This window comes from Lygodium microphyllum, chromosome 17, assembly GCF_053477565.2.
Source record: "Lygodium microphyllum isolate KBCC chromosome 17, Lygodium_microphyllum_v1.1.10, whole genome shotgun sequence".
NCBI classification, from domain to species: domain Eukaryota; kingdom Viridiplantae; phylum Streptophyta; class Polypodiopsida; order Schizaeales; family Lygodiaceae; genus Lygodium; species Lygodium microphyllum.
Window position 1 is genome coordinate 8,993,586 of NC_141151.1, and position 72,089 is coordinate 9,065,674.

General features: G+C 42.3%; 1 protein-coding gene across 2 annotated transcripts; it reads left to right on the forward strand.

Moving 5' to 3' along the window:
• Window positions 1-40,379: 40,379 nt before the first annotated feature.
• On the forward strand, window positions 40,380-55,937 carry FBP7 (F-box protein 7). 2 transcript variants are annotated; one of them, XM_087696975.1, is made up of 11 exons: window positions 40,380-40,652; window positions 41,532-41,631; window positions 41,742-41,854; window positions 51,559-51,675; window positions 53,530-53,626; window positions 54,175-54,248; window positions 54,578-54,631; window positions 54,729-54,830; window positions 54,932-54,990; window positions 55,191-55,401; window positions 55,483-55,937. In XM_087696975.1, the coding sequence occupies exons 2-11, from the start codon at window positions 41,568-41,570 to the stop codon at window positions 55,540-55,542; spliced, it is 951 nt and encodes a 316-aa protein (XP_087553101.1). In that variant the 5' UTR covers window positions 40,380-40,652; window positions 41,532-41,567; the 3' UTR covers window positions 55,543-55,937. The 2 variants fall into 2 exon arrangements, with proteins under 2 accessions (XP_087553101.1, XP_087553100.1); XM_087696974.1 differs by having other exon boundaries at window positions 40,384-40,652; window positions 41,525-41,631.
• The last annotated feature ends 16,152 nt before the right edge of the window (window positions 55,938-72,089 follow it).

The following is a 72,089-nucleotide window of genomic DNA, read 5'->3' on the forward strand; positions in this document are numbered from 1 at the left end:
CTTCAATAGCATTTTCACATGAAGGATATCTTCATCACTATCAACTGTCATAATCAAATCATCAACATAAATGACAAGTAGCATAATACCTTTCTCTGTTTTTCTCACATAAAGTGAGAAATCTGCCTTGGAAATCTGAAAGCCAATAGTGACAAGATACTATCCTATCTTGTCAGACCGTACTCTAGGTGCTTGCTTCAAGCCATACAAGGCTTTCTTCAACCTGCAAACAAACTCAGGATGAACAGCATGCACATAACCTGGTGGCTGCTCCATATATACCTCTTCTTGCAAATCACCATGCAAGAAGGCATTCTTTACATCCATCTGATGTAAAGACCATTCCTTTGATGTAGCCATAGCAATGACTGCTCTTACGGTTTACATCCTTGCAACCGAACTGAATGTTTCTTCATAATCAATGCCATGTGTTTGTGCATACCCCTTGACTACTAATCTTGCCTTGTATCTGTTCACAGAGCCATCTGCATTGTGCTTCACCTTATAAACCCACTTACAACCAATTGCATTCTTATATTTAGGCAAAGGTACCAATTCTCATGTAGCATTTGCTTCCAAGGCATCCATGGCTTTCTCCCATTTTTCTTTTCCCATGGCTTGCTCAAAAGAAGTGGGTTCTGGTTCTTGTATCACTTTGACCATATAGGCATAGTGAATGGTTGTAAATCCATCATATTTCAGCCTATCCACAAGATACCTAGCTCTGGTAGACCTGTGCAAAGTAGGTTCACTCCCAGGTGCTCTCAAAACATCCCTGGTCTTCCTTACTCCAGATGTAACAATAGAAGGAATACTCAACTCATCATCAATGCTCTGTTCTGAGCCACTGGATTCACCATCTACATAAGAGTGACCTGCATTCACATCAAACATGGGTTGATCTACCTTCTCTTTTCCTTTTCGTGAAACCCACATACCACTATCTGCATTGTTTCAAGGAGATTCTCCTGATCTCAATCTGCCCGTCCATAGTGAAGAATGTGAACCACTGCTAGAGGATACTCCAAGTCCACTAATATTTTGTGACTGCTGCTGTGAATTCTGTGCAGCATTACCATTTTGTGCATCTACATCATCAATCACATTTACTGGTTTATACCAGCTACTCATCTCATCAAAAACAACATCTCTGCTCACTGTAAACTTACGAGTAGAAGGGTTATAGCATCTATACCCTTTCTGCTGCAGAGTGTAACCAATAAAGATACACTTCTCAGCTTTTGGATCCAACTTGGAATTCAACTCATATGGCACATGAACATAGGCAATGCAACAAAAAATCTTCAAATGAGAAATATCTGGTTTCCTACCAGTATACCTCTCCTCTGGAGTCATCCCATGTATTGTTGCAGTGGGAGTCTTGTTCATTATGTAGACTGTTGTAGCAACTGCTTCAGCCCAGTAAAAATCTAGCAAGTCTTTTTCGTTGAGCATGGCACGAGATACCTCTCCAATATGCCTGTTTTTCCTTTCTACAATTCCATTTTGTTGTGGGGTATGACTACATGAATATTGCTGCTTTATGCCATACTCCTGCAAGAACCTTGCAAACTCATTTGAGAGGTACTCTCCCCCTCTATCTGACCTTAGGCATTTTATTTGCAGGCATGTTTCTTTTTCAACCATAGTTTTAAGAGTTTTGAAATGCCCAAAAACTTCACTTTTCTTTTTCATAAAATACACCCAAATTTTTTTGCTATAGTCATCAATAAAAGTGACAAAATAATGACAGCCTCCAAGAGATGCAGCTTTAGTAGTCCATACATCAGAGTGGATTAATTCCAATGGCTTCTTACTCCCTTGAACATGTCTAGGAAATGGTTTCCTTGCCTGTTTTCCAAATTGACAGGCTTCACATACGTTATGCATTTCTGCAACCTTGAATTTAGACAATCCTGCAACAATATTTTGGGCTTGCATTGATTTAAGTCGTTGTACATTAACATGACCAATGCGTTTATGCCAGATATCAATATCTGCAACTACACCGGTCCCATGTGCAAACATTGTTGCACTCAATTCAGGCATGTCTGCATCCAACGTAAACATTCTGCCCTTCTTCTTTCCTTTTGCTATCAAGCGACCTTTATTTTTCATATCCCCAATAAGCATCCATGAGAATTAAATCTGACCTGCAAGCCCTGCTCAACCATTTGACCAACAGAAACTAGGTTCTTGGTGATATTCGGGACATGAAATACATCCGACAGGTATTTCTTTTTCCCATCCTGCATAGACAAAGGAATATTTCCAATCTGCACAATAGGATGTGCAGTATCATCACCAGTCTCCACAAATCCTAGTTTTTCCATTTTCCTTGCATCCTGCATCCATTCTGCATGGCCTATCATGTGGTTTGATGCACCTGAGTCAACATACCACACAGCGTTGCTTTCTTCTGCACTTGTCACAGAATTGGTCATGTGCTGCACCATAAACAAATGCTCATTTCTGTCATCGCCCTGTTTACTAGAAGAAGCATAATTCCCTTGTTGCAATTTTCCATTCATGATGTCATTCTGCTTTTTATAACAGTCTTTAGCCATATGACCCATTTTACCACAGTAGTAGCATTCAACATTGCTGTCTGCATTTTGGCCTCTTTGCCATCCACCACGACCTCTTTGGCTCCCCCTGCCTCTAGAGTTACCACGTCCTCCTCCATAGGACTGGTTTTCTTGAGTTTGCTGCATATTCTGATTTCTACCACGGCCTCCTCTACCTCTGCCTCTACCTCTTCCAGCATTTGAGTAGAAGACAGCTTCTTTTGAAGTTCCTCCTGAAGAAGATGGACCACCATTTCTCTGCTCCTTAGAAATTAAAAGAGCAATCAACTCCTCAAAATCAGGAAATCTTTCACGGATGGAAATGGATATTCGAAACTGTGCATAATCCTTTCCTAGACCATTCAAGGTCACAGAAACTAAATCATCATCTTCCACTAGTGACCCAGTGGAAGTAAGTGCATCTGCAATCTTCTTCACCTTCATGTGGTAGTCATTGATGCTCATACTTTCTCTTTGCACATTGTGCAACTCTTGCTTGAGCTACATTTTCCTTGCTTGTGTATTTGTGCTATACATTTTTGACAAAGTATCCCATGCCTCCTTTGGCATACTTGCATCTTGAATATGCACAATCATAGATTCTGAAATGCTGATAGACAGCCAGTACATAACTTTCCTGGCTCTCTCATGCCATGCTTTAAATGCCTACATTTGCTGTTGATTGGGAACATCAGGAAGAACTAGTTCTTCTTCATTTCCTGCAACGAATTCCTAATATCCTTTTCCCATAAGGAAATTCTTCATTCTGAACTTCTATGCTTGGAAGTTGTTCTTGTCAGAATTTTAAGTGTGACGATCTGTGAAAGAGAATCAGACACCATTACAGAACATTGCAAAAAATTCTGTCACTGCAAAGAACACAGCTTCAACCTCACAAGGGCAAATCTGCAAAACTAACGAAAGTGGTATTTGACCACACAGTCACTTCCTAGTGACGATTTTGCATCAACAGGCAACAAGGATGATTCTGTAACTCCCAATGTCTCTATACACAGGCATACAATGCAATTTTTACAGTAACTTTTCACCGACCTGTAGAACAGTGGTTGCACAACATAAAACAAGGCCTTTTCTTGAGTGCGTGCAGAAAACTTCCGCCTCCAAAACAGGCCCCGAAATGGCCTCAAATCAAAAAAATAGAGCAACCATGGGCTGAAGCCCTTTCCTGCAGCATATACTGCCCTCTTGCTACACCACGAAGGGCGTCTCAATCTAAGACAATGCACTCTTGCACTTTTCGGATATGCTACCTGTAGAGACTTGCTCCCAAAATAGAAAAATGAAAGCAACACTGGTCCTCTTACCAGAACACCGCGAACTTGGTTTGCTTTCTTGAGCTCCTTACCATGAACAAGGCTCTGATACCATGTCAAGATTGTGGGAGAGAAGGAAGGAGTCTCACTTGTAGCTTTCTTGCTTGCACAATGGGGGAATACACACAAAGGTGGAGGCTGAAAACAGTTTTCCTCTTCTTAGTTGTGTAAGCCAAAAAGAACTCAAGTACATAGAAATAGAAGATCCCTATATATGGGTCTCAAACCAAACTCAACTAACTAAGGTGGCATACTAACTGAGCCACGAACTAGAGTAGATAAGGATAGCTAACATCTAGCTATTATTTATGGGCGGTGTACCAACCGCATCTGCGAACTGACAAGTCGGTGACATAAATGCACAACGGTCACCCTGGCATATCACGAGTGGAGCTCGATATCTCAACAGGCAATTCCAGCTCAACAAGGAAGACAGCTTATGTACCATACACTAGCTGGAAAGGGGTCTGTCCTGTAGGCCTAAAGGGCCTCTGTAAGTTGATCGTCCTAGTCACGACGATGTGCGGCAATCGTTCTTGTCAGAATTGAGCACAGGATGTGATTGGTGACTTCAACTTGACCATGGCTCTGGGGTAATAGGGAGTGGACTTACGATGGCAGATCTTATACAATTCTGTCAGCTCCTCCATTATTTTGTTAAGAAAATGAGTCCCTCTGTCACTTACCAGCTCGAGAGGACTGCCAAAACGGGCGATAATATTCTCATACATGAACAGGGCGACACTATTACCATCATCCTGCTTCAGGGCTTTAGCTTCACACCACTTTGTGACATAATCCGTACATACTAGGATGTATCTGTTCTGCTTCCGTCTGGATGGGTGGATCAATGGGACCCACAAAATCAATCCCCTACTTCTCGAACGGCTTTAGAGGAAGAATGGGCTGCAGTGGCATGGCACTTGTTTTGGTGGGTTTCCCCATTCACTGACAAGCATCACATCTTTTACAGTAATCATATGCATCCTTGTGGAGGGTCGGCCACCAGTATCCTGCTAATAGAGCCTTCCTGGTTGTCGCTTCTCCTGCGAAGTGTCCACCACATGGTTCATCATGGCATGCTTTCAATACTATGTCGATTTCATCCCCTGCAACACATCTTCGCAGCACTTCATCTTTGTCTTTCTTGTATAGTGCACCGCCTAGCAAAGTGTAGGGGGCTGATTCTAACAAAAGCTTCTTCCTCTCACGGCTTGAGATGCCAGGAGGATATTGTTGAGTTGCTAGGAGATTGGCTATGTCTGCATACCAGGGAGTAACTGTTTCAACTAGAAACAAGGAAGCGTCAGGAAGGTCTGGATCATCATGTTCCTCTTCTTCTGTTTGGGGGATCCGTGATAGATGATCGGCTAAGACATGGGAACAGCCAGGCTTAGTGACCACTTCGAAGTTGAACTCTTGGAATAGGAGCAATCATCTCATCAATCGTCCTTTAACATCTGCTTTGTTCATCAAAAATGACAGGGCTTCATGATCCACATAGAACTTGAAATGTGTGGACAATAGATAGTGTTGAAACTTCTCCAGTGCAAACACCATTGCCAAGCACTCAAGCTCTGTCACTGTGTAGTTTCGTTCCCTATCAATGACATTTTGGCTTGCATAATATATCGATTGATCTAATTTGGAGGGGGCCTTTTGACATAGGACAGCACCTAGCCCTTCAACTGATGCATCTATGTGCACATGGAACTCCTTCATCCAATTAGGAGGCTGTAAAATAGGTGCTTGAATCATGCATTGTTTTAGGGCATTAAAGGCTTCTTCACAGTCATCCGTCCAAAGGAAATCAGCTTCTTTTCTTAGGAGCTTGTGCAGAGGGGCTGCCTTGGTTGCAAAATGTGCAATAAATCTTCTGTAATAGCCCACATGGCCAAGAAATCCTCTCAATTGCTTGAGGTTTGTTGGTGCTATTAAGGTGGCGATCTTTTCAATCTTTGTCGGGTCTGTTGCAATTCCTTGTGCAAAGACAATATGGCCCAAAAGGACTCCTAAGGAGACACCAAAGACACATTTGTCGAGGTTGAGAGAAATCCCATACTCTCGGCATCTGTCAAAACATTGCTCTAGGTGTCCCCAGTGCTCACGGATCAAACTATAGACACAGAAGTCATCAAGATACACCTCAATGAAATCATGCAGATGATTCTGGAAGGCAACCATCATTACTCGTTGGAAGGTGGCAGGAGCATTACAGAGTCCGAATGGCATCACTCTGTAGGCATAGGTTCCCCATTCCGTGGTGAAGATTGTTTTAGATTGGTCCTCCTCTACTATTTGGACCTGGTTATATCCGCTGAAACCATCCAAGAGGAACTACAACTCATGGCCTGCCACTGTGTCCAACAGTTGGTCTGTAAAAGGGATAGGGAAATGATCCTTCTTCATCTTCGAATTGAGCTTTCAAAAGTCGACACATATTCGAAGTTTCTCGTTCTTCTTGGGTACTACCACAATGGGCGAAACCCATTCACTGTTAGCCACGAGATAAATGAACTTGGCTTCAAGGAGTTTCAATAATTCGGCCTTCACCAGAGCAGAATAATTAGGATTCATCCATCTTTGTCTTTGCCTTACAGGTTTGGCATCGAGCTCTAGATCAATGTGATGTTGACATACTGTGGGATCAATCCCCTTTAGGTCTTTGTAGGACCAAGTGAACACATCTAAGTTCTCCTTTAGTAGGTCTCGAAGGACCACCAATTCTTCTTCTGGAAGATTGAAACCCACTTTCAAGTGACATTCAGTACCCTTAGCATCCAAGAACGTTACTTGTCTTTTACCTTCCACTTCGTGGATAAATGTCCCACGAATTGCTTCTGGGTAGAGGTCTAACTCTTTCAAGAGAGTCGTGTCCTCGTCTGATGTCCCACTAGAACCAATGTCCTCCTTCTAAACAGATGACTCATTTGTCTGTTTAAATTGATGAAAGTGTATCAGAGCCTTATTTGCTTTTTTTTGAGTGGTGATCTCTTCAGGACTCAAGGCTTCATCTTCAGAGGATGCGTCCAGGAATGTCACATAGCACGGACCTACTAGAGGCCGTGACTTTGAGGGCTTGGACTTTTGTTGGCAGGGGGCATCATCATCATCTTCTCTTTGGACTGAACAGTCAAGGCGACAGGAGCCATTGGTGAACTTAATTTTTATTCTTTTAATCTATTGCTTATATAGATTCTGCATACTTTGTGGTCCATTGACCAATCCAAACGGAATCGTGGTCATTCCATCCAGTACCCTGAGATATTCGGCCTTTGAAGTCTCTGTGGGGACATCAACCAGATCATCCTCTATCAGAGGGAATTCTTCATCTACACTTCCATAGCCTACTTCATTTTCTTCCTCATCAGTTTCATTCTCATCCTCTGGAGGCTCTGCCTCGGCCTCTGTAGAGGCTCTGTAGAAGAAGAACAGATCGTCTGCCTCTGCATCTGCTTCTGCTTCTATTACCAGTTTTAACTCTACTTCTACTTCTGGTTCTGGCTCTGTATTTGTTACTGTCTCTGTAACTGTCTTTGTATCCGCTCTGTCTGTTCTGTAGACGCTCTATATCTGCTTTGCCTCTATACTGTCTCTGCTCTGTGACTGTACTGTCTCTGTACTAACTCTGCTCTGTCTCTGCGACTGTCATGTAACAGGGAGAACAGTACATCCATGCTTCTATTTCACTGTCAGAGGTGATTTTAGAAGTTAATTCTAATTGAGGTAGGAGATATTCACCCATGGTCAAGGATTTTACTTCCCTTGGCAGTTGGCTTACAGTGCCCACTGTTAGGGACTGTGCCTCCGTTTTCTTAGGAAAGATTTGCTTAACAGCCTCTTCATCTCCTGATGTACCATCTATTACCTCGTTAGAGGAGCTAGTTATCACTTCAATGGATGTGGATCCATTGCCTTTTTGTGATCCATAAAACTTTAACACCGCTTTGTTGGGTCCTCTACCTAGGGTTAGGGTTCCTTTGAACCAGTCCGTCCTGGCTCTTGCTTTGAAAAGCCAAGGTCCTCCCAACAGCAGAGGGTATGAGGTCCCATAAGAATTTGGTTTAACCACCAAATATGTCAGCCAATAATCTCTTCTTGCAAGGGTTGTTTTTACATATGGGAGGATGCCCAACAGTTTGACTCTACTTTGGTCTGCCAATCTGATAAGCCACTGTGTAGGTTAAATTCCTTGCAATGCTTGCTCTAATAAATTTCAGATTTCAGTAAAAGAGAGCTAACAGTGCCAAAATTGGATCCCAAGGCATCCAATGGTTAAGAGATGAACTTCTTATGTGAAGTTAGGCTGAGATATGGATAGGGGAAGTTGTTGGGAGCTCTCTAGCTCACCCCCGAGACCTAGGGACCGCTTATTGGTCAAGCGTTTCAAGTCGAGTGGCCATGGCTACCTCTCACATAGTCGATGCACTATCCCTACCCGTGGGATGTAGTGAGCTTACCTTGATGCTCGATCGAGTACATTCCTCTCTCTTGCACACTGATAGCTCTAGGATCCTTGAGGCAAGCTCAAGCAACCTCAATCCTTCTCCATCAAACTCCATCCTCCATGGCCGCACAAGAGAAGAGAAGAGAAGTGAAGAGAAGAAGATGAAGGGAGGAGATGGGGAGCTTCTTCACCTTGATCCCTCACTCTCACACACTCACTCCCTCACTCTCACACTCACTCCCTCGCTCAAGCGCTCACAAGAAGACAAGAAAAGAGAAGAAGAAGAAGAAGAAGCTTTTTGCCACACACTCAAGAATGAGCTCTCATTCATCTTTTGAACTTTATATACAAATCCCTCAATCCCATTTGGGTGGGTGTAGGCCTTCTTTGGCCCTCATTTGTGCCCCATTTGGGCCCCATTGTTGACACGTTGGACAACAGACCCCCCCAGCCAACTCACTTTTTTTTTTTGTGCCTGTTTCAAAATCTGGCCCAAAAATCACTCTTTTTGTCATATCTCGGGCATTCGGAACCCGATTCAGGCAAGGTAAGAGTCTAAGTTGGGGTTTTGGCACATTTCAAACGCGACGGTGATGTGGGATTTGCAAAATTCTGATGACAAAATCTTCTACAATAGATTTCAGGTCTGAGACAGCATGTATTTGTATGCATATGCTTGTTTGGGCATGACTACATAACCGGTTTGATGCCTATTGCATCCCGATTGATTGGGGGATTGAAGCTACATGTAATGCTATGATTTTGGCCTGATTTTGGGGCTGGAAATACACAGTTTATAATAGTAAATGCATGTTGAATACTCTTGGGCTGAAGCTATCTTTCATGCTTTGACATATGCCTATTGGTTCTGGATGTATGTCTTGGGTTATGCTATGATGTATTGATCATTGAGGGATGACTTTGAGCTTGTCATTGAATCCTGATGCTTTTGGAAGCTTGAGCTTATTTCAGACCGCACTTATTGACATTGGTATATGCTTTGACAATGATGCTTCTTGGGTTTATGCATACTTGTTGCCTACGGCTCGATGCTCATGTCACGGTTGATTACCCTATGCATACGTTGAGCTTGAGTGCTCATTGAAGCTCCACCTTGGATGCATTTTGGATTATCTGGAGTAGTCTTGGATGTTACTTGTCTTGTCAAAGTTTGGATTGGGATGTATTTGATGTCTTACATGCTTACGGATGCTACATACGGATGCTCTACTGCCTACATGTTCGGGATGTACTATTGATGTATTGTCTTGGACTTATATCATTGGCACTGTGTCTTACCTTGGCTTGAGATCGTGAGCTCGTACATACAGCTTTTGTGCTAGTGGGAGCATTCTTGAATGCTTATCAGACATTGAGCAGGTGGTACTTTTATGCATTGAGCCGTTACATGCTATTGAGCAGTTACAAAAACTTGAGACTTTGGGACTTCTTACCTTTTGGGACGATACATCATATGTCTTGGTTCATTGTATGCTTATGAGCTAATTCTCAGTTTTGGATCCGTATCTTTGTGAACTAACACCTACTTGTGTCAAGTTTTGGTAGTGGCAGGAACACTTTGCCCCATTGTCTAAGGGGTATGCCTACTCACTGGCAGATGTTTGTATGGCATACTTGGGTATTGGATTCATGCTTATCGACCGTCATATGCTTATGCTATGTCCGCATGATGTTGGCTTTGGTCTAAGTCCTTCATGGTGACATCCCTCATTATGTTTACTGATGAGCCTCCATCAATCAATGCATCTGAAATGAAGCATCCTTCTATCCATACACTAATCTCTGGGGTTCCAGGATCTAGAAAGGCATTAGCCACATCTATTTTCTTTACAGGATCCGAGGCCTTATTGGTCTTGGTCATTGTTGAAGGAGCGATCCTTAGTCCATGCCTTCGTGTCAAGATGCTTTTGAATCTTTTTCGGCAGCTGGGAGATAGCATCAGCAACTGTCGGAATGTTAAGTTTGGTTTAAAAGTGTCTAGGTCTTTGACAAAGTCATAGTCTTTAATGGGATCCACTGGCTTCTCCAACCGGCTAGGGAATGGGGCTACACCCATTTTCATCTTTCCTTTTTCTTCTAACAATTGCTGCATTGACACTTCTTCTGTTTCTGGAAGTGCTTCTATATCATCTATCTCTTGGGCCTCTGGTCCTCTCTCTAGGGCTGTCTCTGTAGCCTTCTGTGGCATTGTAGTGCTCTGTACTATACTGTTCTGTTCTGTACTGCTCTGTCCCTCTGTAGGTAGGTTGAACTTCACAGTCTTGGCAGGAGAGTCATTTCCATTCTGAACCACTGGTTCCTTCTTCTTGGTGTGCGTCACAGCGGCAACTTCCAACTCGACCAAATTGGAAGCAGGTTCTTGTACCTTCTGTTGGCTATCAGTGGCATTGGCCTTTACAGGGGCTGGACTGGGACAGTCCTTTGCAGTGTGGCCTTCTCCTTTGCATCGACTACATAAGGGCTTGTAATCCACTGATCGTCTAGGGTTTGGGCAATTTGGGGAGATATGTCCCTTTTCTCCACACCTATAACATTCAACCTCGGATCTTTGACCACCGCCTAACGATAGTCCTCTGTAACTTTGAGAGGGAAACCTCCTTGGACCGAAATTAGGACCAAACTCTCTAGGCTTGGGTCCAATATCCTATGTTGTCATTTTAGATTCTAGCAAGTTGAATCTTGTATTTTCATCCTTCTGTCTTCGTTCATGCATCTCTTTCAGAGAGCAAATATCCTCTGTATGGTTCTTCCGCAAACAGTAAGAATAGAAGGCTCCAGGAATGGTTGGTTTTTGGGTACATTCAGTGGCTAAATGTCTGGCTTGATGACACTTTCCACACCAGGTATTAGAGCGCATCACATCTCTTCCTGCTCCCGCAGGAGTGGATATATTGGCGGTAGATATATTGGCGGTATTCACCTTCAGCATTTGTAACTGCTCTGTAATCACATCCAGAAGCTCTTTCTTGATACTTGCAACTGAGTTGGATAAGTAGTCCTTCAGATTTTCACCTCTTGAAGTGCTTGTTGTAGGGTTTTGGGAAGCTTTTGTAATTACTGCATACACTGGTTGGGTAGATCCAGAAGGTCCTCTGTTCTAGTTTTGATTCAAAGCTCCTATTGAGACTTGGGTTTTTTTATTCCAGTTGGTAAGATTCCACTGTTGTTGAGTCGCCATTGGAGGAACTATTTGAGGCCACTGTTGTTGTGGTTGAACCATCATCTGATGCACTATTGTCTACGGTGACCACACTGGATTAGGTGACTATACTGTGGCACTGTTTGCATCTGGAGATAGGGGTAGGGAACTGTCCCTGGGACCGCATTTGATGGATATACCATTCTAGGTATAGGAGGAGGTAAGACTCCTCTTCTTGAAGTCATTGACAACCTTGCTTCAACTTCGTCATACAATCTTGCACCTTCCACTGCAGCTTGCAGATTGACTGGTCTTCTCAATTCCACGAACTTGCGAACTTCTGGTTGTTGGTCCCTGAGAAACACTCCTTTCTGGATACCTTCATCCAAATGATGGTTAGTCCATCTCTTCAGGATGGATTCCATTCGCGAGACATAAGCTTCTACTCTTTCTCCAGAGGACTGACTTAGGTTCATGAACTCCTCCCGCATCCGCTCTTCAAAACCTTCACGCCTGAATTTAGTGAGGAAGGCCAACTTTAGGTCGTCCCATGTACCAAAAGTTCCTACTGCTTGTCTCTCATACCACTGAAACACCGCGCCCTTGAAAGTGGCGGGAAATACTGTTAACCAATGCTTAGGGGTTCTGGCTTTATTAGCCACACATGCTACCATAAACTCTGCTACATGAAGATCAGGGTCTTCATTGTACTCTCCCTTAAAAACTGGCAATGGGACTACATTTGCTGGCCTATCATCAATATTTCCAGGACGAATCTGACTAGGAAGGGGACCTTGAGTCGCCATGGGGACTTCTGTAAAGAGTGCTTTTAGGGCATCAAAGGAGGCTTCTGCTACAAGCTCGTTCTCAGCTTTGATTTTTGCCTTCTCTCTTCTCACGTACCTCTGGACTCATTCCAACGCTTGCCTCTTTATTGCGTCATTCATCAGGGGATTGGCTTCAACCAGTTGTTCTGGACTCAACAGGATAGTATCAGAGAGGGCTTCAGCTCTCTGAGGGATTCTCTGGCCAACATCTCCTCTACTTCCTTCTTTTCAACATCTCTGAATTCAACTTTCAAACCACTACAGAGGGGAAGATATTCTATTCTAAAAGTATCAAAACTCATTCTTCTTAGGATTGCTGTTGCATCATTATAATAGTGCCAGCTTCTGAGGGTTTCAACGGTGTATGTTGTGAAAAACACTCTGTCTACCAACTTCCAGTGGGTTGCTAATTGAACAAACAGAAGATTATCAGTGCACCAAGCATCCCATGTATCTTGCTGTTGAGCATCCACGAACAAATTCCAAGTTTTTTTCTTCTTGTCTTCGTGAACCTCTACAGATCAAGACTCCTGAAGCTTCTTCACAATCTCCCACTTGATGATGTCTAGAAACTTCTCAATGAATGCCAAATCTTCCATGGATGGTCATTCTGTCTATTTCTACTCTTTAGTTTGTTCCCAAACAGTTTGCCACCAAGATGCAAGTTTCTGTTGCTTTAACAGGAAGAGAAAATAGCCCACCACATAGAGCATGCATCATGATGGTGATATGTTTCCGCCATTATGGGATGAACTTCTTGTGGAAATTGGCTTTGATTATGAGAAATTCCAACTGTTCAGTGGAAGAAGGAACTTTACAAACATCCATTGAATTCTTCTCTTCTTGGCAATGCCATTTCCTTCATTTTCAGCCTCTTCTGGTGTTTGTTGATGGCAAGTTTCCCTGGCTACGCACCAAAAACATGGAGCCCCAAGAGGAACACCAAGGAAAAGATAATTCTCTTGCAAGAAAATCTATCTTGTAACATCAACAAGCTTTTATTTCATTCTTTTGATCATCAAAACAAAGAAAATAGCAATTCTTCACGCAACATCATAATAGATTTCTCCCACAGATTTGATAAAATCAATCATAATCTTCAACATCTTCATATAATACTTCAATATAACAAAGAACACAAGGGAATGCACCATCTTTTAATGGAAATCAATCACATATTATTCATCTTCAATATCTTCATAATTCTCTTTCTCAATCTCTCATATACAGTTACACTGTTTTGATAGATTTGACTATCTCTAACTCTCTCTCTCTCTCTCTCTCTCTCTCTCTCTCTCTCTCTCTCTCTCTCTCTCTCTCTCTCTCTCTCTCTCTCTCTCTCTCTCTCTCTATCAATAGTACATCATATCCTCACTACAATGCTCTCATAATAACCCTAAATAATCCTTCTTAGGCCGTGGATGCACCTCCCAAGAGGTATATCTGATATGAAGAGTCACTACAGTGTCTTTTCACAGCTCACTACTGTCACTGTCACTTAGTCTTCTCTTCAGTCTTCAGCAGCTGCTTCTTCCACTTGTTTTAGCTCTTTTGAACTTAGATTCATCCTTTCCAAAGGTTAGAAAACTTTCCCAAATTCACACATACTTTCTATAGAACACTAACAGAAGGTCTACAGAACAGTCACAGTACAGTACCAGAACAGCTACAGTACAGTTACAGTACAGAGACAGAGGAGAAACAGAAGATCTACAGAAGATCTACAGAAGGTCATAGAAGGTCATCAAAACCTCATAACTCATACTCAAACCATTACAAACTCTCAAAAACTATTCAATAAGCTTTCACAAGATCTCAATCTTCATCAATCATCAATCCATGCTTCATACAGAAGACAATCAGAACAAAACAGAAGCTATACAGAAGGTATACTGAACCAATCAGAACCTATCAGAACATCACAGAACCTCATATCTCCACTGAGAATCATCATGAACTTCCAAAACATAATCAATATCATCCAAGACACTCTCAAATACTTCCATTACAACCATACATCACTCTAATTCCATCAAAAATCAATCATTCAAACCTCAAAAACAACAAAAAATTAGCCAAAGTCTTTTTCCACTCTCAACAGTCGGGGAGTACCCTAACCCGAAGCGCCAACTTGAAGCTATCAAGAAGGTGAAAGAATGGGTGAAGGAGACCCAGGAGCACCTAAAGGACGCTAAGCCCATACTAGAAGACGAGATCAATAATCTCTCAAGCATAAGCACCCCAATCTCTCTCCCACGACCAAAATCAAGGGAGGCAATGGCACCACAAGCTGGGCCACCTAGACAAAGTCTAAGTGCTCCAGGCCAGCAAACTAGTCAAGGCCATTGGCCAAGAACCGCAGAATTAGGAGAGAGATAAGCAACTAGCAACCTCCTCAATACACTAGTGACCACCCATGTAACTCTATGCTTAGGCGACCTTCTTAGGCATCATCCAACGCTATGGCTAGAGCTGAAGCAGCGGGTTGAAGAACCAAATGAGCCAATTACCATAGACTTGCCTGAGCCTGACCCAGAAACTCAAATATCGAGTCTGACGCTGCACTCCATGCCTAAATCCTTGCAAGTCAATGCTTTTTGGGAAGGCATAGAAATGCATGCATTCTTGCCAATCCTAGCTCTGGGGGATGTCACAAGAAAGGGAATTGTAGACACGGGGGCAGGAATGAGTGTGCTAAGCTATGCAGTACTCCAAACTTGGGCTAACCCACCGATTGAGACTGCTAGGTTCAATGTCACTCTGGCAAATGGAACGAAGGTGAAACCATGTGGAGTGTTGAAAATTTGGCTAGTGAAGATTGCAGGAATCCAATTCTCGATTGACTTTATAGTCATGAAGGGAGTGGACTATGATATCCTACTAGGCCAACCCTAGATGTGCAACGCAAGAGTCGTAGAAGACTGGGGCAACGATCTTATCTTCTGAGGCAATCGAATAGAGTCTGTAAGGGGTAGAGATGGACACTTGGAAGACTACGCCAGTCAACCTAGATGCCATCTCCACCATGCTGAAGGGCAACAAATAGACTAAGGGATCCTATGTGTCCCTTACCAAGTATATCCTGTGCCTTGACGACGAGCGAGAGTGGATGCATGTCTTTGCTACCATCGATCTGCTGTTCTCAAACACTAAGGAGTACAAACACGCCATCAAGGCAAATAATAAGCTCAAGGATGCACCTTCAATGCCAGTCTACATGGTGATCGAGAGCCTACATGGAAGACCCAATCATGTTGCATTCTGAGTCCCAAACAATAGATTAGAGCTCTTGGAGATTCTATGGTACTTGACCAACAAGTCAAAGCAATCCAACAATGAATCTTAAGCCACTCCAAGACCTCTTGGACAAGCCTGAACGGCGATGGTCCAAGATACACAATTTAAACTTGAGATACAATTGGGCTCTAATCCTCGACCAATAAGAAGAGAATTATCAAAACTAGGAGAATGAGGAGCAACTAAACAAAGATAGCTCTGATGACGATTATGAGGACTGATGTTCCTTCAATGACGAGAGCGAAAGGAAAATCGATACTCTAGAGTATGACACTAGGGGGCGTATAATTGAACAAATACGAGTAGACCCTAGACCCCGCAAGTAGAGTGCACTTAGAGTAGAGAAAGGAGTCAGATGCACGGACCTCGATCGAACTTGGTTGGAGCACACTGGTACAATCAACTACAAGCATGCATGACTAGCCCAACCAAGTGATGCACCACTACTGCAAACGAACTCACCTTATGATCTACAACCACCAGGAGAGAGCCCCTCTTCTAGGGAAGATGGAGAGTTTGATTCCGAATCGAAAGTCAGCTCAGATAGTGACCCTGAAATATCTCGGCCTCCCAAGACTGGATGCACTAAGGGGGACCTGCCTATCCACCTACGACGCCGATGGGTAAGGGAGGAACAATGGACACTGAGCAACGAAACACGGACACAAAATTAGGGAAAACCGCAAGACCTGCCAAAACAATTCATGAAGTTCAAAACGGGAGATAGGGTGTTGATCTTATTGGGAGCCAAACAATAGGGGCAAGCAAGTGAACCAATCGAGGGACCCGCCAAGGTCAAAGAGGTCAATTTAGCCAGGGAGGGGGAGACCCCATGACTTATCTTTATAGTCGATGACTTGGTTGAGCAAGATGAAGCAAGTCTCATTACTCTCTTGCGAGAGTATGTAGAAATCTTTGCTTGGTCCCTAGAAGAGTTCAAAGGGGTAGACTCGAGTGTGGTGACTCACAACATACCCATGACACCTGACACAACACCGGTCAAACAATGACCATATCCCATGAATCTAAAGCATGCCCATGCTGTCAAGGAAGAAATCGACAAGCATAAGAGCAGGATTCATCTATGAAATTGAACACATGGACTGGGTTTCCCCCATAGTTATCATATTAAAGAAGAATGGAAATATTAGAGTGTATGTCAATTACAAGAAGGTAAACGTGACTACAAAGAGAGATAATTACCCACTATTGTACACTGAGCACATGCTCGAGAGAGTGGCTTGGCAAAGAGGCCTACAATTTGTTGGATAGTTTCTCTAGATACAATCAAGTGCGAATGCACCCTAACAATAGGCATAAGACTGCATTCGCCACTGAATGGAGAGTCTTTGCCTACATAGTCATGCCTTTTGTATTAACTAATGCACCAACCACTTTCCAATGGCTGACATGTACAATATTCAAGGACATGCTGAGGACAGAGTTGGAGGTATTTGTGGACAACTTGTGTGTGCACTCTACTTGGTGAGAACATGTAGACAGGCTCCGAGCAGTCTTTGAGCGATGTCAACTATACTGCCTCTCATTGAACCCCTTAAAGTGCCAATTCTGGGTGAAGCATGGATGTATCCTAGGACACATGGTGTCAAAGAATGGCATTGCCATAGATTCCTTGAAGATCAAGGTCATTGTCGATCTTCCACCCCCAACTGATTACAAGGGTGTTCAATGCTTTTTAGGACATACAGGGTATTATCAACGCTTTGTGTTAAACTATGCATTGATTACTAGACCTCTATATAAGCTATTAATTATGTTCAAATGGACCAAGGAATGCCAACACGCGTATCAAGAACTAAAAAAGGCTCTAACCACAGCTTGAACTAAAAAAGGATCTAACCACAGCTTCGATACTACGAGTCCCAGATTGGACACTCATGTTTCATGTGCACATCGACACTTCGAAATTCGCCATAGGAGCTGTGTTGTGCCAACCTAGGAAACACAACTTCTTGGACTATATGGTGAGCTTTGCTAGCAGACAACTCACTAAGACTGAAATGAATTACTCGACAACGGAGAGAGAGGGCTTAGCCATGGTGTTTTCTGGAAAAAAAATTTGACATTATCTTCTGGCTATGCCTTTTACTTTCTTTGTTGACCATCAAGCCTTGTTGTATCTGGTTAACGAACCATGTGCTATAGGACGCATTGCTAGATGGCTTCTTCTGCTTTTGGAGTTTGATTTCTTCATGATGGTGCATAAAGGGAAACATCATTACATGCTTGACCATCTATCTTGCTGCCTCTCGCATCCCCACAGGAGAAGCGACTGGAAAAGGCATTGTGGACGAATTGCCAAACGTGTATCTATTTTGCTTATCTAGCGAAAAAGATTTGTTTAGAGCTGACATGATGCCATATTGGGCAAATGACATAGTTCAGGTACTTGAACACAGACTTCCAAAATGACCGATAGAAAAAGCCCAACTCAGGCGGCTCATCCTGAAAATCCAACCCCATCAGTTGATAGTTAGCCAACTTTACAGACTGGCGAAAGACGGGTTACTGCGCAGATACATGTGTGAGCACCAAATGCATGACATGTTGACAGAGGCACATGGCAGAATTGCAGGGGGACATTTCAGTGGAGACGCAACACCTCGCAAGGTGTTGCAATCCCAACTATGGTGGCCCAACCTCTTCCGAGATGCGACACGATTTGTGAAGCACAATGATGAGTGCCAAAGGACTAAAGTTCCGATTTGTAAGGATCACATGGAGCTAACCCCAATTATCGCATGACAACCCTTCGAGAAATGGGGGATTGACTTCATCGGACCCATTAGTCCTGCAGCATAGTATTCACAAGCCAAATACATTATTGTGGCTACCAATTATCTAACAAAATGGATAGAAGCACGAGCTATGAGAAAGAATGATGCTTAGACCACTACTAAGTTCCTATGGGAGCAAGTGATCTCACGATTCGGCTGCCCCATCAAACTAGTTAGTGACCAAGGCATACACTTCATCAACAAAGTGATAGCTCACCTCTTGTCCTCCTTTCTAATCATCCATCGAAAATCCTCGCCTTATTACCCACATGCAAACAGTCAAGATGAATCAACAAATAAAATCCTAATAAACATCGTGACCAAGGTCGTATTTGCTTCACACAATGATTGGGATAACAAGTTGATGGCGGCCTTGTGGGCCTACCACACACAGTTTACAGTTGTAGGACAGACCCCCTTTAGATTGACTTATGGTACATAGGCAATCCTTCCCTTAGAATTCTTCGTACTATCAAGCCTCAAGATAGCCCTTTAAGAAAGATGGGATGGGAAGGGGGCATGGACAGAATGCTTGATTGAACTTGAACGCTTAATAGAAACCCAGCTTCTAGACACCCATACACTCATATGCAAGAAGGCAAGATGAAAAAGTTAGTTTGACAAGCATGTCAAGCAACGGGGAACTTCGAACAAGGTGACTTAGTACTACTATACTCAATCAAAGGACGTAAGCAAAAGCCGAAGTTTCGGGGGCTAGGACCTTTTAAGGTTCGAACCATCAGCCGAACTGGCAACGTAGAACTAGAAACCCTAGAGGGTGAGAGCATAGGCTTCTTCAATGGCAGCTGCATAAAGAAGTATTTCCCTCCCATGCACCAATTGCATGAGCCCCCAATGCTAGCACTCCCTATCCATGTACAAGTGGCCACTATCACTGAGGTGGATGGTGAGGATGAGGAAGTAGTACCACCAACTTACCTATGCATGATGGTCACCGCTAAACACACATGCACCATCAATGCATTGATCAATAAAGAAGCTGATTTTAATATCTTGACTCATGACCATTGGAACCAAATTGGCAAACTGCAGTTGCAGCAACCCACTAATGCTGATCTCACCCCTTATGGAGGCCAATCTTACACATTGTTAGGAAAGTGCAAGGTTGCAGTTATGTCGAGTCGAAAAGTGTACCAATAACCTTCTATGTGTTTTCCAACACTAAGAATGCAAGCACGGAATCACTGTTAGGATGAAGTTTCAAGAAGCAAGCTCGTTGCAATGACAACTACCAGCTACAGTGCATCCACCTAGCCGTGGACAATGTTCGCATTGTTATAGCTTTTAGCAAGGGCGGCACGACTCTTTCCAAGACCTCGAAGCCACCGATAGAGGAACCTGCCGTCAAGACTAAGGAGGGGGATCGTGGCTCATCGCAACCTACCAAGCCTCAATGCCAACAACCCACTAGAACTAATGCTAAAGCCCACAAACCCCAATTCATATAAGTATCTAAACACGGAGCGCTGCTAAGGAATAGCAACCCACGGCCTCGCAAGACTAATGATCCACACCCAAAACCTAGGATGCCAAGATGACACTATAAACACCGACGTACGGTCAGCCACGATGGGTCCCCAAGGCCTTATTGTAGGTCCAAGGCTACTATGTGGGTAGCACCTCGATTTAACTGCCTAAAACCAAAGCAACCAAAGGCCCTACACAAACGCCACCCTCAAGCTTGCCCACACAAAACATCATGTCAAAGACTCTCACAACACAAGAGAATCAGACTGCTAAGTCCATAGAACCTCCAAAGCCTAGCTCAATAGGGCCTGAACCAATCTATCGCCCAAAATCGCAGCCTGCTTTCTACTAACAAAATGCCCAATTCTAGCGTTGATGATACTCCTCAAATCTCAAATGCATCTAGTAGCATGACAATCGCAACTACCACCGAACCCATCGAATGTGAGGCCAAGCTCCACCTAAAGAGCAAACCAAGTAGTGACTATTACCTATTGAACTCTCTAGTCCTGTCAAGCCTCAACCACCCACCGGCCTTGGATCCTCTTATGAGCAACAATCAATTCTAACCTTGGCCGCTGACTTAGTTGAAAATATGGGGGACAACTTGGTTGCTTGCCTTCGACGCTTGGACGCTACTTTCATGACCTTGGCTAACATCTATGATTGACTAGGCTTAAGCCTCTTGGAAGAACCTATAGCAACGGAAGTATGAACACTCCCTTACTCTTGGGAGGATTCGGAATTTGTATTCGTTAAGGCTTTCAAATCAGCTTAGGAGTTAATTGCAACTAAGATATCCCAAGAGAAAGCAATCAAGCAACGTCTCATTTCATCGTATAGCAAGAATATAATCATGGCCACAAACCAAGAAATCGAGAAGTTGAAACAGCTTACCGGCCCCACGACCCCTCCTTCTTATGGAAATGGTACGCTTTACGCCTGCAATGGGAGCTAGAGGAATGCCAAATAATGACCAATGCCGAATAACGATACACAATCTAGGCATCTGAATATGACCCAACCTATGTCGCTCCAACTTCTTATAGGGTGTTGACTTCCATTCATAACCGACCCCTGGAAGAACACATTAAGGGACATCCTTATTTAAATCGCATCCTCACTGAGAAGGAGTTGCATGTCGCTCGTCGAGTGGACTCTAGTGACTTCTTGCTTGACATCCTCACTTACATTACGCATGTCGGCATCCGCCCTTTCGACATGGATAGCTATGCTAATTTCGAGTTTAATCCGAATTTCTACGCTTGGCTCATGCGAAGGTAAAGCACTAAGATTATGTGTTGAACGCATTTCATCCTCTAACCCTTTAATCCTAGGAAAGATTCTTCTCAATCCAAAGAGAGGGAAGGTAAGGTGAATCAAACCAAACACATAAGAAAAACCATAAAGAAAGATCACATATGAGGGACGTCAATGGTAGGACGAAGCAACTTGTGATAGAGGAATTGATAATAAAATTTGAAAGCAATAGACTTAGACTGCTTGGAGGAAAAAGTCTAATTATGTACTAAAAACAATTTAATATGCCAAGTATTAAGTCTTTTCTTTCAATGAGTAACTATTTGCACTAATGGAAAACCATGGCCTATGACAGGAGCTGAAGATGTCGCAATAAGACTGAGCCCATCACCTACCCTTCACAGAAGAGGAAAGAACGAAGTACGGCCTCTCCCTTGAAAATCAAGCGTACAACCAGCTCAAGTTTAGGAGCATCCACAACATCGAAGGGGTAGTGACCAGTGAGGAAGCCATCATGAGGATCGTGGATCAATGCAACCTTGCCACGTATATTGAAAAGTTTGGACAAGAGCCTGACCACACTAGGTTTGTAGAATTCCTGGGGATGTATGACCCCTATAAGAAGAGTGGGACAATGTCCTTGGCAGCAGAGCAGGAATCAAGCAGGTGTAGGCCCCATTCACAGCAATGCCTTAGTGGAGAAGGCCTTGGGGTTGGAACCAAAGGTGGAGAAGAGGATAAAAGAGATGTATATGCCATGCTAGGGATGAAGAAGGAAAGTGTCTTAACGAATGATGGCATAAGTATCCAGGACATTCCCAACGTGGAGGTCAGATTGCAAGCCAAGGTGATCCATGGCCTCTTCTCCAGCATAAGATACAATTCGCTCATGCATAGGATCAACGTGCCCGTGCTGGAGAGCATAGCGGCTCATTCGTTACATGAAGTGGATTGGAACGGCTATGTCAGGAAAACCATAGACCAATTAGCCAAGACACTCCACCTTGGAAGAAAACTGATGAGTGGAGAATCCCCAGCATTAAAGGGAAGTGACAAGAAGAAGCCCTCAACCAAGGCCTCATTCATAGGGTATGGACGAGTCTTGACCACCCTTATCCAAGAGGCGATAAAAGAGGTGCAAGATGGAGAAGAAGGATCAGATGAAACACTTGAGAGGTCACCTCCTTGTTATGACAAAGAACCATCTAGTGAGAGGACAGTTAGTGAAGAAGAGGGAGAACAAGAAGCTCAATCCAGTATGAGGAAGGCAAAGACGCCTAAAAAGAAGACGATAAAGAAGAAGTAGGAGGAAGAGAGGAAGAAAAAAGAGGAAGTGGATCTACTAAAAGCCAAGGCTGAGTCAAAAAGAGCCGAGGAAGAGAGGAGGAGAAAAGCTGTTGAACAAGAGGAGGAGTTGAGAAGGAAATAATAGGAGGACTTGGGACAAGCTATGTACATGTCCATAGCAATGTAGACTGGAGGAGCTAACAACAATGAGCCCGCCTAGCCAGGATAGCCAGTGCCCAAGTGTCAAAAGACTTACCTCCACCCATCCCAGAAGGAAAGGGCAAGGCCACACTCCACCTAACCCCATCCACCCTCTTGCCCAATAACTCGACCATCACAACAATCCCAGGCACCCCAACCACAATTGATGCCAACAACCTCATGGCATGGGTGCAGTTCTTGGTCAATAAGGCACATACCCAAATGCCCACCTTGAGTGCAGGAACCCCAATGATAGGAGTGAAAAGATTGGCTGTTGCAGACACTGAATCTCAACAGGGACCCAAGCAACCAAGAATAGATGCTACCACCACAAAGCCATAGCCCACCAACCAGGACGAGCATGTCAAGGAGCTCTACACTCAGTTAGAAAGGGCAAAGGAGGAGAAGAGAGCGGCAGTGGTGAAGCTAGAAATAGAAAAAGGAAATGTCAAATGCCTTCTAGTTAGAGAATACCCGGTAGCCAACTAGCCTTGCAACAAAAAGAAATCCACTCGCTAAAAGCATAACTGAGGGCCAAGGAAGATGATGAAGAATAATGGCAAAAAATACTGGAGGAAGAGGACCAAGAGCTAGTCGCAATGCAAAGGGAATACAAACTCATGGTTCTATAGCAGGCGGAGCTCAAAACACAAATGAGAAAACTCTAGGAGAGCATGGAAGAGCTCGCCACTCTAGAAATAGAGAGAGTACAAGAGCAAGAAGAACTGAAAAAAGAGAAAGAAGAAGCAGAGTGTGGAATGCAAAGACAAAGGGAGGAACAAGCAACACTAGAAAAGGAGATTGAGTGCCTAATAGAAGAAAAAGAAGAACTTGTACAAAAATGGAAAAGGCAGGAGCCACTGATAGTCGCCTTATCACAAAGCAAGGTGAGGGCTTGGAAGAGATGAACAAGAGGGCAGAAGAATGGGCTAGCCCTAGAACAAGAAAAGAGTTAAAGCCTTGGCATGCTATCTTGCTCAAGCCAAAAAAGAAAAGATAATTGTTGAGAGTAGAGCGACAATTGCCCGAGTGAGCTTCCAAACCCAACAACATGCCTTCTTGGATACCCTACTGGAGGCAGAGGAAGGAGAGTCCATAGAAACAATAAAAAAGAAAAATTGGGATTGGCTCGTAGAGCACTAAAAGTAGGACTACAGATGTCACCACAAGCTAGTGGAGTTGGCCCAAGCTTGTGGAAGAGCAACGCCATTATCTCCTATTGGCAGGCCTAACCTCGCAGGAAGTGGATGCACTTGGGTTCATCGAAGAAGAACAGTAGGATCCAAGCCAGGAGAGAGAAATGAATGAGAAATTTGGAATGGGATCACTCAAAGAGGAGCTGGTCCCACCACCTCCTTCCCCGTGACTTGAAGAGCAGCAACACACATACACCTCCATAGAAAGAAAGGCGACACTGAGGGAAAGAAGGAAACAAATGGTGGAGGAGATGAGGAGAAAATGGAATGCCAAGGGAGTGAGGGCACCCCAGATACCTATCCCACCATGTATGGACGACACCCCAACAAGCTTCCACACTGACCACATAATTTGGGAGAGGCAAGAAATGGCCAGGATCCCCTTTGACCTTTACTTCCAATTCCCCATTGCCCTACGCAGGATTTTACCCATCAAGGTGGTGGAGGAGGTGATTAACATCGGAGGCAAGCTTGGGCAAAAATGGCTAGAGGAGAGAGTGCAAAACCCCACATTATGGGCCACTAAAGATGCCGAATTTAGGCAAAATAAAGTTTTTGAAGTACCAAGGTCCATGCCTGACTATGAATGCCAACCTACCTGGAGAATAAGGCTCTGTGACACCAGCCTGGTCACTATGTATGGATTGACATGGATTTTTCATGCTAAAACACTCTGAAATGATGTACTTTCACTAGTACTTGGTGGGTAGCAGCTTTGGTTCCACTTTCCTCGCCATTTTTCCTCATTATTTTTTGATCATTTTCTGTAGTAAACAACAAGCAGTTTTGAACTGTCTACAGTCTTCCAACCTGCATTATGGCGAGTTCGTACACTGATCATGCTATTTTCAACATCACTAAGCTTGATGGTACGAATTAATCTTATTGGAAGAGCCAGATTTGGCAGGTGTTGGTGCAGAAATTGCAGATCAAACCTTTGAGGTTAAGTGGGCATTCGCCTACAACTATGCCAGATGAGGAATGACTTGAGCTTGATGAGTTATGCAAGTCCACCATTGTATTGTCTCTCACAGAACATGTTCACTACAATGTATTTGAGGAAGAACAGAGTGCATGGCAATTGTGGGATAAAATCAAGAATCTTTATGACAAGAAAAGTCCAGTGAGTCAAATGTATTGGCTGAAGCAGCTTATGGATCTGCGCATGAAGGAGAATGTGACTATGTGTGCTCACTTGAGCCAGTTCCATGCTATACTCTAGAACTTGACTTCACAAGACATCACTTTTGCAGAGAATGTCACTCCTCTTTTCTTACTTGGTACTCTTAATGAGTCATGGGATGTATTCCGCACTGCACTATGTGCCTCTACTGCTACCTTGAAATTATCTGATGTTAACAGTGCTCTTCTGCAAGAAGAGGTTAATCGTAAGAATTTGGATGCCTCTCGTGTGTCGCATGCTATGACAATTAGAGGCAAGAATGATGGATATGGAAAGCATGGCAGTGGCAGTGGCCGTGGACAGGATTCTCAAAAATCTTAGTCCAAGTCTCGTGGGAAGTCACGTAGCAAATCCCATGGCAGGAATGCTGATGTTACTTGTCACCATTGTGGGAAAAAGGGCCATATTAGGCCACAATGCCATGAATTGCACAATGAAAGGCGGAAAGATAAGGGGAAAAACAAAGTGCAGGATAAGTCTTCTGATTGCAGCATAGTGCCTGCAAAGTCCTGTGTTAAAATTGAAGAGATCAATGTTATGCAACCTGAGGATGTTGATGATGATGATTATATCCTTGTAGCTTCTTCTAGTGCTTCGCAGATGACAGAGATACACTCTATGTATGCACAGTGTTGGCTCTTGGACTCAGGTGCATCCTTTCATGTGACACCTTGCCGAGAGTGGTTTCATTCATACCGTACTGTTTTGGGTACTGTGCGCTTGGGTGATGATAGCTCTCTTGATATTGTGGGCATTGGTGATGTTAGGCTGTAGTTTCCTTCAGGCAGCAGTTTTGTTATGCAGGATGTACGTCATCTACCTGCTTTGACATGCAGTCTCATGTTAGCTGGACAGGTTGATAATGTAGGATATCATGTATGTTTTGGAGACTTTGCATGGAAGATCACTCGTGGCAGACTTGTGATTGCGAGAGGTGCCAAGGCTGGCAGTCTCTACCCCTTGATTGTATCAGCTTCTTCCCTTGATCATGTTTTGTCTGTGGGTTCTATCCCACATGTATCTCTTTGGTATGCCCGTTTGGGCCATATGTCTTTGAAGGAAATGAAAATGCTTTCTGGTTTGCAGTACTTACTACCCCTTGATTATGCATGTTTTGATTCATGTGAGCATTGTCTTTATGGCAGGTAGACTAGGTCTACGCATAAGAAGTCTGGTAGGCCATGCATGAGTGAGCCCTTGGCATTGGTACATTCAGATGTCTGTGGGCCCATGCCTTGTCAGTCTATGGGTGGTGCAAAGTATTTTGTTACATTCATAGATGATTTTTCACGGAAAGTTTGGGCTTATCCCATTAAGCTGAAATCCAATGTCTTGGATGTGTTTCAGAGATGGCTTGCATTGGTTGAGAACCAGTCTGGGTATAGGCTAAAATGCCTAAGGACAGATAATGGGGGTGAGTATGTCTCACATGCTTTTGAGTAGTTATGTGATGAGAGGGGTATTAAGCATCAGTTGACTGCCCCCTACACCCCCCCAGAATGGTTTGGCTGAGTGGATGAATAGAACCATCCAGGAACGTGTACACAGTATGCTTAGCCATGCAGGCCTACCACCACAGAGCTTTTGGACTGAGGCAGTTAGTACAGCTGTGCATGTCATAAATAGATTACCCTCTAGTGGTTTGGATTTCCAGGTTGCAGAGGACGTATGGATTGGAAAACCTCTCTCTTATGCGCATCTTCGTGTCTTTGGATGTGAGGCATTTTGCCATGTGCCTAGGGACAAGAGAAGTAAGCTGGATCCCAAGAGTGTCAAATGCATTTTCCTTGGTTATGGGGATGCAAGCGAGATGGGTTACCGTCTCCGGGATCCGCATGCATGGAAAGTCATCCGCAAGCGTGGGATGAGATGATGTCTTTCCTCATCCTGTTGTACATGTGTACATGTTGTATTGTCTTTTTTCTTTTTCTTTTCACTCCTCACTGGGGCATATTCACCTTTAAGTGGGAGGTTGTTGGGGGTAAAGGCGCCTCCACCTAGCTGCCCGTGTATTACTACACAGACAGTCACTCCACTGCATATTGCAGGTGGTGGGCACTGGTCACCGTCACTTTATTCTTTATTCTTTTAATGACAATTTGAATAAAGGAAGTTCCGGTCACACATTGTGACTGTTGGAGTTCCCATTTCTAGTCTCTCCCTTTCTTGCTCTTGCTCTCCTGCCATAGCTCTCAAGTCCAACCTTCGATTCGTCGCTCCCTTTCATGGACACCCAAGCTAGCATACAAAGCTCAATTGGTTGCTAAGGGTTTTAAGCAGGAGCATGGTGTTGACTTTGATGAAGTCTTTTCTCAAAAACTTTACATGCCACAAATCACTGCACCTAGCATTTTCATACCTAGCCCCACCCCCCACAACACATGCTTAGGGTACAACAAGGGCAGGACACACCTAGGGAGGTACCACTTGCTTATGGTTAGATATGTCACCCTAAGCTACATGCATCGCACCCCCCATCTACACCAACTGGGTCCTCAGGTATGGGACACCATGAAGGGCTTGCCCAAGGTAGACCCATCTTCTAGTTCCACAAGCATCGGCACCACACACTCCACGGTCAAGCAAACACACTCCAAGTGGTGCACCTTCTTTTCTTTCCAGGTACAAGCAAAGGCCCCACCACCAACTCCAAAGACCCCATCATCCATGCAATGAGCTCCCCATCCCATGCCCCATGCCATCCGGTAAGGTGCACCCAAGCAAGGGGCTGATGCTACAACCTCGATCCAAAAGTGAATGAAGAAGCTCATTTGGAACATCACAGCAAAACTTAGCCATGGAGCATTAAATGACGGATTCGTCTAACACCATCTTAAATTTCAACCAAGGATATGTCCACATGCCATCCTCCAAACACGGACCCATCTAACACCATTTTGAATTTCAAAGATGGACCTGCCCCTCAACATCCCTCCAACACCAGGGATCATACCCAACGCTAGGGCCTTTCAGTTCCATAAATCCCTCCAACAGCTCCATAAATCCCTCAAATACCTAGGCTTATTCTAACATCAAGAGCCTCCTAGTTCCAGAAATCCCACCAACACACCCTCAACACGGTATGTCCACAACCTCATGGCACCCTTGGCCACCCCTCACCACCATCCCTCTCACCACTAGCAAGTGCCATGGGACTGACAAGGCCAAGGCAAATGTGAAACAAAAGACGAAGGCTTGCCAAGAAAAAGCGCAAGTCAATACTTTTGTAAAAAAAGTGCAAGGCGCACCATGATTTAATTTAAGAGTATTGAGCAAGTCTTGATAGGCTGGAAGCAAGATCCAGGTGAAGGAAGCTCCAAGAGGTGTGAACTACAGCTACCCACAACTTGTTTACAGCCTGTGAGACCTGAGAACTGAAGTAAACCCTGAAAAAAATGATCAAATACCTCTGATGTAATGCCCTAAAGGTGCCCAACAATGCCGGGAAGGTGCTCGGGAAGCCGGGGAGTGACGGGAGCTCGAAGGAGTCGGATATGGCAGCCGAGAAGGAGACCCAATACAAGTAGGGAGTCAATGGGATGCTGAGAATGCCACGAACCAAGCTCAAGAGTCGGAAAGCAAAGCTCTGATACCAGTTGAAAGGGAGCGACGGATCGAAGGTTGGACTTGAGAGCTATGGCAGGAGAGCAAGAGCAAGAAAGGGAGGACTAGAAATGGGAACTCCAATAGTCACAATGTGTGACCGGGCCTTCCTTTATTCAAACTGTCACTAAAAGAATAAAGAATAAAGTGATGGCGATGAGCGCTCGCCACCTGCAGTGTGTAGTGGCGGTGACTGTTAGTGTAGTAATACACGGGCGGCTAGGCGGAGGCGCCTTTACCCCCAACAGTCCAAGGGTACTTTTCAGCTTGTACACCCACTTGCATGGCAAAGCCTTCTTACCTTGAGGCAAGGAAACCAAATCCCAAGTCTTATTCTTATGCAATGAGTCAAGCTCAAACTGCATAGTCCTCTCCCAAGAGTGACAATCACCCCTGCACATAGCCTCATCATAAGTAAGAGGCTCTCCTGCATCTGTAACTAGTACATAATCCATAGAGGGTGCAAAACGATCAGGAGGTTGTCGATCTCTAGTAGAATGCCTCAATCCAAGCTCTGTTGCTTGATCGACATCCTGTCTAACATCAGCATATCTAACATCTGGGCCACAAGCATCAGGTGATGTTGCACGCTCTCTAGCTCGCCATGGAGCAGGCTGAACGAGAGCAGGTGGCTCCTCTTGAAAGATAACTCTATGTACCTCAACCACTTTCTCAGGCTGCATATGCATTTTGTCCTCATGAGAGATGACATCATGGATGCGGATCATTTTCCGCACCTATGGATCCCATAGATAGTAACCCATCTCTCATGCATCTCCATAGCCAATGAAAATGCATTTGACACTTTTAGGATCCAGCTTATTGCATTTGTCCTTGGGCACGTGGCAAAATTCCTCACATCCAAAGACACGCAAATGATCATAAGAGGGGGGCTTGCCTACCCATAACTCCTCTGCAACCTGAAAGTCAATGCCACTACTAGGCGATCTGTTAATGAGATGCACTACAATAGTAACTGCCTCAGCCCAAAAGTGATGTGGTAAGCCAGCCTGGCTAAGCATGCGACGGACCCTTTCCTGAATGGTCCTGTTCATGCGCTCAGCCATACCATTCTGGGGTGGGGTGTAAGGGGCAGTCAACTGACACTTAATACCCCGCTCATCACAAAATTGCTCAAAAGCACGCGACACATACTCACCCCCATTATCTGATCTTAGGTATTTTAGCCTTTTCTCAACCTGGTTTTCTGCCAATGCAAGCCAAGATTGAAATGTGTCTAAGACATTGGATTTTCTCTTTATGGGATAAGCCCAAACCTTATTGAGTAATCATCTATGAAAGTAACAAAGTACATTGCCCCACCAAGTGACTGACAAGGCATGGGCCCACATACATCTGGGTGCACAAGAGCCAGGGGCTCACCCATGCGTTTCTTACTAGACTTTTTATGCATATTTCTAGTCTGCTTGCCATACAAACAATGATCATAAGAATCAAAATGCGAAGAGTCAAAAGGCGGAAGATACTGCAAAGCACTGAGCATTTTCATGCCTTTAAGAGACATATGCCCCAAACTAGCATGCCAAAGGGATACATGGGGAATAGAACCCACAAACGAAACATGATCCAATGTAGCTCCGGATACAAGTAAGGGATAGAGGCTGCCAGACTTGGCACCACTTGCAAGTACAAGCTTGCCACGAGTAATCTTCCATATAGAGTCTCCAAAATACATAAAATAGCTTGCATCATCAAGCTGCCCAGCTGACATAAGGTTACGAGTCAATACAGGTACATGGTGTACATCATGCAAAACAAAAGAGCTGCCAGAAGGAAACTACAGCCTAACATCTCCAATGCCCACAATGTCAAGAGACCTATCATCACCAAGGTGCACAGAGCCAGACATAGTATGATAGGTATGAAACCAATCTCTACAGGGTGTCACATGAAATGACGCACCTGAATCCAAGAGCGAGCACCGTGCATACATAGAGTGTATCTCAGAAGTCTGTGAAGCATCGCATGAAGAAGCTGCAAGTATGTAATCGTCATTTGAATCAGTGGCCTACGTGACATTAACTCTTCTATCTTCACACTAGACTTTGCAGGTACTATGCTACGCTCAAAGGACTTTTCCTGCACTTTATCTTTTCCCTTTTCCTTGCGCTTATCATCGCGCATTTTATGGCACTGCAGCCTAATATGACAAGTAAGATCAAACTTCCATCCACGGGACTTATTGCGACCACGTGACTTGGACTTGGACTTCTAGAGTCCCTGCCCTTATGATCATTATTATGCCTGCCATGTTTGCCACCTCTAACGGTCAATGCATATGAAGAGCGGGAAGCATCATTGTTTCTCTTATTGATTTCCTTAGTCAATAAAGCACTCCCAACATCTTTGATTTTCAACCCATCAAGCTTGTTCATGCATATGGCAATACGGAATACATCCCATGATTCAGGAAGGGTTCCAAGAAGAAATAATGGGTGCAAGTTATCATTGAACTCAATACCCTGTGACAACAGATTCTTCATGATAGCATGAAATTGACTGAAATGAGATGATAGGGATGGCCCCTCCTTCATGCGAAGGTCCATTAATTGCTTCAGCCAATACATCTATGATGCAGGACTCTACTGCGCATAAAGCTCCTAAATTTTCTCCCATAGGTCCCATGCACTCTGATTCTCATCTTTAACAACATTATGATGGACCTCTTTTGAGAGTGACAAAATAATGGTAGACTTGCATAGCTCATCGACTTCCATCCAAACATCATCATCCATATCCTCAGGTTTGACACCCTTGAAATGTAAGGGTTTAATCTGCAACTTCTGCACCAAAATCTGCCATATTTGGGACTTCGAATAACCATAGTTGGTACCATCCAACTTGGCAATGTTAAAGAGAGTTGTGTCTTTCAAATGACTAGCCATACTGTCCCAAATCAATGCAAAAAGGAAAATTTGCAAGTTACTGTAATTAGCAGAAAATGCACTAAAACCACTACTAAAATTGACTAAAAGAGTGGATTTTACCAAGAGAAGCATTTGTCCACCAAATATGACCAAGATAACATCAAATAGTAAGCATTACCCTTAGAGAAGTGCTCAAAATTTGTAGATTTCAGCTTGCTGTAATAAATGACAAATTTCAGTGAATAAGAGCTAACTATGCCAGAAGCGGATCCCAAGTCAATCATATACTACCAAGACCATAACTAGCATCATGCGGGCATAACATAGGCATATGACAGTTGATAAGCATGAATCCAATATCCAAACATGTCATGAAATATCTACCAGTGAGTAGGCACACCCCCCAGTCAACGGAGCAAAGTGTGCCTGCCACTACCAAGACTTGACACAAGTAGGTGTCAGCTCACAAGGAAAGGGACCCAAGTCAAAGAGTCAGCTCATAAGCATTGAAAGGAACCAAGACATATGAACCATGCATCGTCCCAAAGGGTAAGAAATTCCAAATAGTGTCAAAAGCTCAAATAGCATAGACTACCTACTCAATGTCTGGCAAGCATCCAAAGACGCTCCCACTGGCACAAAAGCCATAAATATCAAGCAACAAAGCTTGAACAAAGCATGTACAAGCACCAGTGTGACAAGTGTCCAAGATCAAGCATCAATGATACATCTCGAACATGTAGGCGGTAGAGCATCCATATGTAGCATCCATAGACATTAAGTACATCACAAAATAAACTCTGACAAGCCAATGAATAGCTCAAGTAAGCTCCGGGAGTCCAAAGTTAAGCCAAGACAAAGCTCCAATAGCAAGCGGCTCCAAACAATGTAACTAGCATGCATAGGTGACATAACCCATAATGGCGGTCAAGCATAGACCAAAGCATGCCATAAGTGCATCAAAGACAAAGCATCCAAATTCTTTCCAAAGTTGAGCTCAAGCTCAATCAATGATCCGAAGTGTAAGCCAAGCTTAAAGTCGGTCCCCAAATGGCAATACATCACTATGTATGCCCGAAACATAGCCCGAATAGCATAGGCATAACGAAGCATGAGTTAAATAGCTTCAGCCCACTGTATTACAGCAATGATTCACTATGAAAAAATGAATATTTTAGCATCAAAATCAGCTCCAAAATGGTGGCAAATCAATAGGCATGCATCCCCGAATCAATAGGCATCAACCTGGACCAACCAGGCATCAAATAGCAATGCCGAGCAAGCATAAACATCACATGTCACTATAGCACTATTATAAACTGCCTGTGGACTTTTATGACAGTCCCAAAATAGTGCCAAATTAGACCCAAGTTAATGTCAGTGCTCAAGGCTTCAATATCAAGCTCCAAGCATGTGTATAGGCATCAAATGAGACCCTTTTGAAGTGCCCAATGGCCTGGGGAAGAAGCTGGAGATGAAAAGTGTGGGGCTACTGTCAAGAACATGCTGAAAACTAACACATTTTCTCCTGTAGATGTTGCTGAACCACTGGGCTTAATGAGGTGGAAGGGGGGCTCAAATGGGTGCCAAGGGTGGCCTACAATAGGCCTTAACAGGCCTCAGCAAACCAAGTGAAGAGAGAGAGCTTCAAACCTCCATGGGAAAGCTCAACAATGGCTGTCATGTTTCCTACAACCTATGAACTAAAGTAAACCCTCAAAAGAATGCTTGAATACCTCTGAATGAAGGGCCTGAGGGTGCCTCAATAGGTCGGGAGGAAGCTCGGGAAGTCGAGGAGTGATGGGAGCTCAAGGGAGTCAGCTATGGTTGTCGGGATGGAGACCCAATGCGAGTAGGGAGTCGATAGGAAGCTGAGAATGCCACGAGCCAAGCTCAACCCACCTACAATGTACAGTGGCGGGTATTGTCAGTGTAGTAATACACAGGCAGTTAGGCGGAGGCGCCTTTACCCCCAATAACGTCTCTGTGCCTTCCCAAAAGGTGTTAACATGTAGTGACTTCAGCATTAAGTGAAACGTCAAGCTGGGTATTTGCGTGACTACATCATGATTGTGTAAGTCAGTGAGCATACTCCATCTATTCTTCTACCTGATGTTTCAACTCCTGCCATAGCGTGGGGTGCTATCTGAGCAGGTCTCCTAAACTCAAAGTCACTGGGGTGGTCACTAATGTGGCAAGGAGATTGCTGGTTGCTTGCCTCTCCCCTAGGTTCATGCTCCTTGGCCATTGGTCTTGACTGACTGGTTGGCCTGTGGCATCTAAACTTGGCCTAGGTGGCACATGCTTGTGGCATGGGTGCATCTCTCAACCTTGGTCATGCAGGCAAGACTGGCGTGCTCACAGTAGAGAGATCCTCAATCTCGTCCTCTAAGATAGGCTCAGCATCATCCTTGAGGTGCTCCTGGGCTTCCTTTACCCACTCCTTGACTTTGGTTGTTGCCTCGAGTTGATGCGTAGGGTGGGGATACTCCCCTACCTTGGCACTCCCTTTCTCTGCCGTCTTTGGAGCGCTGGTCTCTGCCTCTACATCCGTGACATTCCTACCAATCACTAGCGTTGTCGCATCCTCAGTCTTAAGCATGACCTTTGTGTTAGTCTTTTTCTTCCTTCTCCTTCGGCTCTTCTTTCCTATTGAGGCTACATTTAAATTGATGGGCCCTGGCAGTGATATGCCGACCTACTTCGTATGCGCTGTGGTCATGACCTAGATCGCCCTCTTCGTCGTACGAGATGTAAGGATTTATGTAGGCTTCATCTTCGTTAGGCTCCTCCATGTAATGGACTGGAGAATCACTTGGTAGATGGGTCACGTAGGGTCCTAGTGGCCGAGGTATGCCCGTTGGGTTGATCTCCATCCTAGGGATGACAGGTTTTGCATCGCGTGGTGCTAGAAGTGCTAGTTGGGCTCCTTTTCCAAAGAAATTTGGCGGCCTGTTCCTCCCCAGGTACGGCAGGGTGTGCTGCTAGACATATGGGGATCTTTTGGGCAACCTACTGTGCATGGCATCGTGGCTGAATCTTTCATAGTTCGCGCAAGGCCTAGATCTAGGATCCTGGTACTCAGTCGAGAAGTGGTTGCCGTTGCAATGTACACATTGGACATGCAGTCGCGCTGGTCTCCTCACCAATTCCTGCAATCATGCTAGCTCCATCCTCACCTTGACTAGCTCTTGGCCTTGATCTACACTCTTTCCCTTGTCCTGCGTGCTAGGGGTTGATCCCTCGTTAGAGGTTGTGGTCCTCTCTGAGGTCCTCTGATTGGAGTTGGCGCGGTTTGAACTTCAAGAGATTCTCTTTTTCAGCTAGTCATCTACCCTAATTGCTTCATCAAAGACCCTAGCTAACACATCTCATTGCAAACTAGAGTTACTTACTAAAGCCTTGTACAACTCCTTGCTGTGGATTCCATTTATGAACATGGTGGAGAACTCTATTTCATTGGGTCGCTCATTCGTAGGGATTCTCTTGAAGAGGCTGCGCACACAAATGACGTAGTCTCTTATGTTCTCCTTGTCCTTTTGATCGACGTTCATCACAAACTATGAGGTTGTCAAAGTATCCCACTTCCGAGAATCTCTTAATGGAGAGATCTTTTAGTTGGGAAAAGTTCACTCGCGCTGCCATGTCTAAGCTAGTGTATCACATCCCACCTTTATTGCCTAAGCAGAGCTCAAATGCCTGGGAGCATTGTGCAAGGTCTATGAGACCGTTGGCCTCGCAAACTTGCTTGAACTGCTCTATGAAGTTGTACAGGTTGCTACTAGGATGGTACTTGTCCAGCTGCTTAGCTACTACATGTATTTTTAATTGGCTCTTCACCCCTTGAGTAATTCCTAGGCATGAGAGTAGAGAGGTTGCCATTGTTGCTACACTTTGTTTGATAGCCATGTTGTCCATGAGCCGCTTGGTCACAAGATCGCTCAACATGAGGTCTGCCTCTAGCGTGTGCTCTCTTTTTGTGTTTGGTCTCGCTTTGCTTTTATCGACTAGAGCTAACCTCATGCACATCTACGTCTTGTTGCAGCTTCCTAGCTCTTTGCTCGCGGTTGTAGGTCTCTATGCCCTGCGCAATGCTTTCCTAACTGCTTTCCTTTCTTCCTCTAGGCTTGCCACTACCTCCTCTACTGGTCTACCATGGATTACTGTTCTGGTCAACAGGTCGTATTCAATGGCCATGTCTTGGACTACGACTGGGAATTCACCCATGTCTAGTTGATCGTCTTCGCGGTCTACATTTGCTCTTGACATCATTCCTGCTTCATGCTCCAGGAGGTTATCAATCAATCCAAGTAGCTTTGGTAGCGCTTTGCCCTTAATTTTGCTGTCCTTTTAATCCCCTTGCCTTCTTCACGGGTCCTATTAATAGGGCTCTGATGTACTCGACTATGTTTCAAGGTCTCCTCCTACTGGTGGGTTTCTTCGAGTTATTATGTCTGAGTGTGTTCCTTGTTATTGAAAACAGTCCTCAACTTGTGTACACTCAGTGTTGCTAGGTGCTTTGTTGTGCACGTTGCAAATTCAGGCTTTCCATCTCTCTGGTGCACTTATGTAAAAGAAATCATTGTGGGGTGCGCAAACAAAACAAAACAAAACAATCTTATAAGTATGGCTACCCCCTTGACTTGTCTACGACCTAGAATGGCTCTAAGCACAGTCTCTGGTCGCTCATGGGGTCTACGTTACTTCCTCTTCACTCTATCAAGGCTAGGCTACCACATAAAGGTCGATCTCTAGCTCTAAGTCAAGTCGATCCCTTGGCCAGGCTGCTAGGGCCACTTTTAGACTATTCAATTGCAGCTTTCTCTGGTTCTTGGCTTCAGCGACCTGGGTCGGGTCTCTAAGGGTGTTCGGGAATGTGTCCCAGTTGGTTAGATTCCTAGAATCGGATGATCCGATTCTAGGTGGCCCGACTTTCAAAGTCGGATGGTCCCAACTGTGGTGGTCCGACTACTAAAGGTGGTCCGATTGGACAACTTGGTTCTATTCCTACTGGGTTCGATTGCTATGCTAGGTCCGTGTCCAATTGACATGGATCTGATCAGACGATTGCCCAATTGGACAAATGGGGTGTCCGAATAGATGGGCAGTCTGATTGGAGAAGGTTGTTTGATTGGATGGTTGGTTGTCCGATCGACGGATCATCCGACTAGACAAAAGGGGTTGGTCTGACTTTCAAGTGTGTCCGACTGGACAGTCTAGTGGTCTCCTAGCAGTCGGATGGTTTGATTCTTCTAGTCAGACGGTCCAACTTCTCGCCCTTGGGAATCGAACCAAGACACGTTGGTCCACCGACTACGACTCAATGGCACAACGTGATGCATTTCGATCGATTTCTCCACGCAACGGTTGTAGACACCCATAGCCAGGAAGGTTTGTATCTACCTGGTATGGCCGAAAAACTCCAAATCAATGAGTGTGATCTCTCTATGACCTGCAACTCTCTCTCTCTCTCTCTCTCTCTCTCTCAAGCTCTCTCTTTCACTCTCAGTGTGCAGAAATGAGCTCTTTCCCCCCTATCCTTGGGGTTTTAGGGACCTGCCTTACTCAGTCCTTACCTCCCAACTCACCCTCCTTTGTCCTTAGGCTTGGAAGCCCATCTTTCCCCAGCTCTTTTCCTGGTTGTGCCATGTTTATAGTAGCAAAAACCATTGTTTTCTCACAAACTCTTGGTCCTATCCTACCTTAATGCAAATGAAAATCACAAGACAATGCTTGGGCTGCTACACATCGAAAATCCAAAATACTTACTTGTTTTGCAAATTAAAATGCCTAAATCTCCTATCTACCTCAAGCACTGGTTCAGGGATGAAACCCTTCTTCCATGCTTGATTTGAAGCGCGCGGCGCTTAAGGCTCAAATTCATCTGTCTCGGCAATGGAACCAAAATGTAGGGAGCTCTCTAGCTCACCCCCAAGACCTACGGACTGCTTATTGGTCAAGCGTTTCAAGCCAAGCGGCCATGGCTACCTCTCATATAGTCGACATGCTATCCCTACCCGTGGGGTGTAGTGAGCTTACCTTGATTCTCAATCAAGTACCTTCCTCTGTCTTGCACGCTGGTAGCTCCACGATCCTTGAGGCAAGCTCAAGCAACCTCAATCCCTCTCCATCAAGCTCCATCCTCCATGACCGCGCGAGACAAGAGAAGAGAAGTGAAGAGAAGAAGATGAAGGGAGGAGATGGGGAGCTTCTTCTCCTCGATCCCTTGCTCTCACACACTCACTCCCTCACTCAAGCTCTCACAAGAAGATAAGAGAAGAGAAGAAGAAGAAGAAGCTTTTTGCCACACACTCAAGAATGAGCTCTCATTCATCTTTTGAACTTTATATACAAAGCCCTCAATCCCATTTGGGTGGTCATCCCCTTTTTACATAGCCGGTCATAGCCTAGGCCCTTTTTTTCATTGTCCTCCTATCTTCCTAGCTTTCTTCCTACTACCCATCTACCTTTACAATTTGCATGGGTGGGAGCTCGGCACTCTTAAATTAAATCATGGTGTGCCTTGCGCTTTTAGTAAACTAGAACAAGATTAGGTTGCAATGGTGCTAGCTATTCAATATTTTGCATTAACTTTGCACCATTGACATTATAATCATACCTATTGTTAACACATAGGCTAAGTATGCTGTATGTTTGTGCACAATCATTGTAATTATAAGACTTGATTGGAGTTGGATAAATAACAAAAGGTGAATCATATTGACAAGAAGCAGCTTGTGTCGGAACTAGAGGGAGGAAGCTATTACATATGCCACAATTACCATAATTGTGTGCCATGTGATGTTGTATGTGTGGATGATGCCCCATGCTCATGGCCACAAAGAAGATGAATTTGTGGTTGTGGCAAACACTAATAAATTGTGCCCCCAATGGTGCAAACTATCCAATGTATTGCTCATCATTGATTGCTTCATTTCATTCTACCAATGTAAGAATGATATTTTATTATGTGCCTACTAAAGCTTGACTTTGTGTAATTTGGACTTTAGTTTCTGTAAAGTAGTCCATAAGATCATCCATGTCAGCAATGATTTTGTTATTGTGTGTATGGTAATGTATTTGAGATAGATGTAGAGAGAGTGTGTGAATGTGTATTTGTCCACACGTGCAAACATGCAAGTATATGTGTACATATGTGCTCCTAGACCCAAGATAATATGGTTGCAAAAAGTAGCTTTCATGCCACATGTGTGAAGCAAATGTTGATGCTCTTTGGAAAAAAGGTGTAAATCGATCATAAATCCACCAAATAAAGATGCAAAAAGAGGGAATTGATGCACAGTATAGGAGCAATAACAATGCCAAAGAATCGAGATAGATAATACACAATGCAATCCCTTTCTATCATATGTTTGACCCCATTTGAGGTGACTTTTCAAAAAATAAACTCTAGCTCTATATTGAGGATTGGTGTGTATTCTAGGGTGGAAAATCCTCTCAGTAGCAACATCCATTGTTAATGATGTGTAGGAGGTATTGTTGACTGTTGGTTGATGGAGGGTGTTGGTGATAACAAGGCACATTTGGAACAAATTTTATATATATCAATAAGTGATGCAACAAATGTGCATGATAGAGATGCACATCTAGTAATCACGATACTTGTAGCGATGAGTTAGTTGATGGCAATAGATTTGTGAAATTGTGGTTGCAAATGATGGTTACTACAAAACTAATGCTGCTAATGTGCTGATGATAGGTAATCCTCATCCCCTTTCCCTCCTCACAAAGTAATTGCAAGTGTGTGAAGCCATGTATATAGTGCATGTGCAGACTAAGAGACACATAAAGAGGGTATTGACTAGGTTTTACTTGAGATATTAAGATAATGAAAACATAGATCTTTATGTCCATAGAAAGACAAAATACTAAATTTAAGTAATAGGGTTCATGGAAGTATTGTGTTAGTTGTAGTGTGGGATGATAGTTGGAGATCAATATCGTCTCTTTAAGTAGTATATAGTTTGCACATCAAAATCACTCTAGTAATAGGCTTTGTACTCTATGAGAATTATGATTTACATGTGGGGAGAGAGAGAGAGAGAGAGAGGGGCAAGAAGGAAGAGAGAAAGAAAGACACGTGTTTTGGCAGAGGGTAGAAGGTTTCGTACATACATGCCATGCGTCATGTGTGAAACGTTCTAATAATAATAGTAAGAGATGTAATATAATAGATACAACTACAAAACATGTAATATACATAATTGAAACAATGTAATGACTAGAGGACATATGGCATAATTTCGTATGCGAGTCATAGAACCAAAATATGATCCCTTTGTGTGAATCCTCTTATGACATGGAGCTTGGCTTAAGACACGAAGTGCCCTAATTGTATTACAATGGCATAAAGCACGGGGAGAATCTAGGTATGGAGTACCTAGTTTCAATTTTATACTCCTCGTCTTGTTTCAATCTAATACCTATCCCTCCAATTCCCTATAAGGGTATGGGCTTTGTAGCTATACCATGGCATTGGAGCCATAAACACCTATATAGGGAATAGTAGTGACTTTGAGCCTCGCTTGGTTTCCACTTTACATGTGATTCCCTATACTCAGTGGTGAACCCTCATATATGTGACGTCACGAGGATGAAGTCCTGAAATGTGTTTCTCTATCGTGAATACAAAGGATTCCTTATTAATATATCTTGCGTGCCTTTCCATTGTGCCATTTTTGTGCCACATGATAGGTTATAAGTTGAAATCCCATGAAGATTCGTAACATTCCCCCCCTCTGCCCCCTCTCGCGTTCTCCATTCCAACATTGACAAATTTTCATTTCCCATTGTTATTTGCATCTTCACCAGCCAATAATTTTGGAGTTTCAATACGAATTTAATAGCAGAGTGGTCCAAAGAATTTCCGACTATTACAAATTCCGATTTTAGTTTGATTTTGGTTTCTGACGCCGCATGCTCACCGACTGGTTTTGCTCGGCTTGCCATTTGACCGGGGGGAGAGACAGCGAGAGACCTAGCCTGCATCAGTAAATCAATCCATCCACCATGCCATCGAATCTTGCCTATATCGTTTCTCTGTGTAACCCTGAGCCAGTCGCAGGACTCCTCTCATATTGAAGCGGGCCTTATAGGTATTTTCATGCCCTCTGTATCAGCATATCTAACGCATAAACACGCGTTTGGAGCAATGCTTTTCAGTTAAATTCAGTGTGCACTCCCCTGGCAGAATCATTTTTCACTCCGTTAAAGGTATCTCCCTCAGCAGCTTGCGATTGACTGAGGGAATTATTAGGCATAGCTGAAACAAACAAGTGTGTTTTGCAATTCTGTTTTGCCTTTCTGAAAAAAGGCGTGGCTAGTTATATTGCTCAGAAGAATTTGACAAAGAAGCACATGTGGTCAACACCCTAGCTGGAGCTGTCTGGAAATAAAAGATCACTCGTATGTACAAGCCTCTCAAGTTGGTTTGGGGGGGGAATGGAGGATAGCAGCCATGGAGGGGGAATGCAAAGCCACCACACAGGCCATGTTTGCAAATTTATGTAGGAAGGATGCTTAATCTGCGATTCAAAATTGACCAACATAATAACAAGAGAGCTTGTTTCTTGAAGAAATACTTGGTTTGTATTCTTTTGTTAGGTGGTCGGTTCAAACAAGATTTGAAATTTTAGAGGCAGGATGAGACATGTAGTTTTGCTTATCTTGACTGTCATTGCTGCCAATTATGCAGAGTTGGGTGTTTGAGGTGCACTGACTCTTTTGTTGTGTTGCACATTGCTTTAGCATATAGGCCATTCGGCATAAATTGGCACCAGCACATAATCTTCTCTGCACATGATATGGCATAGAATGTTGTGCTTTTGTAGGGAGGTAAGGCCACACAGTAGATAGCTGCTGAGAGCTTGTAAAGTGTAGCCGATATCACTATTTTTAGGCCATTCAAGCAAGTTATTGTGAAGTATAGCTAATGTATCATTTTGTGTGTGCATCCTTGCTGTTGAAGGTCTCAGGATCTAAGTGGACACTTTTATACTAGGCATCTGCTAATGCCAGGAAGCACAGTTCTCCCGTCCAGTATTCAGTATCTACAAACCCAACGACCTTGGCTAAGTAATCTATTATTGCATTCTATTTTTTCTTGCCAATTTTTGAGGGTTCAAGTGTTCTGGCTGTGTAGGTGAATGTTGTCCTCTTTGAAGAGTGTTGGACTGTTGTGGCAGGCCTCTATGGGACTAGAGTTCGACCAGTCCCACCTTTTGGGAGTGTGAGCAGTAATCCGCCTGTTGATCCAGCCCTCATACACCAAGTTCTTCCAGATGAGCTTCTTTTTGAGGTTAGTTCTATTTATTCGTATCTTAAATTTGAGATCATTCTGCACCATTACAAGGCAATACAGACATATTTGACTTCTGAAAATAAGTGCAGTTTTTTCTTTTGTTGGGTAAAATTGGGGGTTTGCAATATCGAGATATTTTGTTTACCCCTTTTTGCAGACATTTTTAAAAGTCTTTTTGTCTTAGGGAGTGCTAATGCTGCTAGATTAGGGATGCATATCGATGTTGATTGAATGCATGCGGATAGTTAGTTACTATTCTAAAGCAAACAATATGGTTGAAGAGTACAACAGTGCAGTTAATATTTATGATAAGGTGCTTTCATAGACCCAAGTGCTTTGCCAATCTTCCCTAAAACTAGGTGAACTGGGTGACAATGGGTTGCTCGAATGGCTTAAACCATGGATCGAATCTACTTCAAGGACTTGGAAAACCTGCAAATAATAGCAAACACATTTTGATCTCTTGGCACAAATAGGCATTTTTAGTTTAATTCTGTTCTTTAAAGGGAATGCCAATGCTTCAAGATCAGGGATGCATATCAGTGATGATAGAATGCTTGTGACCAATTATTTACTATCTTAAACTAAGCAATAAGTTGTAAATGTGCAAATCTGCAGTTAATATTGTCAAAAGACCCAAATGTCTTGCCATCTCCCTCTCAATGAGGTTAATGGGGATGGAAGACTTGTGGGTTGCTTGTGACTGGCAAAAATCATTGCTTTCCAAGATTGTTTTGGTCAAGACCCGACTCGACTTTGAGAATTGAGAAGACCTACAAACAATGGCAAACATAAGAAAACTCAACAAATCTTCATTCTAACCGACCAAAGAGAACCATATCTTGGGTGCAAGCACACTTGCCACTTCAACCATGGTAGTCGTGGAAAGAGCACGAAGATTTGATTGCCTCCCTTTGGATCCATGCATGACAATCTCGAGATTCAGTAAGAACTCGAAGACTTGTTCGCTTCCCATTGAGCCAGAAGCTAGAGCATCATTGCCTTTAAATATGTGCATGAATTGGCTAACACTTGGCTCATGTGGCACTAGAGCTCCTTGAGGCTCCCATGCTTGAGCTATTGACTGTTTTGGATGTGCTTTTGAGAGAGTGCTTAAATTTTTTTGACTCTAGAGGTATGGTACCCTCATCCTTGTTTAGAACCTTGGGAAAATGTATTCACTAAAAATCATTATGCTTATAGTGGATACAAGCCTAGCTTGTTCTTCTTGCTTGGTTGTTCCTAGAGTTTACATGACACACTTCCCCTCTTGAAAAGAGTGAACTCTTGAGCTCCAAGGCTAGAAGAAGTCATCAAACTTTCAACACTGAAGAACACCTCCACTGTTATTGCTACCGATACCCAAAGTAAGCAACAATTGTCTTTGGGTAGTCTTTTCAAACTAGTGCTGTCTTTTGTTTGAGCACTAATGTAGTACCTATGAAATCCACTCTATGAGTAAAAATCGAGTATTGTAAAAAATCAAAGTTGATCAGTGAATTGAAAACAAGGCAAATGGAAGGTAAATTAATAGGTTAGTTAAACCTTGAGTTTCTATTTGAAATATCCTCACTTCGAATTAAACCTTGATCATGTAACTTTAAAGTCCTCACTTCCTAAACTTGGAAAGATCCATCTTGACTTTGAAAGTAAATACTTTTATGAACTTGGATAGAACAACCAATCATGTCAATTTTTCCTAAACATGGGAAGTGTGAGAATGACATTGTGCATGAACAAGAGGGCTAATGGGTGGAGGTTGAGAGCCCAAATGCTCATGGCATCTCAAGCGTGAGTACAATGGTTTGATATACTATGTGAGGATTTGATACCATATGCGAACAAGAAGGCTAATAGAATGCACTTTTGAGGTCCACATTCCAATGAATGATCAAGAAGTGGTGATGAAGAGGGCCAATGGCAATGTAGCGCGAGAGTGAAGGCTTCCACAGTACGAGTAAGAAGCCCACTCAGGCCTAAGTGGGAACAACCTTTATAGGGTATTTGCAAATAGGTGCTCTCAATGTGTCAGAGTGCAGCAATGCGGAAGCATAGGACAAAGACAGAGAGAGTGAACACAGAGAGGCGAGAGAGAGAAAAGGAGATAGTGTAAACGCAGAAAATCTGCAGTGTAGTATGCTATATAAGAGTGCAGAAATACACAAGGGGACAGAGGAAATATCTGCGTATGTCTTCGACTTGATGACCTTGATCTCCGTCAGCCCGAGCACAATCTGTCTCAGCCAACAGATCTCAAGATCAGAATTTGAAATCACTGAATAATGTACCAACAATATGCTGGAGGACTGCTATATAAAGCAGAAATAAAAGGCGTAAAATAAATAGGTCGGCTGCATTAAATGCAGTTGACTGCAATTAAATAATGCCAAATACTGACCGATTGCACTACAGGCTGCCACGTGGCACCTGCACAGTCTGTTGATGTGGCATTGTACTCTGTCTACTGCTGATGTGGCTTTGTAATCTGTCTGTTGTACCAAACCCTAACTGTGCAGAAACCCTAACATAGCTTGTCCAGGGGACGACTCTAATGCTAACATCCCCTCTTAGATCCTGGACGAGGCATTAGACTGACGGATCTGGAATGCTGTCGAAGAAGAGCCTGAGAAAGCGCCTTCGTAAACAAATCTGCAAGATTATCCTCCGTCTTGCAATACTCCACATCAATGGTCCCATCCAGAAGCTTCTCCCGAATGAAGTGATATTGGATCTCAATGTGCTCCGTCCGAGCATGGAATACTGGATTTCGTACCAAGGCAATGCAACTCTCATTGTCGCACCTCAGAAGAGTAGGATGAGTCTGGGGACAGCCAAGCTCCTCCAACAATCTCCGAAGCCACACAACCTCACATGTGGTGGAAGACGTAGCCTGATACTCCGCCTTAGTAGAAGAAAGGGCGACCGTGGGCTACTTCTTGCTACTCCAAGAGATAACACTTGTACCCAATATAAAACAATAGCTTGTAGTAGACCGTCGGTGGTCCACATCGCCAGCCCAATCCGAGTCACTCCAACCTGCAAGAACCAGATTTGAAGCATCTGTACCTACGGGATAAGAAATCCCTAAGTCAGAAGTCCCCCTCAAATACCGAAGAATCCTCAGGGCAGCTTGCCAATGCACCTATTTGGGTTCCATCATGAACCCCGCCAAAAGACCCATAGCAAAACAAAGGTCAACACTAGTGTTGAGAAGCCAAATCAAGGATCCAATCAATTGACGGTAGCGTGAAGCATCCATCATGGGAGAATTTGAGTGTGAAGTGGCCTTCAAATTCGGTTCCATAGGAGTAGTAATGGGCCGACAAGTCTCCATCTCAAAAGTCACCAAGAGCTCCTGAATGTACCTCTGCTGAGAGATGAAAATCCCCCTCGGAGACTGATAAATCTCGTGACCCAAGAAGAAATGAAGAAGCCCCAAATCCGTCATCTCGAATGCCTGATGTAAAGCAGTCTTGGTCTCTCGGACCTTCTATGCATGATCCCTTGTCAAAATCAAATCATCAACATATAACACAAACAACACACGACCAACTGTGGAAATGTGCACATAAAGTTGTGGATCGGCCTTGGATCGCGATATCCCAACTTCGACTGAAGAAACGAGTCAATCTTCTCGTTCCATGCACGCGGAGCTTGCTTGAGGCCATACAGGGCCTTCTTCAACCTGTAAACTTTCCCATCTGAGGACCCAAAGCCAGGAGGCTACTCAACATAGATCTCCTCCTGCAAGTCACCATTAAGAAAGGCCGACTTCACATCCAACTGATAAACAGGCCATCTCCTATGGCCAGCCAAGGCAAGAACAACTCGAATAGTCGCCATACGAGTAGTGGGGGCAAAAGTATCATGGAAATCAATGCCTAGGCGCTGAGCAAAACCTTTAGCAACAAGGCGAGCCTTGTGCTTGTCCAAAGAACCATCGCTAAGGTACTTGGTCTTGAAGATCCACTTGACACCAATCACCTTCTTGTGATAGGGACGAGGCACAAGAGACCAAGTGCCATTCCTCTCAATAGCCTCCAACTCGGCTTCCATGGCCTTCCGCCAATGATTAGACTACGAAGCCTCCTTCATTGAAGTGGGCTCTCGATCCTGCATAATACGGGTCTGCAAACAATAGTTGGAGCAGACAAGCTCCGAAGAATGTGCCTGGTTCCTCCGTGACCTCTGAGGTCCATCATGCGGTTCCCACTCCTCAGGGACCCCCTCAATCCTTGAATCTTGGAGTGTCACGGGCCCAACGAGGAGAACGAACCTCTCCCCGTTGCTCTCCATGTGCTGAAGACTTAGGAACATCCACCGACGGAAGCTCCTTGGGGGTGGCCAGTGGAAGAGAATACTCTGAATTAGAAGATGAATCTCCATCAAGAGGCTCTGGCTCGAAAGGAACTGTCTCGGGAGTCCAACTCTCCCCTGGATCTTCAAGGATGGGGTGCTTCTTACCCTCCTATGTGGCCGGAACTTCCACGAACCACACATCTCAGCTCGTGTTGACATCCCACTTAACGGGATCAAATAAACGATAACCTTGGGACTGGGGGCTATAGCCAACAAAAACATGTCGTCGGGAAGCCGCCTCGAACTTATCACGCTGCGTCTTCGGAATGTGCACATAAGCATCACACCCAAAGATCCTGAAATAAGAGACATCAGGCTTAGTTCCGAAGTAAGCCTCAAAAGGTGTCATCCTGTCAATGGCCAAGGTGGGAGATCAATTGAGGATGTGAACTACGGTAGCCACTGCCTCGGCCCACAGAAAATGAGGTGTCTGTCAGTGCTCTATCATGGTGCGTGCCATCTCGATCACACTTTGGTTCTTCTGCTCCAAAACGCCATTCTCTTTGGAAGTGTTGGTGTTAGCAAACTCCTGGTGAATGCCCCTATCTGCACAAAAATGAGCAAACTCATTAGACATAAATTCACCTCCCTTGTCTGAATGTAAGGTTTTCAGTCAATGGGCAGAATGGTTCTCCTCAAAGAGAAGCCAATCCTTGAAGTGAGAGAAAGCCTCTGACTTCAAAGTCAAGAAATAGGCCCAAGTCATCCTGCTGTAGTCATCTATGATCAACATGAAGTACAAGCTCCCCTTCAAGGACTCGGTCCTCATCGGGCCACAAAGATCCGTAGATACAAGCTCCATGGGTGAATTAGACCGCTTAGAAGCTTTATTGGGAATCGCATTCCGATGCAGTTTCCCACGAATGCAAGAGACACATGGTTAATGGCTCACCACTATGTCCGGTAGTCCTCGGACAAACGACCCTCGCGACGCCTTCCGAAGGTACTTGTAGTTCTGGTGGCCAAACCAAGCATGCCATAACTCAGACTGTGTCTGAGAAGTAAGAAGAAGAGAAGTAAGAGCCGAAGAAGACTTCAATCTATAGACGCCATTCTCCTCATACCCTGCAGAGAGAACCTTCCTCGATCCACAATCAAGGACTCGAACAGTGTCACTATCAAACTCCACCAAGAGGCCAAGAGTACAAATCTTATGAACCGAAAGTAAATGATACCCCAATCCTGGCACATGCAACACCTCAGAGGTGTGGGTACCACCACGTCCATCTGGAATAAGCTGCATCTCACCCCGTGCAGCAATAGACACAGAAGAGCTGTCTCCAATGAGAATCTGCCCACGTGAAGGTCGCAAATGGGCAACACCAACGGAAGGAGTCATGTGCCGTGAGGCACCATTGTCCACAATCCACTCTCGAGTCTAAGGAGCGGTCACCGCAACATTAGAAGTCTTCGCTGTAGAGTCCTCAATGACTGCTAAGTGTAGAAAAGCAGCTGATGAGGGTGCAGCCACTGCTCCAGAGTCCTTCGTGTCCTTCTTCTTGGTATCCTTCTTGTCTTTGTCCGGGTAATCCTTCTTCCAGTGACCGGTCTTTCCACAAATATGGCAAGTCAATTCCTTCTCCTTGTCCTTCTTGGATTTGTTGTTCTCCTTTTTCTTCTTTTGGTCCTTTCCCTTCTTATGAGAGGCTTGACCAACCAATGCCTCCGATTTGGAAGCATTTTGTCCCTTCAATTGTTCCTCCTCGTCCAAGACCATAGGAACCAACTCTTCCTACCGAAGAGCTGACTCCCGCCCTTATGCAATAAGAGCGGAATAAAAAGTACCAAATCGTGGCGGCAACTGGGATAGTAAAGTGATCACCATGTCTTTGGAGGAAATAGGCTTCCCTGCATTTTGAACCTGCATCTGAAGCTGCGAAGCTTGTTGATGTGTTCCCGAAGCGAAAAAGACTTATTCACGGACAAAGTTTGTATTTGCACCTCCAAAGAAACCCTCTTCATCAAGGTCATCCGGTTGTATATCTGGTCGAGCTCCAACCATATCTCACGAGCCATCGTCAAGTGCTCGATGTGAGCTATCACAGTTGTGGTGCAAGACAGAAACAGAAAAGATCGAATCCTGGCATTCAGTTTGTCCCAATGAGACTGGGCCTTGGTCAACTCCGCATGAGCACTGGAAGAGAATTCGGACTCATCCCTCACCGAGCGCCTGTTAATCTCCTCCATCACCAGTTCCGCCAAATCATAAGACTCTAAAATGGCCAACATCATCACCCACCAGATGCGGTAATTGTCACCATCAAGCTTTTGATCTGATGGAAGAGCTGGTAGGACAGGCACCTTCCTGTCCATGATTGCTTGGAGCTCCAAATCAGTCTCTGTAGACATGTTAACCTGCAATACTTGCACAAATGCAAAAGCAGCCCCCTCTGACTGTGAAAACACAGCCTTCTAGGGCTGATTCCTCCGCTGCCCAAACCTTCTTCACCCGCCTGAGGCGATGAAAAGGTAAAATCTGCAATGGAAGGCCTCAAACGCAGCCTTCCTTCCCTTCGAACAGCAATAACCTGCAGCAAATTCACCGATTAGACTCCTTTCCCGCACCCCACACTCGCTTCAGCCTTGATCCGATGCGCAGCCCCGCCCGCCCTCAAATCCTGGAAACGCAGCCTTGTGTTGCGCTGAAATCTCCTCTTTAGATAGGTTCAGCCCTCAGTCAGTCCATCTTCGCTGCTCTGATACCATGTCAGAGTGCAGCGATGTGGAAGCGTAGGACAAAGATTGAGAGAGTGAACACAGAGAGAAGAGAGAGAGAGAAAAGGAGACAGTGTAAACGCAGAAAATCTGCGGTGTAGTATGCTATATAAGAGTGCAGAAATACACAAGGGGACAGAGGAAATATCTGCGTATGTCTCCAACTTGATGACCTCGATCTCCGTCAGCCCGAGCACAATCTGTCTCAGCCAACAGATCTCAAGATCAGAATCTGAAATCACTGAATAATGTACCAACAATGTGCTGGAGGACTGCTATATAAAGCAGAAATAAAAGGCATAAAATAAACAGGTCTGCTGCATTAAATGCAGCCGACTGCAATAAAATTATGCCAAATACTGTCCGACTGCACTGCAGGCTGCCACGTGGCACCTGTGCAGTCTGCTGACATGGCTGGCTGCTGATGTGGCACTGTACTCTGTCTGCTGCTGACGTGGCTCTGTAATGTCTGCTGTACCAAACCCTAACTGTGCAGAAACCCTAACACAGCCTGTCCAGGGGATGACTCTAATGCTAACACAATGGTGATGCCTTTTAAGGACGTGGCTTTGCATTTTGTGACATGTGGAGGTCTCTCTGATATAAAAGAATCTTTGTGTATTTGAAAATCAAGCTATTGAGATGAGTCTCTTTTGCTTTTTTGCTCTTGTAGATTTTCTGTGTTATGCTTAATCTTATTTGTTTCTCCCTTGATCTCTTGTTTATTGACAATTGCCCCTTTATTTCTCTCCACCCCATCTTTACTATGCCAACAGCCTATTACTAGTTCTTGGTGCAGTGGATTCATATCATAGATTATCTATAAACTAATGTGCAAACTTTTTAAAATAAACTATTACTCTTGTGGTAAAGGTGGAAATTGCTCTTTTTTCTATTCTTTGTTTCAGACAAAGAGCAAGCATGAACATACCGACTTTTTTTGTGTTTGAAATTTCAATGTGATTCATATGAGTATAATCCCTTCATAGTCCAATATCTAAGATTATGGTATTTCAAGACTGAGTGAATGTAAACTTTGTGCCTTGTGAGAAATGTTCAGACCAAGGCATCTGAAGCTAAACATAAAAATATTATGTGGGTTCAGAAAGAAAGCTGTGCCACATGGTTCTCACATGAATTCTGACCTTCCTTAATCCAGCATTTGCAACAACCACCACCCTTTTTCCACAGCAACAATTGTTTCTTCACCTTACTTGGGTAGACATCCCAAGTCTTCTTGGATTGAAAAAGTCAGGTATCATAGGTGGAACCTTACACTCTTCTTTTTGGGACACTGATTTCAGTCCATCGAAAAACCACATTAACACCATGTTGCCTTCTTTGGAATATTCTTTAACTTGTTGGGCAGGGAGTTCAGGCAGTAAGGGTTTCTTTGGCTAGCTTATAAAAAATGGTTATCTTTTCTTGTTCTTGGACAGTTATCTTGAATTTGTCTTCTTCAGAAAATTTTATTGAATCTTTTTATGAAATCTAATTTCCTCTAAGTTTCTCATTGTTGCCAATGGGGTTGTAGCTCAAGTGGTTTGAGTGTGTGGGCGTGTACATTGGTGTGTGAGTTCAAACCCTGGGTACACTTCTGATGCATCTTTCAAATTTCAAACCTTTCTCAAAAAAAAAAAGAAAGTTGCTCATTGCAAAATCATCTTTGAGACCCTTTGGAAGGAACAGGGCATGGAAAAACTTTTCAATTTCTTTCCAAAGTCATGAGGTAGTTTCCTTCAGAATTGGCAGCATACCAGCTACAGACTACGTCCTGCAAATCATTATTGAACTCAGGATAGGAAAGCGCAAATTGTCCTTAGAAGCTACAGTTTATTAGCATCTCTCTAGCAACAAGGTTGTGTTTTCCTTTCAATGATTCCTTATAGGCTTCCTTTTTGGGAGTTTTTGATGTATCTCTCTCTCTGGAATTTTGCTCTTGTCCTTGGATTCCTTCTCATGATGCAATGGTAGCAGTTTGAGATTACCTTGGGAGGTGCTGAAATCATGTATGAAAAAGTTGATCCTGAAATACTTCCTTTTGGATAACCTCTTGTGCATCTTGGTCAGAGCTTAGATCTATATTGTGAAATAGTTTTAAATTGCCTTTGAGTATCTGGTTTTCTCTATGAACTGGAGATTAATATCTGGGTGACATGTTACTGATTGGATGTTCACCGAGTTTGAACTCTTCCCTAAATTCTATCATTTATGGTCAATAAAAACTGATTTTGGGTTAGAAATAGTTTTGTTCGCAAATTATGTTTTTGGACGCTGGTTCTGTGTAATACATATTATTGGAGGCCATGTGTGTCATATATGACATTGAAGGCTGCAGTTAGCCCAGTCAGAAAAGTAAAGAATGTGAAAAGCATTAAAAGAAAGGACTGTTAGCAACATATGTGCACCAGTTGGAGCATCACAGTGTAGAATGAACAATCTGCCTAACATATGGATATATTTTGAAGCCTTAAGGGCATGTTTGGTTTTTTAAAACCTAGTTTTCATTTCGTGATTTATAGCTTCTGAATTTGTGTTGATGAGCGAAGTCTTGCCTTTTAGGAATTCTATGGTAGGGTGATTCATAAGTGGTATCTTAATACTGAACTTTTGGTTGGTCCTTGCAGGTATTTGCACGAATGACTCCATATTCATTAGGCCGTGCAGGCTGCGTATGCCGAAAATGGCGATATGCAATTCGTAATCCTCTACTGTGGCGCAGTGCCTGTATCAAGACTTGGCAGGCAAGATGTTTGCATTGTGTTTCCAGCTTGAGTTTGATGGGCTAGTTAGCATATAATAAGCTATCTGTATGTGCCTCAAAAGAAAATGCATGAGAGGAAATATGGAGATATTAGAGTTAAACCAAACAAGATGTTTGCATTGTAGTATTTCAGCACAATTCAGAGCTCAGAAAGCTTCAGAAGCTGCTGTAGGCTATTGCCAATTGGTTAGCCAAACGAAAACTAGTTGAGGATGGTAAGGACATACAAAGTGCAAGAAGCTTGTTGAAATTCACACCAATGTTAAACACCTAAACAACCTGAGGCCAAATCTCTCAGACATGATGGTTGTTGTCATACATACAAAAGAGAGAGTAATATAAGATAGATCCTCTGATTCTTGGTATACTAATTACAATGTACGGGAGCCAATGCCTGAGGAAGGAAACAGGAAGAAGAGCAAAGACTTCGGTTACACAGCAGCATTTGGCTATTATCCTTCGACTCTGAGAGGGGACTGCCATATCTACAATTTAAGATAGGAGAAAAGACCATAAATCAACCCTACCATGAACACATGCATTTTTATCTGATAGTTTAAGATCCTTCTCTGTAAGAAGACCTGCTTTGAAGATTTAAAGATGCAAGTGGTCATAAATCATTACAGGATACATCTAGTTGGTGCACGACCTTGCTCTTTTTGAATCAAGAATCCTAAGGCATGTGGAGAGATTAAAACACTATACATGGAGCAAACTTTTCCAAGGCAAATTCCAGGGACATTTGCTACACCTAAGAAGATACCTGGAAAAGGTGCAGCCCACATGCCAAAGCCTCTGGAACAGGCTATGATGGATAAGTTCTGATTTGGACTCAACCTTTGATTCCTTGGTGTAATATCTTACTTCAAGCTACTTTGTATTGAAAGGAAGTCACAGTGCACCACCCACATAAGTAAAGGTTCCTTGCTGAAATAGGCTCTGAAGTTCTCCCAATGCTAATTGATGGTGTTCATAAAACCTGACGTGTGGGTATCTAAAACCTCAAGCTGCTTGTTTGATTTTATAGCTAATATGCACTGTCCATTGAAGGGAGGTGAGAGCATGATGGCCTTTCAGGGCTTCTGGGGTGACACTTTATGGACAATTAATTCTTTATGATGAATGCCTAGATTCTTATTCTCAGCATTATGCTAATGAACGAACTTCAAGAACAGGGTTATTTAGTGGCAATCTACTGATCCTGGCCCATGGGAAGACTTTGACTTTATTGCTAATATGCAGTATCAATTGAAGAGAGGTGAGAGCATGGTGGCCTTTCAGCGCTTCTGGGGTGACACTATATGTACAATCAGCTGTGACCAAGCTTAATATCTTTAAAGCCTGTAATCTCATAACTACTAGATGCATGAAGAATGCCTAGATTCTTATTTTCAAGATAATGCTATTGAAAGAATTTCTAGGGCAGAGTTATTTAGAGGCAATTTACTGAAGTGGTCCCACGAGAAAACTTGAGAATGTTACAAAAGTAAGCAGGCAGACAATCAAGTCTGACTGACACTTAATTTGGCCAATCCCTCAATTCTCAGTTTTATCCTCTCATTTAGTGCTGAAGTTCCTCAGTTCAGTAATGCTTGTGTTCGGAACGGTACTTTTTGTTGAAACTTCTTCTCTAACAAACTACAATTTGACCTTGTTTTTTGTATGAGCTATAGACGCATCGTTTTTTCAAAGAAGAGAAACTTCTATAATAACACCTTGGAGAAAATTCCCAAGGTAAAAATATAAAGTACAAGGAACCCTGCAGCGAAGTATATCATGATGTATAGTCTTCTATGAAGGGTTTCTCACATTGAAAGCTTGAATGCGTTACCAGATGTCAGGTGAGGAACAGAACACCCATCTAGTGCAATCATGCTATGGAGGCTCATGGCGGAAGATGTGGATCATGAGGCCACGCCTGCGATTTGATGGTTGGTATATGGCTACTATACTGTTGAATGTTTTAAAATTAAAAGGAGTGTGTGTTTTAGCTCTTACATTTTGTGAAGTTAAGAAAGAGACATTGTGGGGAGTTGTAGAAATCTGTTTCATTACATATGTGAGTTCCAATATGTGCAGTCTCAGTCAATGATTGATTATTTAATTTACTTCGATGTAGCATGTCGCTTTTTTCTTTGGTGCTTATGTCACAAAATCATTATTTGGCTTCTTATTTCAAGGTTCTTATGTAAAGCCTCTGTTTGACTTGAGAATGTGATACCTACAACATTCCCTATCTGTACTCCCAAGTGTCCTTAACAAACTAGCTTTTCTATTGTCCCTGTGCAAATTGAAGCTAGACAGGGGCCATGTAGAATAATGTTTAGCTCAGGATTTAGATGGTTTCATGATTCTTTTTTTCCAGCTTGAGGTCTGAGTGGACAAAATTGTAAACTTTTAATTTCATTTTTGTGTATTTCATTCATTTTTGTGTATTTCACCATAAAGAGATATCTGAATTATGATGCTGTATTGGTAGGATTGTACGTTAGTCGCAACACATATATACGGGCAGGCGTTGCTGAATGGAAAATCACCAACCCAGTGCATTTGGTATGTAGATGTTAGAATTGTAGCAATGCATTAGAAAATCAACCGAGGTGCCTTATGTGAAAGTATGGCTGGGTTAATAAGGGCTAACAATCAGGTAACTTGGTATTTAATTGGGTGTTACCAGTTTCACCTAGTATCTATAGTCTTACATTAGTGCAGAGGCAATTAATTATCAATAAGTGATTTGACTCCTTCAGAGTGCTCTACATATTCATCTGTGGAGATCTGAACTCTCAACAGCTTGGTTGAAAATTTTCTACATCATCCTATTGGAGGAATTTCTATCATGGCATGAATATGTAACACATTTTCTTGATTGATGGCTACAGGTTTGCTATTATAGATACATCCGATTTTATCCTACTGGAAAATTTCTCTACAAGGTAAGTCTAATTGGAATGTGAATATTTTACATTGTGATGACAAAAGCTTTTCCTTTGAGACTTGTGAGTATGCTTCTTATCAAAAGTGTTTCTGCAGATTTCTCCCAATAAGCTGAGGGAAGTGGCAAAGTCCCTGCAAGGTAGAGGATCTAAATCAGACTCAGTCTATGGAGGTCGCTATGTTCTCAACTATGATCAGGTTTGAAATGACATTTAAATGCATGCCTACTTTGAAAGTCAATAGCTTCTGTGGTGGTGATAGTATGTTCTCTCCTGACATGAGTTCTGTCGGTACCTCAGATTGAAGCAGCTATATTGTATCCAGGTTTGAAGCCTACTGTTTTGAGGATTCGAATGAGGTACTGGGATTTAAAAAAAAAAATGAATGAAAGGGACTCTTAAAATTTCTTAGAATTGAGTGAGGACACACCTGTCAGTCTTGTGTGATCACTAGCATATTTGTGAACTTGCCATTGTAGTTGAACAAATTGAGTGTATGGTCTCATTTGTGACTGATGATCTGCCAGAGGTTACTGACTATCATCCTTGGGGACTGCAGAATACGGGGAACAATAGCAGGTGCCAACAACCGGTTGGATCTTCTATCACTAGTTACGAGTGGAGTGCAGGATGTTGAGGCAAGTGGTCATGGAGAAAATATACTTGATGCAACTGAGGGATGGCAAGATGATGAGACACACGATCCTGATGTCCCTGCGGTTTCTCATAGAAGAGGTCTTGCCCCTTTTGTCTTTGTTCCATTTGATGAGGTGAGTGCAGTGTTCAATATTTAAGCAGTATTTATTATGCAAACAAGGTCATGTGCATAAAGATTGGATGTTATTTTTCAGGTGGAGACATCTGTATTGAATCTACCTGTAGAAAAGATGGATTATTTCATGCCAGGGTAACACATTCTTTTGGGATCCATTACTTCAAAGTGCACCTATGATTCTCATGCTTGTACAGTAGTGCGGAATTATCTAGTGTAAATTTCTTTGAAGATTTGTGGGATGTTGGTCCTTCCCCCGGGCATTGGGATTTAGATGTGAATAGTGGCTAGAGGTTCTTTCTGGAGGATGTAATACGATTGGAACATGTTCCTAAGCAACTCACTTGTGTGGTGTGATGCTTGCATGCAAGGTCCTTTTTTGCTCGGACCAGCTCTTAGATTGTCATTAGTCTGAAACTGGACCAGATAGAGCTAGATTGTTGTTATCTGACTGGTTTAATTTTGTACAGTGGACACCAAGCTTCATTCTGTAGTATTGAAAAATTATGCAGTAATGCAACAGCAGTTATCCAATTGGTTTAATTTGTATAGTGGACATGAGTTTCATTCTTTAGTACTGAAGAAATATGGAGTAATTCAAAAGCAGTATGTTTTACTTGCAGTTACGTTAGACATTTTAGCTAAACACTCTTTGGAACAAATGTGGTGTTTGTTTTTTTGGTTCTTTGTATCATTTATCAATTCATACATGTTCTCAACTTATAGTGGTCAAAGGGACAAATATCAAGATTTCCGTATCCTCTTTGTAAGTAGGGGATAAAAAGGAGATTGGAAATGTATGCTGCATTTGCAGGTGTGTGTTTTATGGTCCATTCTGGTCTCAGACAATGGTATTACTTGCTAGGTAGAGAATTGGGCTTTGCTATTTTCCATGAAGGTATGGAACAATGAACAAGAACAACTAGTATATGTTACCATGGTTGTCGGATCTAGTTATATAACCATAGGATAAACAAGACCAACGAGTTTCTGCAACATGGGTCTTGTACTTTTTATGGGAGGCTTATGACAAAATGTATTGTAAGGTTTGGGCCCCACGATGTTGGTGCCATTCTAAATGGAACAAGTATAAAAAACAACTGATATATGTGAGTTGGGTCTTAGTATATATGGAATGACTAGTTTAAACTGGTGGTGTTCATGTCAGGTCTATGACAATGCTTTGAAAGCTTTGGACATGTCCACATTTTTTATGCTTAAAACTCCATGCATATCACAGTTGTTTGGGTATTTACCTACATTGTAATTTATCATGCTTACCTTGCTTTGGTATAAGTTATCATTGTGTAAACTCTATGGATTTCCATTAGTTTTGAATTAAAGCTCATAGTTTGAATGCAAAATTTTTCATTCCTTGTTTTTGATTATTGAAGCCCACAAAATTTCTCTCTTTCCAAAATCAGTTCTTGCACTTTCAACTTTGACTTTGCATCCTCCATTTCTTAAGGTAACATTACTCCTCTCTTAGATGAGTGCTAGTTGTACTAAACCATTGAAGGTGGTAGGTTATACCTTGCATTGTAGATGTGAATGCTTGGGATAGTCATGATGTGATCCATTGAAGGTGTGATGGTTGATGGTGAAGATGAAGGATGCATTTGGTTCTTTGATAGGTTGTGGTCGATAACAAACCTTAAGAGGGTCATGTCTTTGTTAGTGGTATACTTGACTATTGGCCCCTCTTGTTGGTTAGAACTTGAATAGTCAAGGGAAAATGGCTTGTAGGATGTAGGTGGGATACTCATTGTTGAAGTAGAGATGATGGCTCGAGATTCTCCACAAACTTTTGTTTTTGTAATGAAGACCTCATGTGCATGAACCTTCAAAGAGAGATGCTAGTCTCCTATTCTTGTGTACAAGACATGCTATTGGATTGGGAGATGGAATGACCTCCAAGCAAGCTTGGTATATCATCCCACACTTGAGAAACCAATTAGTATATAGGTTATGGTGAAATTAGTACATGAGTATGCATGCTTACTTCGGGTAATACGTAGTTAGAAGACAAACTCCACTAGGATTTTTATTAATGGAGATCGTTGATGAAGTAAGGAAATTTGTTCTAATGTGGAATGGAAAAAGTTCTTGGTGTTGATAAGAAGGGTTCTTTCTTAAAGGAGATTGTGGGGAGATACTAGGTGTACAGTGGATATGATTGGAGTGTGCAATCCAAGTAATGCTTGAGAAACATGGTTTGTGGCGAGTTGATTGGAAGTGGCAATTGATATGATTGGCCATCCATTTGAGATGTGTCTTCTCCACCTTGGTTGAACATGCTTGATTTGTTGGCATTGGTGTGAATGAGGTGAAGAGAAAAGGGATAGGAACTTAAGACCATAGGTGAGTGGAGACTCCCTAGGTGTGTCTTGCACTCCATGGGCCTCTAAGTGAATGGGGGGGGAAGTTGGAAAGTTGGGATAAGGGTTAGGCAAAGCAAGATGACACAAATGAGTGAATGCTTCTAACTTGAGAACCCTTAGGTGTGTTCTACACTTGATGGGCCTTGAGTGAATGTGAGGGAACTTGGAAAGAGGGGATAGGAGGTTAGAGACAAAGCTGGATGGCACAAACTAGTGAATGTTTTTAACTTGGGAACCTCTAGGTGTGATATAGTGTCATGGATCCATATTTGTTGTTTTTGTTTTCTTTTTGTTTGAATAAATGAATAAGCAAAGTGCCATACAATTAGGCTTCAAACCTCATATTGATTGAATTGGGAGTGAGAGCTAGTGAGGGTGGTTAAATATAGCGAACTCTTCTTTGATAATTGGTTTGTGCACTCAAGTGCATACATTGAACACTGAGCCAAGATAGTTGAAGTACAAGCTTTGATATTGGTGAAGGTGGTGTTGAAGAAGAATTGGATTCATTGGTGAATACCTAAGGTGTCGATGGAGCAATTTGCAACTCTTTTAAGGAAATCGATTATCGTTGAGATAGAAGTCAAGGTACCTTTGGCTTGAAGAAGTTAGGATCTTGAAATTGATGATTCTTGCGTTGCTTTGAAGATCATTGAGGCTTAAGGTTGGTCTTTGCATATTTAATGTTGCATTTTGTGATTTTCAAGAGGTTCTCCTTGTTGTGATGTCTTCTTCAAGTTTATCTTGCATTGCTTGTCATCGATTCTTAATTTGCATTCACTTGATGAAATGTTGAGAGCAATATAAAGTTGGTTCTAGGTTGGAAGATTGAAAATTTAAAAAAATTTGATCACAATCTGATCTTCTTACCACTTTACCTTGGATCATAACTCATAGCTTGTATCTTGTACCTCCCCCACATAATAAATGTGGCAATGCTTCCAAGTGTTGCAGGGGTTGGACCCTTGTGGTGTGTGTGGATTCTATGTTTTAAGAGCATTTATACACAATCAAAATAGGTCATTTATATATTTACAAGGAAAAAATTTGAGGTTATGATACATTCACTCAGTTGTGGAATAAGTCACTAGTAAAAGTTTGGATTGTATCGAGAAGTTGCAAAATTGTTAAGAACATGTGATATGGACAATAATGAGATGTAAACAATCATTTCTTAGATCATATTATTTTGGCCTAACAAGCTAAGCACTATGTAACTCTTTTCCCATCGGGGGTTTGTTAATTAAAACGTGTTAGATTAGTTGTTCACTTAATGGGAATTCTCACACAATTGCCAACACTCGAAGTGGGAACTACATAGATTGTGTGGTGAAAATTCAAAACCCTAATATCCTAGGTTTTATGCAGAAACAAGAGTCCAAAAGTAATTGCTTTAAGTGTCAAGATGCTAGAGCTGTGCTTAGGACACATTGAATACTAGGTGATTAGAAGAAAACTAGTGATTTTGAACCTCAACCTTAATAAAGAGAAAAATAACCTTAGAAAATGGGTGGATAATAATACTCCCACAAATGTGCAACAACTATGTGCATGTTGGAGATATAGCCAAAGAAGAGATCATGGTTGAGAAGAGAAGCAATGATACAATTGAAGCAATTTCCATGAATGGACAATAAGTAGGCTAGAGAAATTATAAGAAGTGCATGAAACGAAGAAGGTGAGTCAAGAAGAGAAGAGGAGGTTGCAGTAAAGAGTTTCTAGGATGAGGAAACCCAAGTGGATATTGAGGTGATTACTTTGGATGTGGCCAAAAGTTAGAACTTGGGGGGAGCTAGTTGCGGTAGCCTTCCCTTCTTTAGAGCCTTTGTGTTGTGTTGGGTGTTGTAATGAGATATTTTCTATGGTTTCTATTACATCAATGGTAGTCTTGGAGCAACCAGCATGCTTCTTCTTCCTTTAAAATTGCAAGTAGCAATTGTATACTCTATCCCATGTCATGAGCATGGAAAAGCAAGACAAGAGCTCAATATAATGTGTTTGCCAATTCTTTTTGGACTCCTTTGGTATTTGTTGAGGAGACTTATGCAAGGGTAGGGAATTTGTTATAAGGATTAATAATTGAAATTTCGTACTGCTTTGTTTCTCAAAATTTTAATATCAAGATAATATTTTCTTTTAGATGATTGAGTTGTTTTGGTTCAAAGTATTTGTATCTTGAAAGCATAAGAGTCTCTAACTGGGCTATAGATCTAGATCATAGAAGGGTAGGAGGCAGGTGTAGATGTGATACTATTTGTAACATGCCTGATTGAAAAGTTCTCTGTAGGAGCACAATTTAGTGGTCCATTGAGAGGCATTTCCTAAGCAACACAATTCAATTTTATTGCTTAGGCTCTCTCAAGTCCACTTTGCAATGAAAGGTTTTTGCCATAACCCACAAGGACCGCCTAAATCCGGGCTTCTAAAGTAAGCTATGGTTACCTATTGGTTTGTCTTGCGTCGGGGTCTTCAAGAGTTTGCTTGTGTAGATCACTTGAATTGAAGCCAACTTGTGTTGTGCTTGATTCAAAGAGAGTGAGAAACGAGGGGGAGTATAGGTTTATTGACCCCTCTGCCCATAGGGCATAGTCTCACTCCAGTCCCCTAAAATGATATGGAGTCAGGGTTCTAGCTAATTTCTACTTGGTCAACGTTTTATTTCTAACTAACGTATTGAAGTGTGGAGAAGCTCTCGACTCATTGAGACCACCTTGCCTTAGGTCAAACTTAGGACAGATTCATTAGGAATCTCACCCTCGCTTCCCTCCATTGGTTGGGTTTAGTTAACTAATTACCTTTCATGCTTATGTTTAAATATATAAAACTAGCTTCTTTAATTAATTTTTTAGATTATAGGGTTCATTCACGTAATGTAGGATTGCAACACTCAAATAAAAGAAAATGGTTCTTTGAAAAAGACAACTTCTATTTAACTTGAAGAGCCTTATACAATTCCACCTTTTTCTCATACGAAAGAATAACTTCAAGGTTTTATTTCCACCAAGATTTCACCCTTAGCTAGTAATAGGGGTCTTAGGAAGTCCATCTAGAGTCACACAAGGGTTGTTAGGCAATTCTTAGGAGCCTAAGGGGTTTACTAGCCAAAGCCCCTTGGCACCCTTGCCTCTTCTTGTCCAATGATTCCTACAAAGTGACCTCTCGTCATTAGGGACGGTCCAGCTCTATGAGGCAATAAAAATTAACCCCCTTGAAGTAGGGTTTCATAGCTAACCTTGGGGAAGGTCTAGCACAACTCTTTTATCCTATTGTAATTAAGATTCAATTAGAATCCTAAATAGTACAACATGTCTTTCCAAGTGTATTAAGTAATCTTTTGCAAGCACTATTGAAACCACAAACATGATGCTGATCAAAAATATGATTTAACCTAGTAGGTAATCCTTTCTACCTTCCAACTTGGTCTCTCTTTCTCTTAGACGCTAATAGGATTTTCGAAGTCTCGAGCTAATAACCCTTACCAAAATTTTCATTGGCTCTAATCAGCTTACTTGATTTGTTTAGGTCATTGATTGGTAACCTCTTTCTGTTTAAGTATCTTATTGAAGATTGGATACTCAATCTAATTGCAATCCTTGATTGAGAGGTTGATTTTCTATGTGTTGATGTAATGGGGCTAAATCTTGGGTTAGTTTATGAAAGCCAAATCAAGAGTTTGGAGTCTTTCTAGTGTGAACTTACTTTGAGATCGTCGCCAAGTAAGTTATCAAAGTGTACTATGTTTCCTAAAGGGTTTAAGTTTTTAACATTTTTGGGAAAAGGATTGATGAATCCTTGGATTTGCTTCCTCAAATAAGAATCATCCTTCTTTCTTTACATAGGTCTATGGGAGTCTATCCTAGTTACCCTAAGGTTTCTCAATGGATTGAGTATATATATTAAGATTTTTTCCTCAAGAATTTTATCTTGTTTAATAACATTTAATATCACGTATAATCTATTCAATCAAAAGAAAAAGTTTTTTCTATACACTTAACTTATTTTTGTATCAAAATAACAAATTGATTTTGATTAAAGTAAACCTTCCCTTTCCAATCTCTAGGTGACTTATGACGCCTTAAATTTTGTCTGAAGTTATGTATAACTACTTCTCACTAAAATTTGTTTAAATTTGACTACTCTTCGACTCACCCTAAATTTTGCATTATTTTCTATTATCCTGATCTATTTGTGTTACTATTTATTTTTTCATATTTTAATAATTAATTTTTAAATTAATAATTCCTATTTCATCCCTTCGTTCCTTTATGTCAAAACTTATTTCCTAAACGCAACACTTGTTTATAATTTGAAGAAAACTTTGCTATATTTCCATCTTTTGTGTTAAACACATCTTAATTCTATAGAAAGAAATTGGGATTGGTTCACAAGTGAAGGCACGTTATCTGTGCTTGTGGTTCCATGCTCTAGTGCTTTTCGCTCTAGAGCTTCGCTTCCTCGGGGCCATCGTGGATGTGGATCCTCTTGCACGCTAGGCTCCCAAATTGGACTTGAAGGGTGTAGCTACAAGTCTTGAGCGACTAGGTAGGGTCTTTATGAGACGAGAACCTTGCATAGGAAGATGGAGTTGTCCAATGGGTACTAGAGGCTAGAGGGGTGTGGACAGAGTTTCTGTAGATGGAAGAGATGCTTCTTTGAGAGATACCGATGAACAGATGATGACGATTCTCCTTCCTTCCTCTCTTATCCTGTCCTCTAGTCCTTCTCTTTCCTTATTTCTCTTCTCTCTTTGCATCCTCTCTTCTCTTTTTATCCTCTTTGTCTCCTTCTCTCTTTTTCTTTTATGGCTTGTCCCCATTCTTCTACTTCTTCTCTTTCTTGCTCCTCTTCTTTTTCCTCTCTTTTTCTCCTACTTTTCCCCTTCTATATCCCTCTCTTTTTCTTTTCTCTACCGTTTCTTCTCTTCTTTACTTTTCCTTCTCCTACTATCCCACTATTTCCCTCTTCTCTCCCCATCAATCTCATCTTCTATCTTTTCTTTCTCCCTCTCACCCCCTCTCCCCTCTCTCTCTATGTGCGCAAAAGAAAAATATTACTGAATAAAAAAACTCTCTTGTGAAGTCTTAGCTAAGGCTTATACAGGCTTAGCTCTCTCCCTCCTTCTCTCTCGTGATGGCCGCCAACTATATGATTTCTCCTCCACTTCCAGTGGTTGCTATGAGTTTGATTGCAGGATACACAAGTGGATGATTGTGGCAGCAATGGGCGATGGTCTGGTCATTGGATTCAAGGGTGACAATGGTGGCGATGTTGACGCTGATTCGAATTCCATTTAGAGGAATTGAGATATCCTCATCTTGAAAGAAACTAGGGATGTTACTTACATAGAGTTTCCTTATCAATCCAAGTGGCATCCTCTTCTAGGGTAGCCTTTCCATTGGATGAGATATTCCTTAAGGGTTCTAATTTTGAGGATGTGTTCTTTTACATCAAGTATCCTATCATGTTGAAGGAAAGGACTCCTTGGCTTTTCATTACAACTTGTTGATAATCCAGGACATGATCAGGGTTGGCTATATAGCCTTTCAATAGGCTAACATGAAATACATTGTGAACTTTCAAACGTTTAGGAAGTTATAAGCATTGAGTCCCAAACACTTGAGAATCTTGTATGGCCCACAATACCTTGGGCTTAGTTTATTGAATTGCCCAGAGGTAAGGAACTCTTCTTAGGATGGACATGAACAAAAACTATGTCTCCTTCCTTGAAGGTCCATTCTTGCCTTTGTCGATCAACATATGCTTTTTGTTGATCCTTGGTAGCTTGGATTTCTTGCCTGATAGCCTTAACCTACTTGTCCATTTCTTTTAACATCTTCTTGGAAGCTTCTACCTTTAGGGTAGAGTCAGAAAAGTTTAGTGGAGTAAGACATTCTTGTTTGTACAATGCTTGGGATGAAATCATCTGAATGCTTTGATCACAAGATGCATTGTAAGAAAATTCAACCAGGGGTAAGTATTGTATCCACCACTTAGATTCCCTATAGAGTAGTAAGCTCTAAGTATGTTTTTAGTGACATTGATTAACTCGCTTGGTCTGACCATCAATTTGGGGATGATAAGTTGTACTAAAACAAAGTTGGGTACTGATGGCTTCAAACAAGCTCTTCTAGAAACGAGATGTGAAAAGAGAATCATGATCACTGATGATCCTTTTAGGTAATCCATGATGTTGAAAGATTTCTTTCATAAAGAGCCTTGCAATATCTAAAGCCTTGTAGTTGGTCTTGACTTGCATAAAGTGAGTAACCTTAGTTAGCATATCCACAATTACTAGGATCGAGTTATATCCTCCTTGGATGGAGGGTAATATAATTACAAAATCCATGCTGACAAATTTCCATTTCATTCAAATTTCCATTTCATTTGCGAGATGTCAAGTGGATGGAGCTTTTCCAACATTTTGACATGTTTATCTTTTACTCGTTGGCAGCTCAGATATTCAGTGACATATTTACGTACGTTTCCTTTTAGCTTTTCCCAATGGTAGCTTCTCCTTACATCATTGAGATTCTTTGCATAGCCTAGGTGTCCTAAGAATGGGGAATCATGGGCTTCCCAAAGTATATTCTTCTTAGGTTCTTGACTTGATGGTATGCATAGTCTTGTCTTGAAGTAAAGTCCTTCTGATGATAAAAGAGATCCTATCCAAGGAGATAAATCCTAAACTCAAGCTCAAGTATTTGAGCTTCTTTGTGGTGCTTCCATAGTAAATCAAAAATTTGAAGGCCTTAGCTTGATAGGTTGCAGGGATCTAGATAATTGAGAAATGGCGATTTGGTCCCTTCTTATTTGAGGGCAACATGCACTATTGCTCTTTCCATGTTTGCCTCCAAAGTAGGGTCTTCGCCTTCTCCCATTCCCTTGAGGGTTACCCTAGTAACTTTTCCCTTGGCCATAATTGCTCGATTTTAGCTACAAAATTGTCCTTGACGAATTGTTTGTCTCTTTGGCAAATCTGTTCTGAAATCCATACTAACCACATCCTAAGGACAAGAAGGAATCAACATCTCTTGAAGTTCCCCTACTTGCTGGATTCATCCAACCCCTATGCTTTCACCATTTGACAAGCAGGGTAGGTACATTCATACGTCCTCCCGCATTTTAGGCCAATAGAAAAATCTTTTAGGGCAGTCGAATGTCTGCACTTGACCAAAGTGACCACCTAGAGGGCTATCATGACATTTCTAGAGCACTTGTTTTCAGAGATAATCATTCTTGGGAACATAAAGGGTTCCCTGATAATAGATGAGGCCATTCCTCATTTTGTATATTTCCCAAGGGTTACTTCCTGCTATTATGTCCTTTAGCAGCTATTGTGCTTCTTCATTTGTATCCATTTTCTCCTGCACTTGAGCACCAAATCTGCTTTCAGCCAAACTGATAACTTGTAACTCTGCTTGTCTGCTTAGAGCATCAAGCATCTTATTGGAGGAGCCTGGCTTATGGAGAATTTCTATGTCAAATTCGGCTAGGAAATTCTACCATCTGGCTTGCTTGGGAGACAGCTTGGGCCGAGTTTGGAAATAATTGAGAGAGATGTTATCTGCATATACCTTTGTTGGTTTGTCATGTACATAATGTCCCCACTTTCTCAAGTAATACACAACTACATACATCTCTTTTTCATGTGTGGCCCATCTCCATTCTATTGGATCTAATTTCTTTGACTCATAACACACTGGATGGTCATCTTGCATGATCACTCCACCGATGGCATAACTAGAAGCATCTGTATGGACCTCAAAGGGTCTAGAAAAGTCTACCATCTTCAACACTGGGACCTGAATCATCATACTCTTGAGCTACTCAAAAACTTGTAGTTCCCTTTATGTCCATTGGAAAGTAGCTGAATTGGCTATCAAATTTGTCAGTGGGGCCGTGATTTTGTTATACCCTTGAATAAACCTATGACAGAATACTATGAAGCCCAGAACTTGACCAACCTTACAAGGAGCAACCCAATCCTTCACTGCTTGCACCTTCTTGGGGTCGATGGCAATGCCATTTTCTGTAACTAAGTAGCCCAAAAATTCAATCTCTTGCACTGCAAACTCGCACTTTTCAGGCTTGACACAGAATTGGTTTGCTTGGAGCCTAGAAAAAACCTTCTCCAGATGTTCCAAGTGTTCTTCTAGAGTTTTGCTATAGATCAAAACATCATCAACGTATGTTATCACAAAGTCATCCAAATAGTCAATGAACACTTTATCCCTGAGCTCACAAAAGGTAGCTGGTGCATTAGTGAGTCCTTCTAGCATAACTAGCCACTCATAACTACCATACCGTCTTCGGAATGTCGTCTTCTCTTCATCGCCTTCCACGATCCTGATTTGGTGGTACCCTAATCTCAAGTCAATTCTACTGAAGTATCATGCACCTTGTAATTGATCCAATAATTTATCTATCATTGGCATAAGGTACCTATTCCTTACTGTTGATTTATTGAGAGTCATGTAATCTGTGCACAATTTGAGAGACCCATCCTTCTTCTTGACAAATAGCACCACTGGAGCACCATACAGTGACCTACTGGGTCAAATGTGCTGGGATGCTTCCATTTCCCCCAGTTGTCTCTTTAGTTCTAGTAGTTCCATGCCTGTCATCCTGTACTGGCCTAGCTAGGGGCTGAACTCCTGGCAAGTGATCAATCCTATGATCTACACTCCTCTAGGGAGGCAACCCAGGGGGCAATCGATCAGGCATGACATCCTGGAACTTGTTCAATACCTCTCTCACCTTCTCATCTCATATTGTCCAAATGATTTGCTAAATCACTAGTTCTTCTTCAATCAACTACATCATACAAAGCCATGGTTGGCCCCCATGTTTCAACTCTTTTTCTAGTTTCTTGGCAGTGAACATCCAATTGTTCTTCATGTTTCACCTTAGTTGTCTCTATTGATTCAGCTTGGTCCTTCGCCAACTCTATCTCTAGTAAGCTCTTGGCTTATTCCTCATGTTTTTGATCCTTTACTGGCACCTTTGGGACCCATACTTGCATGGCATTGTCTTTTAGAGTACTCCTTGTGTCGCTCACATTTGTGACCACCAGCCTAGCATCTACTTCATTGCCCATCGGTGTTGTATTGTGGCCCTTGCATCTTGTGCGGAAGTACGATACCCACACCACTTCCTGTGGGGTTTGTAAGTAGATCTTATTCTTCCTTAGATCCATTATTTGCACGACGTGGTTGTCTTCAACAATCCATGCCCAATATGTCTTCAAAATCATCCATCGGAACCACTATGAAATTCAAGCTTGCTTGCCATTGCCCAATCTGAATTGGCACATCTTTTGCTAATTCACAATATCTGTATTTCCCTTTTACAAATGACACCTCAAATCCTTCTACCCTCGTAGGCCTCACACCTAGTCGAGCGGCTACTTGAGGGGATAGAAAATTGTGAGTTGCACCTATGTCCACCATCATCACTTATGGTTGATTCCCCACCTTAGCTTGAACTAACATGTTGGTGATGCTCGGAATGGAAGTAGGCATGGTTGATGAGAGTTTTACCCCAACACTCTAACCTTGGCCTTTGCTTTCCATTACTGTGGATTTGGTCCCTCTATCTTTGCATGTGCATAAGCAAATCTAGACCCACTTGTTGAGGTTGTTGCACCTCTCGGACACTCTCGTGTGAAGTGAGGTCCCCCACATATCTTGCAAGACAATGGGCCTCCTCTACCTTGATTGTATCTATTTCCCCCTCCATAATCTCCCCTATTTGTGTAGTTCCCTCGGCCCACTCTCGAGTTGGTAGTTCTAGAGCTGGTTGAACTGTTTGTTGGAGTTGACTCAAACTGAGTTCCCTCATTGTACTCTAGCCTGAGGGGTTGTCTATTATTCCATCCACTGCTTCCAGATGCATTACTTTGAAAAGATCCTTGACCGTGTTTATTTCCCCATGTTGAGTTTGCAGAAGTAGTGTTGCCCCCTTGAGAGCTGCCACGACCTACCCTGCCTTGTCTACAATCAGAATATGTTAACCTTTCGGCCATGGTCATAGCCTCCATTACACTTCTTGGCTCTTGTTTTTCTATTTCCCTTCGAGCCCAAGTTGCATCCCATACAGAAAACCATGTAACTTTGTGGTGACATCCATGTCCTGAAGCTATAGCATTAGAGATCTATATTTTTGTACATAGTCCCTCATTTTCCTAGCAGTTTGCCTCAGATTTCTCCATTCATCTCTGACTTTGAATGGCTCATACTTTGGTACAAAGTAACCCTTTATGTTTCTTTGTAACTCATCCCATGATAGTTTCCTGCCATATTGTTCTTCTTTATACATCAACCATTTTGAAGCATCACCCTCCAATAGTTGGGCCACTACCAAAGCCTTTCCATTTGCTTGAGACTTTGAGTAGCCTCATGTACCCATCCACTTTACAAATCCATCTATTCAAACTCACAGAGTCCCTTTCTCCTTTGTACTTTTCTCGTGCGCCTGGGGCTTATACTTCCCTAGTTCATCTGATGAAGAATCATCCTGATCCTTCTTTTCTTTCTTTCTACGCCTTCTATGATCACCATCATTGTCGAAGTCTCGAGGCACATCTCCATCATGCAGTGCTGCTTCTATCTCATTTTCAGGTTCAGTTGCATATCCTTCATCTACCTCAATTGGAGGTCTAGTTGCCCCGATTCCAAGGGCCACCGAGATCTCATCCCGATCATCTTAATCCCACCTTTGTTCTTGTTGCATCCACCCATGTTGATGAACCACAACTAGCTTTCCTGCCTGAATAGCTCCCACACCTATCCTTCACATGAGGAGAGCTTTGATACCAAGTGTGACGCATTAGGAGTGCGTGGAGTGCTTTGCCCAACTTCTCGTTCATCACCCACAGTTTGGCACTATGATCCCTTTAGGGTCACAAACCACCACCTTGCTCACAAGAAGGCACTTTGCTAGAAAAGAGAATAGCTTGCAAAAGAGTTTTGAGAGTGAAAGAGAATAGTTGTATTATGTAAGCACAAGGCTCGGGTGGAGGGAAGAACACCCAGACGTTTATAAGATAAAAGTTTGTTACAATGCTTGCTTGCGCACTTAACCCCACCCCCTCACAAGCACATCCTCGCTCCCCCCCAGCTCCCCTTCCTACCCATCCACCCATGCACCCTTCCTACCCATCCACCCATGCACTCCCTCCCCTTCCTCTAGGCCCCCGTTTTCCCCCTTGTTTACACAACAAACAACCACCACCCAAAACTAACTCCAACCCCTTGTGAGGCCCTTGTTGCTATGTAGGTACGCGATCCCATGGGAGGCCTGCGTGTGTTTTTTTCTCCTTTAAGAGTTGTTCGTGTACCTGGCTTTTATTAGCAAGCATGTATGCTATTTAAGCTATCGTTCACGCATGACGACGCATATTGGGTCTCAACAGTGCCATGGGATTGCTATTGTTCACGCACAGCATTGCGAATCATGGTACATGCCTTTTCATAAATTTAAATTGCTAACAAAAAATAAAAACATTAAAAAAATCCAAACAAACCATTAAAATTCAAAAAAATCCAAAAAAATCGCATCAGAAACAACCCAAATTTTCACTTTAAAAAAGTATCATAAATACAAGCTGAAAATTATAAATAAAAATTTAGAAAACATTCAAAAATAAAATATAAACCTAAATATTTCCTAAATTTCAAAAAATAGCTTTAAAATTATTTAATTTTTGTAAAAAAACCCAATATATTTTCGTGACTCATTTTCAACCTTTTAATTGTTGCTTATACAATAATAAAACTTGATAATCAATAAAAAATAAAAAATAGAAAAAAGAACTCTAAAATCTAAAATATATTAAAAATATTACATATGATATTTTTTATTTTTTTCTCAAGCTGTAAATTTTCAACTTGGTGGAATTGTATTTTTGGATTGCTTCGTGGTCGTGGTTTCCTCTCCATCAATTGATTTCTTGTATACTCATTCAGATAATGGTACATTCACACACCCTATAGGTATCAAAATTTTATTTTCTTTTAGTGCATCACAAACCACATTTAATTGATAAAATAAACCACCTAATCATTCTTTTCATGCAAATTCACACTTAACACACATCATTTTAAATAAAATAAAATAAACCCACCGTTCATATTACATGTGCTTAATGCGCTAAACATACACATTTGAAATTTGTAATAAAATGAACCAGTCATTACTCTTACACACGTTGGCAAAAAAAAATGCTCCACACAATAATTTGTAAAAATAAATGTACATTTAGAGACCTTCAAAGTTAGATTCAAAGTTTGAGGTTCATTTAATGCACCATGAATACGTAACAATTTTCTTTAAATAATAAAATAAATATTGCATTTCTTTTTAAGGTTGATCAATTAATAAAAAATTCACCCATTGTTAATAATTAGTAAAATTTACCTATCATTAAATCTAGATCCATCTTCACTATACATCTCTCATCTAATTAATAAATTCAATATGTGGGTATGAAGGTGATGCAATCTCTTAATCCATCCATATTGTCAGGTGCAATCTGATCTCGGTTCTATAGTATCAGTGTGGTGTAGTTTGTAGTATTTCTTCTATTTTGATGGTCACATTAATGTACTCTATGCTACAATGTGTATATATTTTTTATTTTCTTACTTGATACAGACATCAGGGTGCCTATATGTTTGCATCTTATGAAGCTATCGATTGCATGTGTTGGTAAGATCATGCCAAATTTTTTCTAAGATGTGGTTTGCTTAAGGTGGTCTTTTGTGTTGTATACAAGTTGATACTCTAATGAGATCTTATTTGTTTTTTGTTCTATCATTTTACAGGCCTCCTTTGTGTCTATCTATGTGATATGTGTGTTTTATTCTTATCTGAATGGCACCTCGAACTCCTCCCCTAGTCTAATATATTCCTTTAGGTAGTCGAGATTATTCTCAATTGTCAAAATCAAAACTTATTACTAAGGTCAACCTATCCCATTTTTTGGGTCTCTCATTGCCACTCATTCTTAATGTTCCAACATTGTGTGATGAATTTTTAACCTCATATAGCAAGTAGTCTGATTTTGTTCGTGGTACCATTGTCCTAATGACACCTCGAGGATTGGGGAAGGCTTTGTCTCTTCCGTACCATGGAGAAACATTTCCAATAGCCCACCAGCTCTTTTCCAATGCGGACATTATGAAGCTCTTACAGAGGTAGACTAAGGACTTATTGGATGCTAAACGAGTGATCACTACATTTGGAGTTTATGCTTTCATGATCTCTGATCCCTTTTGGAACAATTGTGTCAGTCCCTTTAGGACATGTTTATGCCTGCCAAGACTTCATCTAATTACATATCCAAGGAATTATTCACTACTTCTAGAATGGTGCTCAAGGGCATGACCATTGATTGAAGTTCCTATCTCCTTACCAAAATGGATCAACACTTTATCAGGGTGACTAGAGGTAATGTGACTAATGTCACATATAATTCTTACATATATATTTTCCTGACATAATCTACCCCTGCAAAGGAAATTCCACCACCTCTTGATAATCCTCTAGTGGTTCCTCCTCCTTTTATTGTAGATTCTGAAACTATTGTTGAAGCTCATGACTCCCCTCCTCCTTTGGTCATTCAAAGGAAGTGCTTAAAGTGAGTGGTTGAAACAGTTCCTCCAATGTTAATTCCTGCCACATCAAGCAATACCTTTTTTGCATGCCTTACAGCTACAAATTTATTTAGGGCATATAGAGATGGTATTTTGGACATACCAATTCCTTCTCTACATTGCCCAGTGATAGGAGATGCCATTCATTTTCTATGTAAGGACCTTCAAAGTTCCATAGAAATATCAATTACAACTTGTCTTCAACAATTGTACTCTTCTTTCAATGAGGAGATGCAACAATCTAAGGAGGAGGTACATAAGGCTAATACTGAGCTTGTCTTTGCTAAGAAAACTCTTTCAGATCTTTTCAAACAAATGGAGTCACTGATTAAATTGCTAGAAGCCCAAAAAGTGGAAATATCCTTTTTGCAAGCCCAATTTACTGAAGCTAGAGGCTGTAGCTCTACTTTGGGTGGTGATGTGAACCCTTCACACTTAAGCTTGAGTTCAACTCTCTTATTTTCTTGGTGATTTTTTTTACTAATGATCTATCTATTCATTATCGTAGGGCTTGCAATCTTGACTCCTCTAACTTTACTTTGGCACAACTGATGCCATGCATAGGAATGGGAATACTATATTTGTCATTAATCATTTCCATTGTGAATAGGCTCAAAGAACCAAATGGCACTATCACTTACTACCACTTA

Coding starts and splice junctions, on each gene's coding strand:
- FBP7 (XM_087696975.1), top strand. CDS start 41,568: ATGCCAGGAAGCACAGTTCTCCCGTCCAGTATTCAGTATCTACAAACC. Junction 54,249..54,577: donor TCACCAACCCAGTGCATTTG/GTATGTAGATGT, acceptor TGATGGCTACAG/GTTTGCTATTATAGATACAT. Junction 55,402..55,482: donor TCTTTGTTCCATTTGATGAG/GTGAGTGCAGTG, acceptor GTTATTTTTCAG/GTGGAGACATCTGTATTGAA.